General features: G+C 48.0%; 3 protein-coding genes across 3 annotated transcripts; 1 reads left to right on the top strand and 2 right to left on the bottom strand.

Annotated features, from left to right (window-relative positions):
• Positions 1-7,146: 7,146 nt before the first annotated feature.
• On the bottom strand, positions 7,147-22,668 carry LOC130480798 (beta-galactoside alpha-2,6-sialyltransferase 1-like). Its single transcript, XM_056853421.1, has 6 exons — positions 22,652-22,668; positions 17,604-18,337; positions 12,998-13,095; positions 10,455-10,556; positions 9,607-9,781; positions 7,147-7,439 (listed from the first exon to the last, which is right to left on the bottom strand). Exons 1-6 carry the CDS (start codon positions 22,666-22,668, stop codon positions 7,186-7,188), a joined length of 1,380 nt encoding a protein of 459 aa, XP_056709399.1. The 3' UTR covers positions 7,147-7,185.
• Positions 22,669-40,792: 18,124 nt separating this feature from the next.
• GPN1 (GPN-loop GTPase 1) lies at positions 40,793-56,917 on the bottom strand. The gene is made up of 14 exons (XM_056852300.1): positions 56,824-56,917; positions 55,517-55,610; positions 52,650-52,689; positions 51,482-51,548; positions 51,041-51,078; positions 50,285-50,363; positions 49,945-50,039; positions 48,056-48,101; positions 46,549-46,695; positions 45,926-46,008; positions 44,567-44,606; positions 43,097-43,190; positions 42,015-42,119; positions 40,793-40,928 (listed from the first exon to the last, which is right to left on the bottom strand). The coding sequence occupies exons 1-14, from the start codon at positions 56,908-56,910 to the stop codon at positions 40,843-40,845; spliced, it is 1,101 nt and encodes a 366-aa protein (XP_056708278.1). The 5' UTR covers positions 56,911-56,917; the 3' UTR covers positions 40,793-40,842.
• Positions 56,918-57,084: 167 nt separating this feature from the next.
• Positions 57,085-67,836, top strand: ZNF512 (zinc finger protein 512). The gene is made up of 14 exons (XM_056852293.1): positions 57,085-57,189; positions 57,463-57,524; positions 58,212-58,420; positions 59,453-59,545; positions 60,133-60,216; positions 61,025-61,149; positions 61,889-61,975; positions 62,624-62,722; positions 63,067-63,234; positions 64,236-64,430; positions 65,316-65,417; positions 65,848-65,910; positions 66,435-66,533; positions 67,549-67,836. The coding sequence occupies exons 1-14, from the start codon at positions 57,160-57,162 to the stop codon at positions 67,834-67,836; spliced, it is 1,704 nt and encodes a 567-aa protein (XP_056708271.1). The 5' UTR covers positions 57,085-57,159.
• Positions 67,837-69,855: the final 2,019 nt, after the last annotated feature.

The following is a 69,855-nucleotide window of genomic DNA, read 5'->3' as shown; positions in this document are numbered from 1 at the left end:
AAGAAGGCAGATCAGCAAGGGACTCAAAAACCACAAACGGAAGCCTTTCTGCAGCACCTTCAAGACAGCTCGGCCTGCTGCATCCTAAACTGAATCCCCGCTGGCTCTTTTGGACCTTGCCCAGAATAATCGGGGAGGGGGAGCTGAGGCAAGGCTGGCAGGAGGGAGACTGGGGTTAGCACCAGAGGGGGCAAGACAGCTTCAAGGCAGTCTCATGCCTGTTCTCCAAGCCTGCATCTGCACATCGCGGAAGATGGTGTTAGCGTTGCACTATAGCAGTTGGACAAGAGAATCCCAGAGGCAAATGATGTCGAGAAATAGCCAATGATGTGCAGACGCCATCCAGCGTTGCCCCTTTGGTCAGACTCAGGAAGACGGTCAGCCATGACTGGGGTCACACTCATGCCCCTTTTCAAACTCCTGACCCCTATCAACAGCCTCTGAGGCCCTCACAACCATCTGCTGGGCTTCTTGCTCTGCCTGAAATAGTCCCCTGAGATAGAGGTGGGTTCCCCCAAGGGGCCCAATAGCACCCACCCCCTTGGGACTGTTTCAGGCTGAGAAAATGGAGTAAGGATGAAGCCCCTGCTCCATGTGTTTCATGGTCCTAATCCTACTCAGGCACTGCACACGGTGCACATCAAGAACTCATAACTCTTGTATGATTGTGTTGCGCTTGACAGGGTGGGACCCAGATCTAACCTGTGTACTCTGTAATGTGCGATGTTAAACATGATGCACGGCAAATAAGAACTTACCTGTGGCACATGGCCCAATGTTATGTTGAAACTGTGCAGCGATGAAGGAGAAGAGTTGGTTTTTATACCCTGCTTTTCTCTACCTTAAGGAGTCTCAAAGCAGCTTACAATCACCTTCCCTTCCTCTCCCCACAACAGGCACCTTGTGAGGTTGGTGGGGCTAAGAGGGAACTGTGACTGGCCCAAGACCAACCAGCCGGCTTCATGGGGAGGAGTGGGGAAACAAACCCAGTTCACAAGATTAGAGTCCGCTTCTCTTAACTACTACACCACAGTTGCAGGACTATGTTGATGCATGTATGATATTGGCATGCCAGCTCATCACCCAGCCATGCTCTGCTATGCATGGCAGCAGAAAGTCCAGTTTAAATGAGTCACTGGGCATCTGAAAGATTGTACGGATTGCACGAATAAGATCTTGTCTGCCTACATTAAATTTAAATCAGGCTTGAGTCAAAGGTTAGGAAGCAAACGAGTCCAGAAAGAGGATGAATTATCTGCCCCACTCCACAGGGGCTACTTGGCTCAATTTGCTCTTGGCTGCCTGTGGAACGGACCTCTAGGGCAGCAGCCATCCTAGAAAGCTAAACAGGCAGTCTTTACCAAAGCATGGGTATTCTGTGTGGCTGACACCGGAAAACAACTTGGCAACCACAGTCTGGACCAGTTGAAGTTTCCAAATAATCTTCAAGAGCAGCCCCACACGGAGACACTACGGTAGTCCATAGCATGTCTGACTTTTGCCATTGTATATAGAAGGGCACCAAGGATGGCTACTCTACAATCCAGGATACACACACAAACCTCCTCTGATCCTCGGCTAGTAGCCCAGAGAGAACCATATTTTGCAATCATGAAACATGCCAGAAGCTGAGACTGGGGCAAAGACTTTGCAAATGTCCATCAGTTAAGGGGGGACCTGAGTTCAATCCCGACGGAAGTCGGTTTCAGGCAACCAGCTCAAGGTTGACTCAGCCGTCCATCCTTCCGAGGTCAGTAAAATGAGTACCCAGCTTGATGGGGGTAAAGTGTAGACGACTGGGGAAGGCAATGGCAAACCACCCCATCTGCCTAGGAAATGTCAGGATGTGACCTCACCCAATGGGTCAGTAATGACTTGGTGCTTGCACAGGAGACTACCTTTACCTTTAAGGGGGGGAGAGAAGGGGCATTTACACCAACTGCTGTGGCCAGTCCTCTTCAGGACAAGCGGTGTCCAGGGCAACCTGCAGCTTTCCATCTTATCCTCTCACGCAAATGGCTCAAGACCTCTCCTTTTGGCTCAAACGCAATGTGAGGTTTTGCGCTAGTTTGCCATGGGAACAGGCACCATACTGCAGCTTGGACTTCCTGGTGGCACTCCAGGGGCCTGATTCGGATCGGGAATGTGGCACAGATGTAGGAGGGGCTCCTTGCCTCCACCCACTGTGCGGTTTTCCCAACCAGAAATGGCACTGGGGGGGCATCATTTGCCCCGTCAGCGAGGTCTGTGCACGCAAGCATTCTGACTGCAATTTCTGCCGCCCCTTCCCCTCGTCCTTGCTAAGTTTGTGATCTGCCTTGTGTCTCAGTGAGCAAGGTGCACTATAAGGAAAGCGACTAAATAAGTAAACATACACAACTTACTTCACAGAAGGAGAGCTTTGTGTTCTAAGAGTCCAGTAGAAACCAGAGCGTTGCCGACTCACAAAGGGCGAAGGAAGCAGCATCTGCCAGCTCGACTTCAGCCGGTGAAGTCTTGCTTCCTGCCATGCAAGATCTCAGTTTGAGAGAGCTCAGCCGTCAGTAAAAACCACATGCACAGAAACCAATTTCTGTAGCTACTGGGATGAGGAAGGAAACCAGTTGTGTGATCGGAACATTTTCAACGAAGTGCGTGCATCAGAGGTAGGACAAGACTCCGTGGCAGATAGCACAACTCCATGACATGATTAGCTATTATAACTGATCTCCAGGCGACAGAGATCAGATTACCTGGAGAAAATGGGCGCTTTGGAAGGTGGACTCTATGGCATTATACCCAGTTGAAGTCCCTCCCCACTCCAAACCCTGTCCTCCTCCGGCTCCACCCCCAAAATCTCCAGGTATTTCTCAACCTGCTCCATGACATGCAAGCAAAGTGCGGGATGGCTTTAGGGTGGCCAGCTCCGGGTTGGGAAAAATCTGTAGATGTTGGGGGTGAAGCCTGAGGAGGGCAAGGTTTGGGGAGAGGAGGGACTTCAATGGGGCATAATCTCATAGAGTCCGCCTTCCAAAGCAGCCATTTTTTTCCAGGTGAACTGATCTCCATCGGCTGGGGATCAGTTGTAATCATGGGAGATCACCAGCCATCACCTGGAGGTTGGCAACCCTAGATGGCTTGCAAGGCCTTCATGAGAGTTGTGAAGCCTCCTCATTGTAAGTACAAGCTCTAGGGTTGCCAGTTCTTGGCTGGGAAATTTTTTTTATGCCCTAGTCAGCAGGAGACTTTCAAAAAGCAAAGTTGTTTAATGAAGAACGGGCTTCACTCTAGCTTTAGAACTTTCTGTCCCTAGTACACCATATAGAACTCACAATAATAATAATCACAATAATAATCATTATCAGTTTTACTGGGAAGCTCTGTCCTCAACAATCATTTATGTAATAAAGATATTCATTCTGTTTCTCCTCTTTTTTTCTCCCTGTCCTCCTTCCCATCAGTCTCTTCAATTTCTCTGATCATTCTCATTTCCCCTTCCCTCTTTCACTTTATTCTTTTTTTTAATTAGAAGAAATTTAGGAAATGCTCACAGGATTGCGGATTTTGTGGTACCACTGGCGTCTTGTGCAATGGGGGGGGGAAGCTGAGAATAAACCCCGCTCCAGGGCAACTGGTTGGCTGCTTTTTGAAACAGGATGCTGGACTAGATGGACCACTGGCCTGATCCAGGAGGGCTCTTCATACGTTCTCACTGCAACCCGCTCACTTCAAATGCTGTGATGTTCCTGGAGGTCCATTGATCCGTGGAGCACAATGCCTGAAGAGGAGAAGACTGAGAGGGGATATGATAACCATCTTCAAGTACTGGAAGGGCTGTCATATAGAGGAGGGGTGCCGAGTTGTTTTCTGTTGCTCCAGAAGGTCGGACCAGAAACAACGGGTTGAAATTAAATCAAAAGAGTTTCCGTCTAAACATTAGGAAGAATTTTCTAACAGAGTGGTTCCTCAGTGGAACAGGCTTCCTCGGGAGGTGGTAAGCTCTCCTTCCCTGGAGGTTTTTAAGAAGAGGTTAGATGGCCATCTGTCAGCAATGCTGATTCTAAAACGTTAAGCAGATGATGAGAGGGAGGGCATCTTGGTCATCTTCTGGGCATGTAGTGGGGGTCACTGGGGATGTGGGGGGGAGGTAGTTGTAAATTTCCTGCATTGTGCAGGGGGTTGGACTAGATGACCCTGGTGGTCCCTTCCAACTCTATGATTCTAATGTCAAGGAGGCATAGGAAGGGTGAGGGAGGAAATTCAGCACAGCTCGGTTGGTGGGGAGTAGGATCCAAGCCATACAGTGCCATCTCTATGTGTACATGACACTTTTATAAACTTTCGCAAACCCCCAAATTCCTCAGTCCTTCAGAGATTACAATCTGTATTCAACTGTGGGGAAGGCTGCAGAAGGAGAAAGAGACAATGTCACTGTGAGCCTCCTGGCTGTGATTCATCACACCTCCTAGAGCTAACCCAAACGTCCTACAAAAACAATTCCAGAAGGGCCACTCATATCAACCTGTCACAGCAAAAATTAGCAGGTGCCTTGTGGCATCTTAAAAGCTAACAAGATTTGATTCCAGCTAGGTCCCTCAGTTTGCAAGACCTGAGCAAGGCTGTTAAGGATAGGACGTTTTAGAGGACGTTGATTCATAGGGTCACCATGAGTCGGAAGCGACTTGACAGCACATTAACACACAGACACACAAGTGTTGTGGGGGAGGGAAGTGGTATCATATAGCCCAGTCTCATCAGATCTCAGAAGCTAAGCAGTTTCAGTACTTGGGTAGGAGACCACCACAGTACTTAGAGCTGTTTAGCTTGGAAAAGAAGGCAGTTGACATGATAAAGGTCTATAAAATTATGCATGGTATGGAGAGAGTGGACAGGGAGAAGCTTTTTTCCCCTCTCATAATACTAGAATGGGGGGACATCTGCTGAAGCTGGAGAGTGAGAGATTCAAAACAGATAAAAAGGAAGTATTTCTTCACACAACGCATAGTTAAATGGTGGAACTCCCTGCCCCAGGATGTGGTGAGGGCTGCCAACTTGGAAGGCTTTAAGAGGGGAGTGGACATGTCCATGGAGGAGAGGGCTATTCATGGCTACTAGTAAAAATGAATACTAGTCATGATGCATACCTATTCTCTCCAGGATCAGAGGAGTGTGCCTATTATATTAGGTGCTTTGAGACACAGGCTGGATGGTGCTGCCGCAGTCGTCTTATTTGTGGGCTTCCTAGAGGCACCTGGTTGGCCACTGTGTGAACAGACTGCTGGACTTGATGGGCCTTGGTCTGATCCAGCAGGGCTTCTCTTGTGTTCTTATTCGCCACCTCTGCTTAATCACTTGTCTTGAAAGCCCCTTGCTGGGGTCGCCATAAGCCCCTCACAACTTGACAACACTTACCTACGTACCTAAGAGTTGCGGACTAGAGCCCACTTCTCCAGATACAGTGCGTGTTGTGGCGAGAATTCATCCATCATTCCTGTGCAAGCAAGCTCCAGTCCATGAACGCTTCTACTGGAATAAAATGTTGTTAGTCTTTGAGGTGTCACGACGCTCCTGCTTATCATGTGGACATGAATCACATGATTTGCGGTCAACGCGAGTAAGTTAATAATGGATTACAATTTTTCTCCATTTTGTTCCTCATGTATATATTCTACCTTTCCTCCAAGAAGCTTAATTCAGGGCATGTGGTCCCCTCATTTCATCCTTACAGATCTCCTGTGCCTGTCTATATCGTTGTGTTTGTGTGAAGGTGGGAGAGGGGCCACACTGAAAGTCACTAGCATCAAGCCTGGAATTGGTCCTATGTTGCCTTGTGGATGAATATGAAGGAATTCATGTTCTTCTACCGCTGTGATCAAAGCTTTTAAAACAAACCTCTGCTTAATGGTGCCAAGTTGTTTTCTGTTGCTCCAGAAGGTCGGACTAGAACCAACGGGTTGAAATTAAACCAAAAGAGTTTCCATCTAGACATTAGGAAGAATTTTCTAACAGGGCAGTTCCTCAGTGGAACAGGCTTCCTCAGGAGGTGGTAAGCTCTCCTTCCCTGGAGGTTTTTAAGCAGAGGCTAGATGGCCATCTGTCAGCAATGCTGTTTCTATGACCTTAAGTAGATCATGAGAGGGAGGGCACCTTGGCCATCTTCTGGGCATGGAGTAGGGGGTCACTGGGGGTGTGGGGGGGAGGTAGTTGTGAATTTCCTGCATTGTGCAGGGGGTTGGACTAGATGACCCTGGTGGTCCCTTCCAACTATGATTCTATGATCCTGTAAACACAAACAAACCCAATACAGTTCAGAAATGAGTGAGTAATGATGTTTAGGAAAAGAGGTTTTAATCTGTGATCCTATTCTATTTGATTTTCCTATTTTAGGGAAAGCAGGCATGAGGGGAGACAAGGCTGATTCCTGTACTTTTAGTAGATGAACAGAAGAGATGAGTTTGGCCAATGAAACTTTTCCGGCTTGAAAAACTGCATGTGTCAAAAGTTGCTCTTTTTCTATTTTAAAGGCACATCAGCTCCAACCCTCAGGTCTTCTGGCAACTGTGCACTTCATTAAACAGATCTAAGAAACCAGCCAATCGATCCTGTTGACAGAACGTTTTTCGCTGTCATATGCTATGGTGACTGGCATTTGTTGCGGGCTCTCCTCTGGCTGCCGTTCCATTTGCTTGCAAAGTTGAACTGTAGCTTTTGGGTGATGACAGGTACAGATCTTATCCCTTTGACAATGGGAGAGGGGCTGGCGTGTGCTTCAGCACCTTGATGCTCCACATAGCAGGGAAAAAGAAATTCACAGCTTACAATTGTGGCTGATTTTTGTATCCAATTTATTTATTTAAAAAAAAAGTTTAATTGAGTCCTCCTCTAGCTGTGAGGATGGAAAGCTGCATCCTAATGCTGGTAGAGGGAAGCTGGATTTGGTAGAAGTGGAGAGAGCACCAGAAGCAGATCCGGTGGTGGGTCGACGCCATAGTCTCACCCAAGCTCTCTTCCTTCTAGTGCCCCTTGACTCCTGGGTCATGTGAGGGAGGGGCTGCATCGTTCCAGGCCTGCATCTCTCATCTGTGCCCACACCCCTGAGTCCATCCATGCCATGACTTCCTTCCCCCAGTGAAGGGTGTTTGTGGCCCACCTGCTCCTACACACCACCAGGATATTCCCATGCCTGTAGCTGTCCCATTCCCTGCCTTACTCGTCCTCCGTACAGTTGAGGGCCCGGAACCCCGGCAGAGTCACACGGCCACGTTGCGCTAGGTCTTCCTGAGAGCCCTGGTTCATGCGCCGCACCAATTCCTTCTCAAAGAGCAGTGGGTGATAGGCACCGAGCGTGCAGGCATCATCCGAGAAGGTCTGGTAATAGTGGCACTGGTGAGTCTGGCGTCGTGATGGCAGGAACTCGTAGACGTGGACTATGTCACAAAGGGACATCATCAGCACTGTCCCTAGTAGAAGGTAGGGGGAGGAAATTAATTAAGGATTAATATAATGGCCGGCTTGTAATTCGCATGCAAAGTTGGGAAACACGATTCGGAAGTTAGAGGGTTCATTTCTGTCAGGGTTTTCTTCCTTAAACCGTCGGTTTTCGGATTTAGTCCTAGAATATTTGAAACCATAAGAACACAGGAGCTCCCCCAATCATGTGTGGAGTGCTTCACTTCCCACTACCTAAAATCTGCAATGAGGATCAGGGTGGAAATCTACCTCAAGAAGAAGGTAGCCACTCCACACACATTCTTGTGCCTGCTATGGTCTGTTTTAAAGACCATGTATACATAAATAATGCCCTGACCTGGATGGCCCAGGCTAGCCTGATCTTATCAGATCTCAGAAGCTAAGCAGGGTCAGCCCTGGTTAGTATTTGGATGGGAGACCACCAAGGAATACCAGGGTTGCTATACAGAGGAAGGCACTGGCAAACCACCTCTGTATAGTCTCTTGCCATGAAAACCCCAAAAAGGGATTGCCATAAGTCGGCTGCGACTTGACTGCACTTCACACATACATAAATAATATTTTGATTAAAATGTTTTTTTTTAACCCTGAAAATTTCCTCAATATTTCTATTGTGTTGTGTTTTTTTTTAGCTAATACAAAAGGTCAAATGAGATCCTACGATAACAATAACTGGGCCCATTCTTTAAAATAACTACTGTGGTTGCCAACCTTCAGGTGGGGTCTGAAGATCTGGAAGGATAACTGATCTCCAGACCATAGAGATCAGTTCTCCTTAGGGATGCCGGCCTCCAGGTGGGACCTGGGGATCCCCCGGAATTACAGCTCATCTCCAGACTTCAGAGATCAGTTCCTTTGGCAAAAATGGATGCTTTGGAGGGTGGATTCCATGGCATTGCAACTAGGGTTGCCAGGTCCCTCTTCACTGCTGGTGGGAGGTTTTTGGGGGCGGAGCCTGAGGAGGGTGGGGTTTTGAGAGGGGAGGGACTTCAATGCCATAGAGTCCAATTGCCAAAGCGGCCATTTTCTCCAGATGAACTGATCTCTATCGGCTGGAAATCAGTTGTAATAGCGGGAGATCTCCAGCTAGTACCTGGAGGTTGGCAACCCTAACTGTAACCCACTGAGGTCCCTGTCTTACTCATGCTCCATCTCCAAATCTCCAAGAGTTCCCAACCTGGATCTGACAACCCTAGTTCTCCTGGAGTAAATGGCTGCTTTGGAGGATGGACTCTGGCATTATTCCCCACTGAGGTCTCTCCCCTTCCCAAGCTCTGCCCTCCCCAGGCTCCATCCCCAAATCTCAAGGAATTTCCCAACACAAAGTTGGCAGCCCTCATAACTACATGGGGCCGGGACTGCCGGGGCCTTCCTTGAATTCTACCCCAGATGAGGGGGGAAAGTTTCCAGGCAGAGTCTATGGTTTTCAAGCAGCTTTTAGCCACTCCATCTCCCTTTCAAAAGGAAGGGTGAGGCGCTTTAACAGTTTGGGGCCTGCAAAAGCCAACACTGATGTGTCCCCCCCATTTACATAGAGTCCAATGGAGTCAATGAGGACAAGGAGGCTGGTGTGAGCTGTCATGGCTTACTTTATTGGCCAAGGAAGTCATAACCCGGGTGATCTAAGACGCAGACTGATGAGCTCTGCTGTCTTGTCACACGGGGAGGGACAATGCAAGAGGTTTTATAGGCATTTGACATTCCAACAACATTCGATGCAGCTTGTCACTGCAACGTCACTAGTCCCCACAGAGCGGGTGGGCATTGCTACATTACTGAACAGAACTCTATTCCTTTGCACGGAGAAAGGAAACTTAAAGGAGTAGGGGGGAGTCAGCCTTTGGAATGTTTGTGTGCATGCCTGCTTGCTTGATGCTAAAGAGCCACTGACAAGCGGCTTCTGTGGGTATGCGTGTAGCTTGCGTGTCTGAATGAGGTTACTCAATCACAACAACACAAACAATTTCTGCTGCCACGGAGCACTGCAGAGCCTTGAATCTGGACGCGGCTGCAAAATCCCCATGCAGGTGAAAGCGCGGGTATTGCCCTTGTTGGCGTTTGGATGGGCGAGATTCTTCAGAATGCAGGCAGGCTGACCTTGGGGTCGGCTACACGAGGACGCACATGCAGGGGTGAGGTTGGGAACGTCTTTCTTACCAAGCAGCCCCGAGGATGGAGGATTCCTCTGCACCTGTTCGCTCGCGCCTTCCTGCACCAATTCCCAGAGCTGCCACTGCAGTCGTGGATGCAAAAGGTGAAAGAGCTGCCATGGTCTGCGGGAGCGCACAGTGCGGAATGGGCCGAAGAGGGGGTAATCGGGGGCCTCGTACCACTGGGGTGGGAGGGAAAAAACAACAGAAGGGTGGAGAGCAGGACACTTTGGCAGCCGAAGCCACTCCAAGCACTCTCCTCGCCCCGGGGTTGTTGCTAACCTTTGCTCTTTCTATATTATCTCAGAGCTCCCCTCACAGACCCAAGACTCAGATTACGCCCACAGTACCCCAAAACAGGAACAAAATCTTTGGCATCCCATTCCTGCTGAGCTCCACCCCCCTTCCCAAGCTCTGCCCTCCCCACCCCCCCACCCCAAATCTCCAGGAATTTCCCAAGTTGGAGTTGGCAACCTTACCTCAGTGAGACTGCTGATATTGTATTGGGCCTGTGTCTTTTGAAATGCTATTGTTAGGTTTTTAACATTTATGGATTTTCAATGGCTTGTAAACTGCCTCCCCTCTCAGTGATATAATTGTCTAATTAAATTAATCAAATAACTGAAGAGCTCGCAAGGGAAAGTTCATCCATAGCGAATGGGAATTTGAACCGAATCAAGGTAGGTATTTCCCTTCTGTCAGTGTAGGGTTGGGAAATACCTGGAGATTTTGGGGGCGGAGCCTGAAAAGGGCAGGGTTTGGAGAGGGGAGGGACTTCAATGCCATAGAGTCCAATTGCCAGGTGAATGGATCTCTATCGGCTGGAGATCAAACAGCACAGACACCAAAGCTCACCTCCTGTAATTCTCCGGGGTAAGGGGCTGGATCCCAGGCAACCAAGACTCCCTGGGTATAGAGGAAACCATCCAGAAAATGCTGCTCAGGGGAGGCCATCAGCTGTGGGGGAAAGTGTGAGTCAGAAAATGCCTGATCCCAAGTCAAAAGCAAACCATTTAGATGCAAGTGCTTTCAGGTGGGCAGCCGTGTTAGTCTGTAGTAGCAGAACAAAATGCGAGTCCAGCAGCACCTTAAAGACCATATTTTCCAGGGCGTAGTGAGTCAAAACTAACTTTGTCAGCCAACGACGGAATATCTGACAAAGGGAGCTTGGATTCACAAAAGCTTAGACCCAGGAAAAATCTTGCTGGTTTTTAAGCTGCTACTGGACGGGCATTTAGATGCAAAAGGAAGAAGTTTGAGTTAGAGCTGGCTCAATCCTATAGGCAAATGAAGTAGTGTCCTGGCAAAACCCCAGATCTTGGAGAAAGAGCCACCACCTCTGCTTTGTGAAGAGGCAGTCAATACACTGTATTGTATATGCAAAAGAAAAGTGCGAAGCTGTTCGACGCATATAATAGGAACATGGAATGTGAAAAGCATGAATCAGGGTAAGCTTGAAATTGTTAATAGATCAAATTAAGCCTGAACTGACCTTAGAAGCTAAAATGACTAAACTGAGGCTATCGTATTTTGGTCATGTCATGAGACGACAAGAGTCACTGGAAAAGACAGTCATGCTAGGAAAAGTTGAGGGCAGCAGGAAAAGAGGAAGACCCAACAAGAGATGGATTGACTCAATCAAGGAAGCCACAGCCTTCAGTTTGAAAGATCTGAGCAAGGCTGTCAAAGATAGGACATTTTGGAGGACTTTCATTCATAGGGTCGCCATGAGTCGGAAGCGACGGAATTTAACACACACATTGTATATGGAGGGGGGGTGAGGAAGAGCCTGTGGGGGGATCTTGCCTTAGGCATCCAGTACTCAGGAACTACTGAATCCTGGTTCAAAGTAACCCTACAAAACTGATGACCCAACTGTTGGGTTGCCAACCTCCAGGTGGTGGCTGGAGATCTCCCACTATCACAACTGATCTCCAGATGACAGAGATCAGTTCCCTTGGAGAAAACGGCCACTTTGGCAATTTATGGTATTGAAGACTCTCCCCCCTCCGAACCCTGCCCTCCTCAGGCTCCACCCCCAAAATCTCCAGGTATTTCCCAACCCTATTTCAGTGCTAATCGAACCTGGAGCTGGCAACCCTACCCAACAAGCTGATTGCAGTCCCATCAGAGGCTCAGTAAGCTCCCTGCCTGGATCGGATTGCAAAAACTGGTTTGTGAACACTTTGCAAACCACAATGTGTATTTGGAGGGCTGCATTATGTTTGAGGGGTTCTAAGTGCTGCAGGCTCCACTGAAACTCACAGGAGTTCAGCTTCTCTGCCGGATTGAAAGAACAGTTCAGATGGTCCGTCCCCAGAGGCTGACTGATCCCAAAGGGTGCCTGATGGCTCTCAGGAAGAAGGTTCTTAAATATATAGTTTGAGCTTTTGCTTACTTGGTTTTAGCAGCGTTTGATTCTTTGTACTATTTTTTTCATTTCCTGCCCTTCTTCTAAGGAGCTCAGAGCAGTGTACACTGCTCTCGCCTACATTACATCATCACAACAATCCTGTGAGGTAGAATAGGCTGAGAGAGAGAGAGTGACTGGCCCAAGATCACCTAGTAAACTCATAGCTGAGTGAAGATTTCTACCCAGGTCTCCCCACTGGTGGTCCTACATTGCCATTATGTAAATATATTTCTATTCCAAACTTGGCATTATTTTATTTGTTGTCCTCTGGTTATTTTATTGAAATTATGTCAATTGGTTCAATATGTTGTAAACAACAGTGAGCTCGTCTGTAATTCAAATTGGCCAAAATGTGGAACAGGGGTCTATTTAAGCAAATAAATAAAAATGTCTTTGAAATCCTTACACCATCCCTGCAAGCCAGGCCATTATCATCTCTACCATACCGGTCTGGGCTGGAGACAAACTGAACTTTCCTAAGCAAATTCAAACCTGAGATTCAAAACATGGTCGTTCATAATTCAGCCATGTAATAACTGTGACTTCAATGTAAATTCAATTGTTTCTACAAAAAGGGGGGGGGCTTTTCCGTTGGCTTGGAGATTTGAAAATCTCCAACCCATAGTCCTGCACAGAGATAGATCTACATTCTGAAAGTAATGAGCCAAAGCAACTCCAGTTGGGACGCCGGAATACGGGCACTTTCAGACAGCCCAAATAATGCACTTTCAATGCACTTTGAAGGTGAATTTTACTGTGTGAACTGGCAAAATCCACTTGCAAACTATCGTTAAGGTGCACTGAAAGTGGATTGAAAGTGCATTATTTGGGCTGTCTGAAAGTGCCCTATTTCAGAGCTAATCGAAGCCCCTTCCACTCCAGCTCCCTGTCTCTCCTCCCTCTACTCAGCAGGCTTTTCTTCTTATGTCCACCCCCGCCCCCCGTAAACCCTTCTGCCCCAGTGCCCCCACTCTTCATGGTACACCTGGGAGTTCACAAGGCGGAGGGTGGTTTTGGTGCCCACGTCACGCTCGTAGCCCATGGTTGGAGCTCCATTGAAGCGAAGAACGGCATCATGGGAGTCTGGCAGGAGGAGAAAAATCAGGGTGTGAGGGAGAGAGACCAGGCAGACCCCCAACTCAGCCATCTCCTCAGTCCCAACACATTAAGGTTACGTACCTCAATATGCACCTCAAAATTCCCTTTCCTGGTGGGAGGTGAAGGAAGGCAAAGTAACTGAGAGACTGACACCCTGCACTCACACACTTTGCTAGCAGAGCTCAGCTACACAGAACTGATCCACACACAAACACCCCCCACACATAGACTTGTAGAGTTGGAAGGGGCCATACAGGCCATCGAGTCCAACCCCCTGCTCAATGCAGGATCAGCCTACAGCATCCCTGACAAGTGCTTGTCCAGCCTCTGCTTAAAGGCTGCCAGTGAGGGGGAGCTCACCACCTCTCACCTCTCATATATCCATCAAGCTAGGCAGGACTTAATATGCACCTTAGCTAAGCCCCATTACCTGTTCTTCATGCAGGGCTGCCAGCTTCCATGTGGGTAAACAAAAGGCAGCACATGGGCTCAATACGAATAAAATATCCACAATATAGTTTGAATTTTGTCTTTGTCTTATTCTTATCACTATAGTGCTTATAATATTTACAGTGTGAACAACATAGAAAATTTACATTCATAAATGTTTAAGCCAAATACATATATTTGGCTTAAATATGTATTTGGCTTAAACATTTATGAATGTAAATTTTCTATGTTGGTTACACTGTAAATATTATAAGCACTATAGTGATAAGAATAAGCCAAAGACTTGAAATTCAAACTATACTGTGGATATTTTATTCGTATTGAGCCCATGTGCTGCCTTTTGTTTACATATTACTGATACAGCACTAGTGTATATTTTTTGGTTAGCTTCCATGTGGGGCCTGGAGACCTGGAATTCCAACTAGTTTCCAGATGACAGGGTTCAGTTCCCCTGGGGGAAATTACTGAGTTGGAGGGTGGACTCTATGGCATTATACCCCACTGACCTCCCTCTCCAGGCTCCACCCCCAAAATCTCCAGGAATTTCTCAACTTGGAGCTGGCAACCCTGTCTCCATGCCAAGGATCAGTGCAATAACAGTGACTCAGATCATTTAAAAAAGAGTGGCTCAGAGCATATGCAGATTGCCTTACCCCTCTATACTTTCACACCTCAGGCAATAAAGGTTCGGGCAAACAGCCATCATTTCATGCGGGGTTGGACCAGGGCCCCCATTTGAGAACGGCGAATGAGCAAAGAGCGGGATGCCTAGCTACAGCGTCAGGCCTGTCTTGAGAACTCTGAGCTGATCTTGGGGGATGTTCTTTCTTCTCCCTACACACCCAGGCTTCACATGTGCTGGAACTAGTAAACAGAAATTTTGCTTCTGTAGATGCACCACCAGCTTCCTATTAAAATCTGAGCGCAATCACAGTAATTACTAGACTCGACTATTGTTAATGCCCTCGACGTGGGGCTGCCTTTGAAAAGTTATTGGGAACTTCAGTTATTCTAAAATGCAGCTGCTCAGTTGCGGAGTCAGGCTCCCTGCCGGAATTACATTACACCTGTTTTGGTCCATTGACGCTGGCTGCCTGCCAGCTTGTTCCCAAACTCAACCCACAATCCTGTTTTTTTTTCAAACATTTAAAGCCCTTTAACATTTTGGGGCCAAGATACCTTTAAATATTATAGGACCACCTCCTCTAATATAAAGCTGCCCAGATGCTGAGACTAGAGTTGCAAGCTCCAGGTTGGGAAATACCTGGAGATTTTAAGAACATAAGAAAGGCCAAGCTGGATCAGACCCAGGCCCATCAAGTCCAGCAGTCTGCTCACACAGTGGCCAACCAGGTGCCTCCAGGAAGCCACAAACAAGACGACTGCAGCAGCACCATCCTGCCTGTGCTCCACCGCACCCACAATAATAGGCATGCTCCTCTGATACTAGAGAGAATAGGTATGCAGCATGACTAGTATTCATTTTTACTAACAGCCATGAACACCCCTCTCCTCCATAAATATGTCCACTCCCCTCTTAAAGCCTTCCAAGCTGGCAGCCATCACCACATCCTGGGGCAGGGAGTTCCACAATTTAACTATGCATTGTGTGAAAAAATACTTCCTTTTATCTGTTTTGAATCTCTCACCCTCCAGCTTTAGCAGATGACCCCGTGTTCTAGTATTATGGGAGAGGGAGAAAAACGTCTCCCTGTCCACTCTCTCCAAACCATGCATAATTTTATAGACCTCTATCATGTCTCCCCTCAGCCGCCTTCTTTCCAAGCTAAACAGCCCTAAGCATTTTTTGGGGGTGGAGTCTGAGGAGGGCGGGGTTTGGAGAGGGGAGGGATTTCAATGCCATAGAGTCTAATTGCCAAAGCAGCCATTTTCTTCAGGGGAACTGATTTCTATTGCCTGGAGATGAGTTGTAATACTGGGAGATCTCCAGATACCACCTGGAGGTTGGCAATCCTAGGTGAGACCTTATGATGGGTGGAAGCACATATGACAGGGCTTTTTTTGGTGGGGGCACCAAAACTGTGCATTGCTGTCCCCAGGAAAGTTCCTTTGGCATCCACCTTGGCTTTTAGAAGCTGTTTTACTTCGCTTTCTCACCGCCTTCAAACTGTTTTGTGGCATCCTATACACTTTAATTTTTTACCTTACTGGCTGTTCATATTTTTGACATTTTATTGTACCCGGTTTCTATTCTTCTGGGCTGATAATTCTACTAAAAGAGTGGCCAGAATGCTGTAAAGTAATATCAATAAATAAAAAAACACTCTGGATTGAGATCTAGGTCTGTTCACTGGTATGATACCCCCACCCAACCATCTAGCACCTAACTTACTCCTAAAGCCTAAAAAACAATTGTGTAGTGAGCTTACAAAACACAAGACACAGCTGAGACTCTCAGTGCAAGTGGGCAAACATGCTGTTTGATAAACGGCCTCAGTGAAAACAGAAATGTAAACATGGGATTACAAGCATTTGGAAAGATGAAAAAACAGCACTGGTCAGCTAATCGATATTCACACAAGTGACGCTGGAGCAAGTAGGGCTTGGGTGAGATGAAGCTACATTGGCGTGGCTGCAAAGTGCAAACAGAAAATGTCCCTTCAGTTCTCTCATCCCAGATACACAAGTATAGGCCATGGGGAGAACAAGAGTGAGAAGTGAGTAAGGCGCTTAGGGTTGCTCACCTCCAGGTGCTAGCTGGAGATCTCCTGCTATTACAACTTATCTCCAGCCGATAGAGATCAGTTCACCTGGAGAAAAATGGCCGCTTTGGCAATTGGACTCTATGGCATTGAAGTCCCTCCCCCAGGGGTGGGGAATGTCAGGCCCGGGGGCCGTATAAGGCCCTCGAAATCATTTGGTCTGGCCCTTCATGGGTCCTGGTAGATCTCTAGCTCAGAAGGATGCTGCCCTGCCTGATTCTCTTGGGCCCAGCTGGGGACACCAGAGCTCAAAAGCGAGTCGCTCTATGTGGCAGACACTCGGAGCCGTCTCTGGTCGTGCCTCTTGGCTAAATGTTTGACCAAATATAGCAGGCTAATTTTTAAGTTGATAATTTTGTATGGCCCCCGAATGATATTATAAATATCCAAATGGCCCTTGGCAGAAAAAAGGTTCCCCACCCCTGCCCTCCCCTCTCAAAACCCTGTCCTCCTCAGGTTCCGCCCCAAAAACCTCCCACAGGTGGTGAAGAGGGACCTGGCAACTTCACCTGGAGATCTTCCAGTATTACAGTTGATGTCTAGAGTAGACTACTGAGATCAGCTTCCCTGGAGAAAATGGCTGCTTTGGAGGGTAGACTCTATGCCATTATAATTCACTGAGGTCCCTCCCCTCCCCAAACCCTGGTCTTTCCAGGCTGCACCCCCAAATCTCCAGCCGTTTCTCAACCCATAGTTGGCAACTCTACGTCTCCTTTGACAATATCAATTTCCAGACCTTCATTCACAATTTGCAGAGGTAGGTCTACAATTAAGCAAAATAGGTGGACTGCTACAACCACACATTTGGGGCGCTGTTGAGAGGAAAGTTATGTACTCAACAGTTCAGTCCTAAGCAGAGCTACACCCTTCTGAGTCCATTGACTTCCATGGACAGCATTAGGACAAAGGAAGGCTTGTTGGGTGATATTAGCTATTTAGTTCCTTGGATAGGAGCCCCATGGCGCAGAGTGGTAAGCTGCAGTACTGCAGTCCAAGCTCTGCTCACAACCTGAGTTCTATCCCAACGGAAGTTGGTTTCAGGTAGCCGGCTCAAGGTTGACTCAGCCTCCCATCCGAGGTCGGTAAAATGACTACCCAGCTTGCTGGGGGTAAAGGGAAGATGACTGGGGAAGGCATTGGCAAACCACCCCGTAAACAAAGTCTGCCTAGGAAACGTCGGGATGTGATGTCATCCCATGGGTCAGGAATGACCTGGTGCTTGCACAGGGGACCTTTACCTTTAGTTCCTTGGATATAAATTGTTTATGGCTTAGAGCCATCCACAGGTGCATCACCCTCTATTGCTTCTTGCATACTCACCTATCTCCTTGCCCAGTCCAGATCCCAACATGGAGCCGGCTGAACTCACCACCGCACACCTCTCCAGAGGCCCCAGGTCTTCAGCCAGGCTCCTTTGGGGCAGCACTCCAGTCCACTCAGGGGCTGCAAAGGGGCCCTCATCCCCCACCAGGGTCGTCACATCCACACGGCCCTTGAGGCGGCACAAGAGCTCCATCCCAGTCAAGTGTGGGACCCCTGGGCGTGGCCCGACGTCCGGGGGCACGTGGTACTTGTTCATGGCCTGGTAGTTCCGGAAGACCTGCTGGAGTCGGGGGCCCAGCACCTGAGACGAGAGCTCCTTTTGCCAGACGGGCCAGGGCAGGGGCTGGGCAGGGAGGATGGACTGGGAAGCCCTTCGGTGACGCCGGGACCCAAGGAGCACCTCCACAAGACGTTGCCAGAAGCTCCTACCGCTGGAGAGGAAAGAGCCCAAGGACGGAGGCCGCGGCGCAGAGCCAAAGTTCCGCCTGGCAGGTCCGGCAGGGAGGAGCTCCGGAGTCCTGTTTCCCGCATGGTGGGTTTGGATGCCCCGGAAGACCGTTGCCATGGAGATGGAGGCCCCCCGGCCCCGGCGTGGCCCCAAATGCAGCATGAGCCCGGACTGCAGGCAGATCAAGTAGACCATGGCAAGGCACAGCAAAACGAAGCTCAGCCAGACACACCCCCTTCCCCACCGCCGGGGAAGCCGCAAGCAGTGCCGGGGGTCCATGGACCTGGGGAGAGATGGACAGCGTGAGAGGAGCGGCCCTACAGCACTTGCTAGGCGAAACGACCGCCACTTGTACATCCTGCCATTTCTGTAACATACTTCTTAGGCTGTGAAAGGCTTATGAGAGCCCTGCTGGGTCAGACCAAAGCCCAGATAGGCATCCATCTCTTTCAGTGAGCCTCTGAGAGTTTTGTCTAATTCCTTTTCAAAGCCGTCTAAGCAAGCAGCAGTTAATTGCATACGTTAACGGTGTGCCTGTCTTGAATCTATTGCCCATCAATTCCCTTGGGAGAGACATTTCTCTGTCCATTCTCTTCACACCATTTACACCAACTGCTGTGGCCAGTCCTCTTCAGGACAAGTGGTGTCCAGGGCAGCCTGCAGCTTTCCATCTTATCCCCTCACCGAAATGGCTCGAGACCTCTCCTTTGGGCCCAAACTCAACGTGAGGTTTTGCGCTAGTTTGCCATGGGAACAGGCAGCCATACTGCAGCCGGGACGTCCTGGTGGCACTCCATTTAGAAACACTGCAGGGGCCTGATTCGGATCGGGAATGTGGCAAAGATGTAGGAGGGGCTCCTTGCCTCCACCCACTGTGCGGTTTTCCCAACCAGAAATGGCACTGGGGGGGGGGGCATCATTTGCCCCGTCAGTGAGGTCTGTGCACGCAAGCATTCTGACTGCAATTTCTGCCGCCCTTCCCCTCGTCCTTGCTAAGTTTGTGATCTGCCTTGTGTCTCAGTGAGCAAGGTGCACTATAAGGAAAGCGACTAAATAAGTAAACATACACAACTTACTTCACAGAAGGAGAGCTTTGTGTTCTTAAGAGTCCAGTAGAAACCAGAGCGTTGCCGACTCACAAAGGGCGAAGGAAGCAGCATCTGCCAGCTCGACTTCAGCCGGTGAAGTCTTGCTTCCTGCCATGCAAGATCTCAGTTTGAGAGAGCTCAGCCGTCAGTAAAAACCACATGCACAGAAACCAATTTCTGTAGCTACTGGGATGAGGAAGGAAACCAGTTGTGTGATCGGAACATTTTCAACGAAGTGCGTGCATCAGAGGTAGGACAAGACTCCGTGGCAGATAGCACAACTCCATGACTAGGGTTGCCAACCTCCAGGTGGTGCCTGGAGATCTGCTGCTATCATAACTGATCTCCAGGCGACAGAGATCAGATTAGCTGGAGAAAATGGGCGCTTTGGAAGGTGGACTCTATGGCATTATACCCAGTTGAAGTCCCTCCTCACTCCAAACCCTGCCCTCCTCCGGCTCCACCCCCAAAATCTCCAGGTATTTCTCAACCTGGGGCTGGCAACCCTGTTCCATGACATGCAAGCAAAGTGCGGGATGGCTTTAGGGTGGCCAGCTCCGGATTGGGAAATATCTGTAGATGTTGGGGGTGAAGCCTGAGGAGGGCAGGGTTTGGGGAGGGGAGGGACTTCAATGGGGCATAATCTCATAGAGTCCACCTTCCAAAGCAGCCATTTTTTCCAGGTGAACTGATCTCCATCGGCTGGGAATCAGTTGTAATCATGGGAGATCACCAGCCATCACCTGGAGGTTGGCAACCCTAGATGGCTTGCAAGGCCTTAATGAGAGTTGTGAAGCCTCCTCATTGTAAGTACAAGCTCTAGGGTTGCCAGTTCTTGGCTGGGAAATTCCTGGAGACACACACAAACCTTTTATATGCCCTAGTCAGCAGGAGACTTTCTAAAAGCAAAGTTGTTTAATGAAGAACGGGCTTCACTCTAGCTTTAGAACTTTCTGTCCCTAGTACACCATATAGAACTCACAATAATAATAATCATTCTCAGTTTTACTGAGAACCTCTGTCCTCAACAATCATTTATGTAATAAAGATATTCATTCTGTTTCTCCTCTTTTTTTCTCCCTGTCCTCTCCTCCTTTTCATCAGTCTCTTCCTCTTAATTTCTCTGATCATTCTCATTTCCCCTTCCCTCTTTCACTTTATTCTTTTTTTCAGTTAGAACAAATTTAGGAAATGCTCACAGGATTGTGGATTTTGTGGTACCAATTCCCAACACAGAGAGAGCTAAGAAAGTAAAGGTTTGAGATTCCCAAGCGAGCTATAGTCACCTTCCTGCAGAACGAAGATCCAGAATGGCAGCTGCAAGAGGGGAAAGGGGGAAAAGGACTGAACTCCAGGTGTGGGGCTCACATCTTGTGTAAAACAGCAGCCACCTACTGTGGCAAAAGGAGATATTTTTATACCCAAGGAGGGGAGGAGGAGCAGGTTTGGTCTCCCTGCAGTTGGCAACGCCTGGTGAGGGCTGAGAATGACTGGTCATTCCCACTCAAACAAAAGTCTGATTGCTTCTCAAGTGAGGGAATATTGTTGGGCAAAAGGATGGGTGGCTAGGGTGATAAGAACGTGACAGGATCATTGACAGCTGTCAAGTATCGACTGATTGTGATATTGAACAGCTGGTAGGAAGCGGTGGGTGAGGAGAGGAAGAGGATGAATAGGGAGATGGGATTAGTCTGAGCCCAGATTATCCCAAGGAAAGAATTCAAGGTGTGGAAAGGGGAAAGCCATTGTCCTTGCGCAGAGCAGAGGTTAAGGGGATTTTGATATGTTGGCCACATTCATAGTTATGTAAACGCCCAGGAAGGCAACCTTTCTGGAGATGAATCAAAGGCAGGGATGCAGAGGAGTCAGAAGGTTGTTGCTCTCCTTCTCTGCTGTGCAACCACATCCAAGATGGAGTTCAGGCCACTTCCTTTTCCTGGGTCCAAAGTGCTGCTTGCCATTTGCAGAGTCCTGCTGGAACCTACAGCGAAGCCCAGTGTAGTGTCTGAGTTACTCCTGTACCTTGGAGCAAGGTGTTGTATCTCCCCGCATTCCCCTTAGTCCCATAAGATAGTCCAGAGGTTCCAATAGTTCAGGTATGGAAGTGTATGGTCACACCACGTTCTAGTTTTATGAGAGAGGGAGGAAAACTTCTCCCTGCCCACTCTCTCCACACCATGCGTAATTTTATAGACCTTTATCATGTCTCCCCTCTGCTCATCTCTAGCGTGAAAACCCCATGGTCCTAGGAGTGCAATGAGTCAGTTGTGTTTCCACAGTACACCGTTGTCATTATTCTGACAGCACCCTAACAACCTTCCACACATTTATATTATACTTCCCAATGTATCTGTTCTTTAACCCACTTACACACAATTTGGTTCAGCATAAGACTCTGTTGAATCAGAGCCCATTTCTGCAGATGCATAGACCCATACACCCCTTCGGTTTTGATTAAAGGGGAGGGTTGTTAGAAAGAGAGGTGCATCCGGGGAGAGGCAAATCCAGGGCAAAGCCTCCCATGCATAAATGGCCAGTCTCACTCCCCCCCAGATGTGGTCTTTGAGTGCACCCCATAGAATTGCTCACAGGTGTGATGCCAGATGGGCCAGTGTGAATTTATTCGTTTAAGGTACTTCCCGGCAGGTTTTACAAGCTCTGTTTCGACTGATTGGGGAAGGGCTGGGGCCCTGGTAGAGCATCTGCTTGGCATGCAGAAGGTCCCAGGTCCAGTCCCCGTCCTCTCCGGCTAAAGGGACCAGGCAAGTCGGTGATGCGAAGGACCCCTGCCTGAGACCCTGGAGAGCCGCTGCTGGTCCGGGTAGACAGTGCTGACTTTGATGGTCCGAGGGTCCGATTCAGTAGAAGGCAGCTTCAGGGGTAAAACCAGATCCACCATCCGGAGAGAAACCAGTTCTAGACCGGCAAGAGCATTTGTCTTTCCCGTAGGCTGTTTTGAGGTGGTCCTAGGGACCGAAGGGGAAGGCTGCCCTCCCTGTAAGGGAGACTGGGGCGGCGGTGGGTGTGAATCAGGACTCGGCGGGGGAAGGGAGCCAGGGAAACCCAGGAGTGCGGTCTCTCCCCCCCCCCCCCGCGGATCTGGCTGTCATTAGAGACTTCTCGTTTCTAACTGGGGGAATCCCCAGCTTGGACACGGAACAACAAGAACCGGCGCCGCTGGCGAAGAAAGAAGGGGGCGCGCAGACCCCCCCCCCTTTTGGGGAGGGCACCGCCAGATCTGCCAGATGCTCTATACGGCAGCGGGGAGGGGGAGGCCGAAGAGGGCTTGCAGGCACCCCTCCCCACCCGATGGTCTCCGCCGCTCCGGCCAGACTGGGAGCCCTCCCCATCCCTGCTCCAAACGGGGCCCCCTCCGACCGACCCTCTCCCGGCTCAGGACAGAGCTGCACCCCCCCCTCCCTGGGGAATGGGGCCGTCAGCCGGGAAGGGCAGCGCCCCATTGTCTGCCGGCGTGCCCCCCCATCCCCATCCCCATCCCAGCCCCTCACCTGCTTTGCCACGGCATCGCTTCCCTGGCTGGCTCCGCAATGCAGCCCGGGCGGCGCAGAGGTGGGCCACTGGTGCGCGCCGGCGGGGGGGGGGCGGCCTGGAAACCAGCAGCTGCCCGGCGCTGGAAGTGCCCCCCCCCGGCCACATCTGGATTCCGCGGGGTCTTTGGCGCCCCCCCCTTCCCCAAAGTTGCAATCACGCACGCCCCGCCGACCCCACGCGGCCGCCGGCGACCCGCATCCTCTCGCACGCGGGGCCGACAGGTTGTCCCGGGGGACCAACACGCAAGGCAGGGAGGCCTGCTGCCCTTGGGGCTGCCTCCCTCACCAGCACGGGTATGCCCAGGTTTTCTGCCTCTGCGTGTGCAGGGGAGACAGCAAGGTAGACTTCCCCTGACTATGGAAGATCCACTGATTTCGCAATTTGTCATAACCTCTTTTCCTTTCTGTAAATGTATTAGGGCAGCAAGGGAATAGCTGGTTGCTGGGCAGGGTATCGCTGTGTGTCTGGGTGCTAGTAACTGGGGCAAGAGTCACGGAGGGTTACAGTGAACCATAACAAGAACTGGGTGAAACTGTGACTTTACTGCCGCCTCTATGTCTGTAGTGCGATCAGCTTTACCCTGAATGTTGATGGGTTGTCATATCTTGAATTTGGATAAATATCTCTCCCTCAGTACAATCGGGACTCAGAGATTTCTGCCCATTAGTGCCTCTGGGTCGCAGCTGCTCCAAATAAATAACTGTTTCTTGAAACAGTTTCTTGGGTCTCTCTCCCCCCCCCCCAACCCCCAGTTTTGTCACAACACAGGTTTCACCTGTGCCCCATAGGGAGCTGTAGGGCCAGACAAGGATCTGGGGGGCCCAGGTTCCAAACCCCACTCTGCCACCAGAGCTCTCTGCATGACCTTGTCACACTCTCTCAGCCTAACCTACCTCACAGGGTTGCAGCGAGGATAAAATGGGTGTGTGTGTGCGGAGAATGATGCCTGTCGCTTTGGGGAGAAAGGAGGAGGTATAAACATATTTATTTATTCAAATATTTATACCCTGCCTTTCCGCTTGGCTCCAGGCAGCTTACAGTAACAGTTAAAACATTACAAGTTAAAACCAAAATAAAAGAACCCCAAATACCCTACGATGCCTGTTGTTCACAGCCTGTCAAAAGCCCAGGCAAACAAAGAATCCTTGAGCACTTGGAAACGGAGTAAATAAATTATTTTTATTTGTTGTTTATAATCCGCATTTCTCACGGAGACTCAATGCAATCAGTAATAGGACTAGGATTGCAGAAATCTGAAACAAGGCGTAAGTATTAAACTTGACGTGTTAAACAATGCCAGAAACGATGGATGAGAGTCCAGTAGCACCTTAGAGATCAACAAGATTTTCAGGGGATAAGCTTTTGAGAGTCAAAGCTCCCTTCTTCCGATTCCAGTTGGAATGGAGATCTCTGAGTCACATCCGAGTCAGAAGGTGGGAGGGGTGTTGCAAAGAAGGAATTCAGGATGCAGAGGTGCAATGCACATTGTAATCTGCTTGATCAGAACAGAGTGAAAATGCTCGGGGGCAGAAAATCAGCATCGGTAGTGAGATAGGAATCCTATGTCCCTATTCAGCCCTGGGGACTCCATTGGGGGTTGAGCTGGTTATTTCATAGAATTGGAAGGGACCACCAGGGTCATCTAGTCCAGCCCCCTGCACAATGCAGGAAATTCACAACTACCTCCCCCACACACACACCCAGTGACCCCTACTCCATGCCCAGGAGATGGCCAAGATGCCCTTCCTCTCATGATCTGCCTGAGGTCACAGAATCAGCATCTAGCCTCTGCTTAAAAACCACCAGGGAAGGAGAGCCCACCACCTCCCGAGGAAGGCTGTTCCACTGAAGAACCGCTCTAACGGTTAGAAAATTCTTCCTAATGTCTAGACCAGTGGTTCCCAACCTTTTTTTGACCAGGGACCGCTAGGACTTTTTTGTTCGGTGCAGGGACCCCAAGGTTCAAAATAAAAATTCAGAGAATTTGAAAATAAACTTTAATCATAACTGTTAGTTAAACATTAAACTTAGAATAATATTTGAATATATATTTTTATAATAGATAACTTTTAATTGAAAATATTAATTTATTATGGGTTTATAACTTTGTTTCGCGGACCTTAATTTAGTTCTCGCGGACCCCCGGGGGTCCACGGACCCCTGGTTGGGAACCAGTGGTCTAGACGGAAACTCTTTTGATTTAATTTCAACCCTTTGGTTCTAGTCAGTCAGAGCAACAGAAAACAACTCGGCACCCCTCCTCTATACGACAGCCCTTCAAGTACTTGAAGATGGTTATCATATCCCCGCTCAGTCTTCTCCTCTTCAGTCTAAAGCATTTTTAACATGCTTTTCTGTGTGCTTCTGATTTGCTGCAGCCTGCTGTTAGGAATGTCTGCAGTGCTCCTGAACTTGCCACCTCCCCCCCACCTTTCCCAGTACATTCTATTCTGGTTTTAAAAATCATTATAACTTTTGCAATATATCAATAAACTGATATAGTGATAGCACTGAGATGCTTGCAGGTGCCAATTTTCATAGAAAAAAGCTAACAAGTAGTTGAGTGGGCAGTGGTGCTAGCAAGCACTGATTGGTATTTAGTCGCTAACCAAACTTGTTTGTAGAGACTGATGCTTTGCCATGGATGTAGCCCATGACTTGCAAGCAGTGATTGGCCAGTAAGTAACTCATTGCCACGAGAATCTTTACCTCAGGCATATGTCTCTCTGGCCATTTCTGCATGGGAGGTTTTGCCTTGGATTTGCTGCTCTCTCGATGCACATTTTCCCCATCCTAATTCCCAAAACAATAAGCCCCCATGCAGAGTTTTGAGAATTCAGATGGGAAAAATGTGCATCGAGAGAGCGGCAAATCCAAGGCAAAACCTCCCATGCAGAATGGCCACAGTGTCAAAATATTTATTTGCAAATTGAAGTTAGGCATACTTTACCTGGTGAATTGACAACCTGTATTTTGTTTGTTTAATTTAAAGAGATTGATGTCAGAAATCCACAAATGTATTTAATGGATTTTTTTTATTAGAGGTACTACTGTATCCTTTTGAACCTCCAGGTAATAGCAGAAGATCTCCTGCTATTACAACTGATTTCCAGCCGACAGAGATCAGTTCACCTGGAGAAAATGGCTGCTTGGGCAATTGGACTCTATGGCATTGAAGCCCTTCCCCTCCCCAAACCCTGCTCCCATTAACACATGAAGCTGCCTCAGACACTTGGTCCATCAAAGTCAGTATTGTCTAATCAGAACGGCAACGGCTGTCCAGGGTCTCAGGCAGGGGTCTTTCACATCACCTACTTGCCTCGTCCTTTCAGCTGGAGATGCCGGGGATTGAACCTGGGACCTTCTGCATGCCAAGCAGATGCTCTACCACTGAGTCACAGACCTTCCCCAGGCTCCACCCCAAAAACCTACCGCTGATGGCAAAGAGGAACCTGGCAACCCTACCCTACACCCATCCTTGAACAGCAGGGTAGGCTCCATCATTCACTCTCCTTTTAATTATGCCCCCCTCCCATCCATCCATCCATCCATCCATCCATCCTCCAAGTTGTGTCAAACCATGAAGCCTGTCTGTTTAGGGAAGTATTCAACCTATCTACCCATTCACATACAGTTCAGTAAGATTTATTTTTTTATGAAGGAAATTGTTCACCTCTCTCCTATCCTTCCTTGGGCTAACTTAAGCAGCCCACTCCCACCGCTGACCAGGCAGAACCCAAGGTATGACTGACATTAAAAAAACTTTCCCAAACTGCGATTTTCAGTTTAGCTGGGCAAACACAGGTCTTCCCACATTTACAGTACAATCCCATACAGAGTTACTGCAGCCTAGGCCCATGGATATCAATAGGATTAGACTGGCATAACTCTGCATAAGATTGTGCTGGTAGAATCCAACAGTGCTACAGGTGATTACTGTGATGTTCCATCACCAGTGAGATTTACTTCAGTGAAATAATGAATTGAAAACCAGATTTATGTAATCAAAAATTTATGTGGGCAAATGAAGGCATCCATTAGTGCAATCGGTCTGCATTGTACCAAACTGAGTATTAGGAACACTTTTGGAAAATATAATCTTTAAATTGAAATTTTCACTTAATGCAAACTGTAACTTGAAATAGGGGAGGGGAAAACGGTTCAAAAACTTAAAGTATTTCCCCTACCCTTTTCCTTTATAATAATAATAATAAAAAAAACTTGAAGCCAGGTCAAACAGATTAGGGTGACAGTCTTTTCCTTGAGCAGTCTTTCCCTTGCATTCCTCCTTTTCTGTTTCCCAAGTCTACTGTGACCCTGTGCTGCCAGTGCTGGATTGTTCTCCTGCTGAGTAATGGGAGCATCTTGTGGTTGCACCTTAGGGTGCTGTGGAGGGCTGTGCAGCTCCCTTTCCATGAGTTCAGCAAATGCTGAAAGAGTTTGCACACATGTGCCCAGCATAGGAATGCCAGCCTCCAGGTGGGGCCTGGGGATCCCCTGGAATTACAGCTCATCTCCAGACTATAGAGATCAGTTCTCCTGGAGAAAATGGATGCTTTGGAGGGTGGACTCTGTGGCATAGTACCCCACCGAGGTCCCTGTCCCCCCCAGGGTGCATCCCCAAATCTCCAGGAGTTTCCCAACCTGGATCTGGCAACCCTACCCCCCCTACCCCACAGGTGGCCAGGGAGGGCCTGGTAACCTTAGCTCAGCACTTCATTGTGGCGGCTGAGGGCTTGCTGCAGCAGCTCTCCCATCTTCATGTGCACAGTTTTCTATCATCTCCCGGTGCTTTCTTTTGGCACTCCATATACTGAGCATCATGCCTCTCATGCTGGGCCATCATGCAACAGCATACAGCCAAAACCCCTGAAGTGACCTAGAGTACCTCTAAGAAACACCAGAAAACCATAGAGTTCCTAGCAATTCCCAGAGCTACTCTGGGTCACTTCCATGTTTTTACTGGAACTGATCCAGCACCATATGCGAAGCTGCCTTTAAATAAATTTTTTATCCCACTGCTGTTGGATGTAAATATACACTCTCCTCTGTGACCAGATTTATTATCACAAAGTAGAGACGACGCCAGGTTTAAGAAGCAAAGGGAGAAAAAAGCTTTTTTTATTTTTCCAGGCAAAAGAGGAAGACATTTCAGCCCTTTTCGGGTTCAAAAGTGAAAGTCTCCTAACAGACTCCGCCTAGTCCTCATATTTATACTTTTCCAGAGTTCTTTGTTCTAAGAGGATTTGAATATCTCCTCCTCTCAAATCCACCCTAACTCTGATCTCATCTTTTGGTCACATGTATATGATCTCATCTGTTATTTGGTGATATCCTGTACCAGATACGAAAAATCACCTGCTTTGTTCAGTTTAAGTTAGACAGGACTATTTTCTACTGACTTATATAAATAACCACAGCTTACAAATATAATAGAAAAATAACATTTTTCCAATATGCTAGAATTAAATTAATTAAAATTTTACACATCCCACAGTCCCCCCTCATGATCAAAATCAAAATTATTTTGAATCTTGATCATTCTATTATATTAACTTGCAATTTTAAAACAATAATGTAGACACAATGTTTCCCTAGCCACTTTTTTAACCTAAAGGACCAAATAATACATCAAAATGGCTTTTTAAAAGAGTCTCAAACATCTACTCTTGTTCTTTAGCTAACAATTGTGCTTTGGTTTCCAAGTTTTCAATCATAAGTCTTGTTGATTTTTGAATAAAAATTAAGTTCGCCTGCAGGTTTGACCGACCACTTCGAGCCTCTTGCGCATGGACTCTCTCCAGTTGCTATGGCGTTGGCTGCCACGACGTCATCTACTGCCCTTCTGGTCTTGACCTTACACGGTGGTAGCGCTGCCTTGCATCTGGAATAGTGGACCCAGCCTCCCTTTCCATCTACCTTTACTGCGGCATCTGTGGTGAAAAGAATTTGGAACGGACCCGTCTACCTGAGCTGGAGAGTAGTATGCTTTTAAGATTTTACAAACACCCAGTCTCCTATTAAAAAAAGAATGGACAACAGAGTTTAGGGGGAGAGGTTGTACAACACAAGCCAGTTTTTGGGTTTCCTTCAAAGCTGCACTTAAAGTTTTTATATAGTTTTTTCATATATCTGTTTCCAACCTCTTTATTGGGTGTTCCCTGATTCTAAAAATGCTAAAAGAGACATTCATACAGAGCCTCAAAGGGCAACAACTTGTGTGGCCCCCGGGCTAATATACGGATGCGTGTCAGTGTGATAGGCAATACATCTGACCATTTTAAATTAGTTTTTTTTACACAAATTTTAATTAACATCTCTTTTTTAGGGTCTGATTCATTTTTTTTTTTTACTGTCCCTGATAACTGGGGTCGCCAAGCCATGTAAAAACTATATTTTATTTTTATTTTATTTTTAGAACTGTTTTATAACTTCCCTAACAAATAACCCCCTCTGTCTACATATACCCTTTGATATGCCACATGTTTTTGTTATTTGTTCTGCTGTTTGATAAATGCCCTTTCCATTGTATAATTGCAAGAATATTTCTGTTAACCCTGTTCCCCAGATGACTATTTTAGTGTAATTGTGTGAGGATGTGTGTGATGTGTACCCTTAGGCTTTTTTCAACCACCCCCCTCTTGTTTCTGTAGTCCCTACTTTTGCCATCCAGTTCCTTTTTTTTTTTTTCTTCAGTGCAGGGCCCTGTAGGTGGTAGTGTAAAAACTGGGGTTAAAGTCATTACCATATCACAGGATGTTGATTTTGCTGTAGTCACTTTTGCCATTTCATCAGCTCTGCAATTTCCTTTGGCCTCCTTGGTATGTCCAGTTTGATGTTATTGTCACCTGTAACTAAATATTGTCCAAAACCTGTAAAATTAAATTTCCATGCTTTACAGCTCCCCACTAGCTGTCAGGACTCCTCGTTCTTTTCAGATGTATTTATATGCTTGTACAACTCCAAAAGCATCTTTGCTGTCAGTATAAATGTTCATAGTCTTACCTGCTGCTTTAAGTAAGGCCTGGTTCAATGCATATAATTCGGCTGCTTGTGCTGAAAATGACGCTGGTAATGGCTTTGCTTCAAGCACTTTGCACTCAGTCACCAGGCTGTATCCACTCTGCCTTTTTCCACTCACCACTTGAGAAGATCCATCAATCCAAATCTCGAGATCTGCGTTGTGGATAGGCTCATCTACCCGTGCCATGGTGCACATATCTACAGTCTGTAGACAGTCATGATGTTCCTCCAGGTTAGTTGTTACAGGCAGCAGACTAGCAGGATTTTTGTAAGCCACTTGGCTCCTTTTTGTTGTAACAAAATAGTCACTGCATGAGGGCAAAACACTCTGATTGGATGTTCAATAGTCAATTTCTTTGCTTCCTTCACAGCCAGGGCAGTTGCAGCTACTGCCCTCAAGCATGGAGGCCACTCTTGTGCCACTGGATCCAGCTGTTTTGATAAATAAGCTACAGGTCTTTCAGTTAGCCCACAAGTTTGTGTAAGGACCCCCGCCATGCAACCCTCCTTTTGCAGGTCAGGGATACCCAGAGCTGGTGCTGTCATCAAAGCTTGCTTCAGCTCTTTTTACTTATGTGCATTTTCAGGTTCCCACTACAATACTTCTGGTTCCTCATCATGGCATATTTTTATAAAGTCTCTGGTTAGTTTACTATACTTTTTTTATCCACTCACGACAAAATTTCAATATTCCCAAGAAGGACCTTAGCTGTTTCTTAGTTTGAGGGAGTGGCATGCGATAAATAGTCTTCCCTGTGTTATTTTGTGTCCCAAATAAATTACTTCCCTTTTGGGCTACTTGGAGTTTTTTCTTTTGAGACCCTATATTCTTTCTGTCCTAAGAAATTCAGCAATGAGATCGTTCCCTCTAACACCAGCTTCCCTGTTTTTGCAGAGATTATCTGGATTCTTTTACCCCAGGAGAAACAGGTCCTTAGAGTTGGCATCCAGTGGAATGCTAAAAAGGCATTTTTCAAATTTGTCACACTAAACCATACATGGTGTCCTGATGGGATGTACAGGAAAGTGTGAGGATCTGACACCAATGGATACCCATGTTGAACAATCTCATTAATTTCCTTTAAATCCTCAACTAATCTCCATCCTCTTCTCTTTCCTTTTTTTTTTTTACCTGGCTTTGGCAATGCCAGAATAGGGATGTTGTCTCCCATTTGTCAGCAACTGCTGTACTACTGGTAATTTTAACTGGCATTTACGCTCCCAGTCAAAGGTTACCTGTATGGGTGAAATGTTCAACTGGCCTGCATTGTCATCTTGCACTTACAGCATTCGTTTACAAATAATATATATACTTTTTTTATTAGCGCAAAATAAATAGTACCTAAAGCAGAGGGCTAAAAAAAAGCCTTCCTTTTTACCCTGATTTGAATACATTTTAAACCTTTTTTTTTTAAATGATGCCACCCTTATGTTATAACAACATAAAAACAGAAAAACATAAAATAAAAAGACACTGTCCTTCAGTGTTACTCCTCTGAAGATGCCCGCCACAGCCGCTGGCGAAACGTCAGGAAAGAAAATTCCAAGACCACGGTTACACAGCCCAGATAACCTATGAGAACCAATGAACTTTGACCGTGAAAGCCTTCAATAATACCTTGGCTTTAATTTGACTGTGTTTTAAAACACTTAATATATTAACATGATTTCTCCGTCCCTGGAGAAAACAGGCACCCAGCATCACCAATATCCATTTTATTGAACAACCATAACTATCCTCTTTCTTTATAAACCCTTCTGCTTTCCTCTTTTAAAGTCTTTCCCAACCATACATAACACCTTTCCTCAGCCCTCTTAAGCCAAAACACTTGCCCCTTCACAACACACTCAAAACATGCTCTAACTTTCTCATAACTTACTTATTCCCTCATATTAATACACATTGTCTTTCCACCTTGTAAGCATTTCCAGTCTGTTTTTTTTTTCTTATAAAGTTTGATACAGTTCACAAGACTCTGCTTTCCAAATTCCAAACACTTTGACTTGGTCCCTCCTCCTGCGTTCAGCAAGAGGGCTGGTTCAGTCAGAGTTAACTTAAAATTCCTTTTTTTTTTGTTTCACATTTTAAACTTCAGAGAAAGAAAGGATCTTCTGTTAACAAAACAGTATTGCTGCCTTGATTTACGACCAGTCTGATAGAAAGAAGAACAGAAACACTTTGAAGCGGAGAAAGGAGGGGCATGGGGGATTTTTTCTCTTCCAGTCTCTTCCTCAGAAAGATAAAATTGGAGAAAAATGAAGACAACCAGATTACTTTTCTCCCAGCAAAGAACAGATTTTCAACAGAAAACAACAACACACACAACAAAACCAGACTACTCAAACAATTTGATTTCCTTTCGGCAACACAGTTTCTTTACACTCCAACTCTAAAAAGGAAAAGAAAGAGAATGAAGGGAGGAGGGAAACTCCTTTTTGGCCGACGCTGTCCAGTATCCCAGGCTGGCCCCATAAAAAATAAACACGTTAACATTTGTCAAATAATCACATAACCCTTTATAAAATACTTCACAGAAAGAGAGGACATATAATAAATCACGCTGGACAAAACAAAACACAAAAATACGTTCCCCTTTTCTAGGCATTTACCTCTTCCAGTGCCCTGGAGGCAACTGGAAAAATTCCGGATCAGCACAGGATTTTACAATCCCTGCTCTGGCTACTGCATTTCCCACTGACAATAAAATACCATTGGCTGAACCCTCTGTTACAGCCCCCGTTACCATTCCAACTCAGTGGCGTCCCACTGAGCCCCTTATCCATGGTGGCGTTGCTTCTGCCTTCTCCTCTTAGAAGGGCTTACCTCTAAGAACTGCCCCACCATTTAGGGTCCCGTAATTCCTTTCCGCGGTTCCTTACCTCCAGCCCGTTGCTTCTCCTGGGTCGGTTTAAAAGTGGGACTCTGCAATTGCACTCACCCCCAGATGCTGTGTCTGCCAAGCTTGAGGACCAGCGAAATCGCCGGGTGCACCTGTCCTACAAAACTTCGACACCACTCATCTGTGAGCAGTTGACAACCAGATGTCCCCTGGGGTGCCATAAATCTGTTGGATGTAAATATACACTCTCCTCTGTGACCAGATTTATTATCACAAAGTAGAGACGACGCCAGGTTTAAGAAGCAAAGGGAGAAAAAAGCTTTTTTTATTTTGCCAGGCAAAAGAGGAAGACATTTCAGCCCTTTTCGGGTTCAAAAGTGAAAGTCTCCTAACAGACTCCGCCTAGTCCTCATATTTATACTTTTCCAGAGTTCTTTGTTCTAAGAGGATTTGAATATCTCCTCCTCTCAAATCCACCCTAACTCTGATCTCATCTTTTGGTCACATGTATATGATCTCATCTGTTATTTGGTGATATCCTGTACCAGATACGAAAAATCACCTGCTTTGTTCAGTTTAAGTTAGACAGGACTATTTTCTACTGACTTATATAAATAACCACAGCTTACAAATATAATAGAAAAATAACATTTTTCCAATATGCTAGAATTAAATTAATTAAAATTTTACACATCCCACACTGCCACTCCAAATGGGAGGTGGGAACAGGGAGATCCCCTGCCTTCACTGGGGCTTGGCCACCCTAGCATTTGCCATCATGGTGTATTGGTTAGAGTGCACAATTAGGATCTTGGAGAACCTTTCTTGTTCTTGTGACCCTGCAAAAAAAACGACGGGGAGCCTGCAATGCCACACATGAAGCTTTTGCAGGGCTGGTAGTTGGAAGTCATCCTTGACAGTGTTCGATGGTGGGTAGGGTTGCCACCCTCCAGGTGGTGGCACGAGGGCTCAAATACAAAACCACACTGGGAATTTAACAAAGGTCATATATTATGCTGAACTGCATTACCTCATGCATAAACAGTACAGAACAGAAATGAATATAAACATGCTCAACACAAAAGAGAAACAACAACGAAAATGGGGCAGAATGCTCCCAATGTAGCCAATAACAATCAAAAACGAACGGGGTGTTCCCGTCATCAAGGTCCAAGTCACAAGTTCAAAAGGTCCGTAGTAACTAACTAAAGTCCAAAGAAAGAAACAAAGGAGAACGTGTGGCTAGTCGTTGGTGCACGTTTCAAAGGCTTTCTTCAGCTCCAAAATTATGAGGCAACTAAAGCTTTTAATCCAATTTTGGTAATGAGCAAGTTGTCCCGAAGACCGTCAGCCGAGAATCATCATCTAGCAAGATACTAGATGATGATTCTCGGCTGACGGTCTTCGGGACAACTTGCTCATTACCAAAATTGGATTAAAAGCTTTAGTTGCCTCATAATTTTGGAGCTGAAGAAAGCCTTTGAAACGTGCACCAACGACTAGCCACACGTTCTCCTTTGTTTCTTTCTTTGGACTTTAGTTAGTTACTACGGACCTTTTGAACTTGTGACTTGGACCTTGATGACGGGAACACCCCGTTTGTTTTTGATTGTTATTGGCTACATTGGGAGCATTCTGCCCCATTTTCGTTGTTGTTTCTCTTTTGTGCTGAGCATGTTTATATTCATTTCTGTTCTGTACTGTTTATGCATGAGGTAATGCAGTTCAGCATAATATATGACCTTTGTTAAATTCCCAGTGTAGTTTTGTATTTGAGCCCTCGTGCCGCCATTTTCTTCAACGCAGTTAAATACGGCACAGGTGTGTTTGTTATTGTAGCGTACCCTCCAGGTGGTGGCTAGAGATCTTCTGCTACTACAACTGATCTCCCGCCGATAGAGATCAGTTCACCTGGAGAAAATGGCCACTTTGGTAACTGGACTCTATGGCATTGAAGTCCCTCCGCTCTCCAAACCCCACCCTCCTCAGGCTCCACCCCCAAAATCTCCAGGTATTTCCCAACCCAGAGCTGGCAAACCTAATGGTGAGCATCGTCCCTTGATCAGCGATTCCCTTGGTAGGACAAGCCAAAGTGACCCCTGTAATCTGATCAAAGATCTCCTACTCTTCCCATTTGAGAGTGGATTGGGGAGGGGGCCTCAACACCCTCCGGTGTTCATGAGTCATGATGACCAAATAACCTGCTATTATCTTTGATATCCAAGTAGATGGTTGAACTTTGAAGCATATTGCCGATTTGCATAGCCAGAAGGAAGGATTGTGGTCTAATTACACTGGAGCATGTAAAAGATTAACAACCAACAGTCAAAACCACAGTCTATGTAATACCTGTTATTAGGACCAACCCAATGACACAAAACCATGTGCAAGGTTTCAAGTTTTCCAGAACACTTCATCAGAGCAGATGCTAAAGAATAAAAAAGAAGAAGGAAAGCAGATTGTAAGCATCCTGGTGTAAAGATCCCATCATGCCAGCTGCTACACGAAGGAGCATGTAGCATATAATATATGAAGAAGCACTGTATAAAAGTTATTTTATATTCAGTCTGTATTATAAGGTGTCATTGAATATAAGTTCACACCAATAACTGGGTACTATTTTATATTTTATTGGTCAATGCCTTTCCCAGTCAAAAGAGCAAAGCATCTTTCAATTTCTGGCAAGTTAAACAGATTCGAGTCCAGCAGCACTTTAGAGAGCAACAAAATTTTGGGGGGAAAAGCTTTCTAGGGTCAAAGCTCCCTTCATCAGATGTGAATAGGAATGGGGATCTCTGAGTCAGAAATGGAGATCTCTAATCCCCTCCCAGTCAGAAGTGTTGTAAAGGGGTTGTAAAGAATGCAAAGGTACAATGTATATTGTAATCAGCTTGATTAGAGCAGAAGGAAAATGTTTGAGGCAGGAAATTAGCATCTGTTGTGAGATAAGAATCCTACTTCCCTATTCGACCCTAGGGGGGCCATTGTTCTGAACTTGTGAATTATCTCAAATTCAGCAGTCTCGCATTGTAATTTCCCCTTGAGGTTTCTTTGTCTGAGGACTGCAACTCTTAAGTCAACAATGGAATGACTTGGAAGATTAAAATGTTCCCCGATTGTGGTTTTTAATGTCGGTTTTATGTCATAAGAACATAAGAAAAGCCATGCTGGATCAGACCAAGGCCCATCAAGCCCAGCAGTCTGTTCACACAGTGGCTAACCAGGTGCCTGGAAGCCCATAAACAAGACAACTGCAGCAACATTATCCTGCCTGTGTTCCAAAGCACCTAATAGGCATGTTCCTCTGAACCTGGAGAGAATAGGTATGCATCATGACTAGTAGCCATGAATACCCCTCTCCTCCATGAAAATGTCCACTCCCCTCTTTAAAGCCTTCCAAGCTGGCAGCCATCACCACATCCTGGGGCAATTTAACTATGCGTTGCAGGAAGAAATACTCCCTTTTATCAGTTTTGAATTTCTCACCCTCCAGCTTCAGCAGATGACCCCGCATTCTAGTATTGAGGGAGAAAAGCTTCTCCCTGTCTACTCTCTCCGTACCATGTGTAATTTTATAGAACTCTATCATGTCTCCCCTTAACTGCCTTCTTTCCAAGCTGAACAGTCCTAAGTACTTTAACTGCTCCTCCTAGGGTAATTGCTCTAGCCCCCGATCATTTTGGTTGCTCTTTTCTGCACCTTCCCAAGCTCTGCAATATCTTTTTTTAGGTGTGGTGACCAGAAATGTACACAGTATTCTAAGTGTGGTCTCACCATAGATTAATAATGTCCATTTAGTCTTTTGCACAGGGATTGATCTGTTTGTCCGAAGTAGAGAGTAGAAGGGCATTGCTGATGTTTGATGACACATATAACGTTGGAAGATGAACAAGTGAATGAACTTGAGATGGTGTCAAGTCCAGCTATTGTGTTGTCAGTGCGGATATGGGGACAGAGTTGGCATCTTGGATTGTTGCAGGCCCTGACCCAGAGTCCGTGTCCATGTTAGGAAGGGTATTGCTGTGGGTGAGAAGTTGTTTAAGGTTAGGAGGTTGGGTAACCAACCACCAGGAATTAGCTGAAGATCTCCTGCTATTACAACGGATCTTCAGCCGATAAGAGATCAGTTCACCTGGAGAAAATGGCCACTTTGGCAATTGGACTCCAATGCCGTAGAGGCCTCCCCAAACCCCAGCCTCCTCAGTGTCACCCCCAAAAACATCTTACCGGTGACAAAGAGGGATCTGGCTACCCTATTAGGAAGCTGTTTGTGGGCAAGAAAAGGTTTGCCTCCCAAAGCCTGAAAGAGAAGAATATAATTGTCCAGCACAGATTGTAGGTCATTAAAAGTGCCAGTTAAAAGTGCATTAATAAAAAAAGGGTGAGAGGGACCTGAGGCAGAGTCCCCCTCCCTCCTTTTTGCCCAACCACCACCACCCAGCAGGACCCAGCCAATGCTGGGAGCTGGCTGAAGCTACTTGAGATGCAGACCCTCACTCTCTCGGGGGATCTGCTGCTCTGTGAGAGCGTCTCCTCGCATCCTTTTGCGCTATGCGTGTATCTCAGACTTCTAAGTCTCCAATGCTCTCTTCTCTAAAGGGCACCAACCCCGGTGAGTGTTGCCCCATAAATTTCCACATACACATAAAGCTGCCTTGCACTGAATCAAACCACTGGTCCACCAAGGTCAGTATTGTCTACTCAGACTGGCAGCAGCTCTCCAGGGTCTCGGGTCAAGATCTTTCACATTACCAAGTGCTAGGGTTGCCAACTGCCAAGTAGTAGCAGGAGATCTCCTGCTAATTCAACTGATCTCCAGCTGATAGAGATCAGATCACCTGGAGAAAAATGGCCACTTTGGCAATTAAACTCAATGGCATTGAAGTCCCTCCCCTCCCCAAACCCCACTCTCAGGCGCTGCCCCAAAAATCTCCTGCCGGCAAAGAGGGACCTGGCAACCCTACCGAGTGCCTGGTCCTTTTTTTAACTGGGACTGTCTGCGTACACAACACGACACTCTTCTACTGAGCCGTAGCCCCTCCTCTAATTTGTCAGTGCTCACAGAACACTGCTGTCAAAAGCTGGATGGTTTATCCTTGGAAAGAGGCTGGAGGTTGTCGCATTGGACCAAAGCAAAATGAAAAGGAAAAAAAAGGTATGCAATACTTTTTATTAGAACCAACCACAATGACACAAAACAGTGTGCAAGCGTTTTGAGTTCTCCAGAGCTCATCTCTAGACTGGGTGTTCTTTTGGGAGTGGGGGAGAAAGGCTCAGGCCTCATCTTGTAAGCCTCCTGTGTGAAAAGCTGAGTAGGTGTAAAATTATGCTGGAGTCAGGTTATACTCTTGACCTTCTAGGAGGAAGCAGCAAAAAATAGAAGCATCTCATTGAAAATACAAAAATCAGCAGTTGATCAAATGTCTCCCCTATCCCCAGACAGGACATAAAGATCCCTTAGAAGGCTAAGAGCTGGAGCAAAAAAAAGAAGAAGTGTTAAGTCATTGCATTAGCGATACTAAAGCTTAATTTTAGTTTAACCAAAACCCCAGTAGAGGCCAAATTAAGGAGTATTATCTTTTGTTTGGGGAAGGGGGGTGACACCTACAAGCACAGCTTAACCTTGTGTGCCAAAGTCAGTGGAAGCCAAACTGGGGAGTATTACCCTATGTTGAGGGGGGACCTATAAGCACAGACTCCTCTACACAGACTGTCTGGTACTTATTCCTGAAGCCAAGTCTTCCCAGCAAGTTGTGCCAGGGACCAATGAAACACCTCCAGATGGCAGCAGCTGCATAGAATCACAGAGTTGGAAGGGACCACCAGGGTCATCTAGTCCAACCCCATGTCCCAGCAAGGCCACCAGAAGTACAAAGCAAAAGAGTAGGATAGGAGAGGATTGAGGCAACACCGCAAGTCACGTGCTGAGCCATGAAAGCCGGGTGAACAGAGCCAGCTACCCAAGGCACCACCTCTGTCGGTAAGAAGCAAAACAGATCAAAAGCCCCTGCTGTCACAAGACCTACTGTGGTGAGGGCAGAGGGATGTGGAGGAGGTGTTGAGAGCTCTCGTAGGGTCCCAGCCGCTGTCAAACCATCAGTAAATGTAGTCAGCTTGGGTCACTGAGCCAATGTGGTATAGTGGTTAAGAGCGGTGGATTCTAATCTGGAGACCAGGGTTTGATTCCCCGCTCTTCCACACGAAGCCTGCTGGGTGACTTTGGGGTAGTCACAGTTCTCTCAGAAGTCTCTTGGCCTCACCTACCTCACAAGGTGTCTGTTGTGGGGGAGGGAAAGGGAAGGGGATTGTAAGCCAGTTTGATTCTCCTTAAAAAGGTAGAGAAAGTTGACATGTAAAAACCAACTCTTTTTTTCCCTAAAGGAGTCTTGAAGCACCAAGAGGTCCCTGGTCCAGCTATGGTTGCCAACCTACAGCTGGGGCCTGGAGTCCCCCCAGAATTACAACTGATCTACACACTACAGAGGTCACTTCTCCAGGAGAAAATGGCAGCTTTGGGGGGCAGACTTTTGACACAACATGCCTGCTGAGCTCCCTTCCCAAACTCTCTCTTCCCAGGCACTGCTCCCAAATCTCCAAGAATTTGCCAACCCAGAGTTGGCATTCCTAGGTCCAGCCCACAACAATCAGCAAGCTTCATAGCATAGTGAATAGGAGGTGCTCTCCATCCAAGTGGAGCTGTTAAAACAAGCAGATGAGATTCTCCAAGACCAACCAGGGCAGCTGAAATCTAGACGAGCACCTGGGATCTACTGGAGCTACTACTTTGATCCATACTGTTCACCTCCCAAAAGTCCAGGCTAAGCCCCTTCTTCCCCAGATTTGTCCTGGTTGATCATTCCAAAGGCTCAACCAGGCCTGCATTCTTTGTTGACCTGCTGACCCACTTCGGAAACAAATATACCCATCTGTGCTTAAAATTAACCTTGTCTCAGTAAATAAATTTATTTTGATAACTCTTGCCTTCTGCTTGGAGGTCGAAATTTTGACTTCGTCCTTGAAGTTGCCCTTACCTGCTATTACATCACTATATTTGGGGGGTGCTTTTCACTTGGTCTGTCTGCATACAGATGGCTTTCCTCCCAAAACAGGCTGATGAGTGTTTACCCCAAGTTCCGAGGACCCTGCAAACTCCAGGGCTCCTGGATCTCACTGTTGAATTTATCCCGCTTCAGGTATCAAGACTGAAGTTGGGAGGAAAGAGGTAATGCCTCTTAGATCAGATTCCAAGTCTATACCTACAGGGATTCTTCCTCCACAGCAGCTGCCTCAGAGAGTGGGAACACCTCTGAAGATTCTGTAAAGGTTGCCAATCCTCTTTTCCAAACTTGGTCGGGGAAGGGAGGCCATGAACAGCTGCTGTTTTCCTAAGGCAGTGGAGAGCGCTTCTATGCAGATCTGTAAGCACTAAGGAAAAAAAATCACCCCACAATTGGTACAACAACGCTGAAGTCCAAGTCCTGTATAAACAAGGCATGTTCGTTACGTACTGCTTTTGATGTACACCAGGAGAGGACTTGAGTGACATAGGGCCAGGAAAGCCCCCAGTTGGTTCCCACATACTTTCAGGGCACCCATGAGGGCTAGAAACATGATCTTTTCAAAAAGAAGGATTCTCTGGATGCTGCTTTCTGCTCTCCATACCAAATGGGCCTGGCCAATGCACCCTCCTGACACTACTTTTTTTGTGCCAACCTGTGATTTGGGGCAGATGCTTCAGTTGTGGCAGGAAGCTGCAGGGCTGTTTAATTACCCACCCACCCAGTTCAAAGGAGCAGCCAGCCAACTACCAGTGCTTAATAGGAAAATATACATTTTATAATAACTTACAAAAGACAAACAAAATCACCGTGCAGGAGATTGAAGTCACGTACACCTGGGGAGACGGGCACACTCCGTCCTTCAATCGATGCTGAAAACCTGGTTGGGGGCTCCATCTACAGAACCGCCTGTGAACCTGCTGAACAAGGAGGTTTCTCCAGGCTGTATTGTCCTCCCCCACAAACAAAAATGAAAAACCAGCTGCCCACATCTGTCCAAAAGAAGCCAAGGGCTGGGAAAGGGGAACCATGCTGAATGCCCAAGTCTCCAGCTCAGCTTCATTCTCTAAAAAGAAGCATTTTGAACGCAACCCTGTGCGGCCAGCAGAGAATTTCCCACAAGGCCAACAGTGTCTTTTCTTTGGGGGGAGGGAATCCAACCAATCTTGCTCTGCAGCATCTTCATGTTCTTGAATCCACGCATTCTGGCCTCCTCCTCCTCTTCCCCTAGTGGCTGCTTCTGGCTGGATAGCGCTGTTTGGCCTCCTGCAGGAAGTTTCTGAAGGCTGGTTCTTCGTGGCTTTCCTCTGTCACTGAAACAAAAGGGAACAGAAACCCTGAGCAAGTGGATCCCACTGACAGCTTTAGGGCAAAGAACATCGTTGTTGAGAGCAGCCAGGACCGCAGGAAGAGGTGGAAAGACGCCCTCCCCTTCTGCCCCACTCCCTTGACAGCTAGTGTCAAGCAGGAACAGATCAAGGGAGAAGGTGTGGTACTCAAACCCACAGCAGGCTGCTGGGCTCACCCACCTTCTGGGGAAAGATTTGAAGGTGAAGAGGGCAGCGCCTTTCCCGTCCCAATGAGGAGGAACCCACTTCTGAGTGTGACCCTGTGTAAGAATCACTGGGCAGCCAGCGGCTGTGCTGTCACTGTCCGCAGACAGCAACGCAAGTGTGGCTCATTAAACCGTAGCCCTTAAGTGTCTCCATTTAGCGGAACCAGAAATGGAGCCAGGCACCATCATAGAATCATAGAATTGGAAGGGACCACCGGGGTCATCTTGTCCAACAATGCAGGAAATTCACAACTACCCCCCCACACCCCCAGTGACCCCTACTCCATGCCCAGAAGATGGGGGGTGGACTCTCTGGAACAGGGAAGGGCGTCGTCAGGTGGAAGTCAGATTCTGCTGCTCCAAATGCTATTTGGAACTGGGAAGGGCACAATCTGATTACTGGGGTAGCACAACATGAGATGACTCAGTTGTGCAGGAACTTTGTTATTCAAGAAGCTGCAAATGTTATGGAGCACTCTGCTACAAACAACTGCGAGGCCACTCCACTGAGAGTTATCCAAAATTAAGGCAAAAACAGTACGCTTAGTAGGTTTCAGATACACCAAGATAGTGTTATGATCTATGAACAGTTGTAACTTATTCATAACTGGCTACCGTATAAATATTTGCAGTCAATATATGTACCATCCCGCCCTTCTGTTTCCCCCTCTTCCTCTCTAGTCCAACCGAAAGGAAGAGCACTCTCCTTCACCTTAAGTAGCTTTGGAGACAAATGCAACTGCCCAAAAGCAATGAGGGGAGAGCCACACTGGCTCCTCCCCACACAGCCTTGCCAGGGGCCCGTGGCTGCCGCATTTCCACCATGTAGTGCATCCTTCCTCACCTTGATGGTCAATGTCATCGGTATCGCTCTCCTGGGCCTCATCCTCCAAAGTTCCTCGTGTCAGGATCAGCGCTGAAGGGCCCGACTCAGACTCGGCCGTTGAGCCTGGGAGAAACAAGGAAGCAGTTGCTCACTTTGCCCTGGCCATGTAGGGCTGGGCGTTGCCCCCACCCCCTTCCCCACCTTTCAGCGTGCCTCTGGCTTCTGCTCCCCACAGCCCAAGCAGAGCTGCTGCTGGCCCAGCACAAAAAGGATGGATGGACCACTGGGGAACTCTCAAGAGAGACTGGATAAGAACTGCATGGGGGCTCCCTGAACACATGAAGCTGCCTTATACTAAATCAGACCCTTGATCCATCAAAGTCAGTATTGTCTACTCAGACTGGCAGCGGCTCTCCATGCAGTCAGGCAGGGGTCTTGCATATCACCTACTTGCCTGGTCCCTTTAATTGGAGATGCCAGGGATTGAACCTGGGACCTTCTGCATGCCAAGCAGATGCTCTACAAACTGAGCTACGGCCCTTCCCTGGACACACTGAGGACCCCAACCGAGCCCAGCTGGAAACTCAAGACTGCAACAGTTGCTGCTTTCTCTCGCAGACACAGCACAGACACAGACAGCCTCCCGTAGTGAGAGTAGTTCAGCAGTGGAATCGGCTTCCTAGTGAGCTCCCCCTCTCTGGCAGTCTTCAAGCCGCAGCTGGAAAAACACTTGTCAGAAATGCCTAGCAGGGGGTTGGACTAGATGGCATGTTTGGTCCCTTTCAACTCTATGACTGGATTGACTTAATAAAGGAAGCCACAGCCCTCAATTTGCAAGATCTGAACAAGGCGGTTAAAAATAGGACATTTTGGAGGACTTTGATTCATAGGGTCGCCAAGAGTTGGAAGCGACTTGACGGCACTTAACACACACACACCTCTATGATTCTCACCCACATCCAAACTGCACAGTTGGGCTCAACAGACATGTAGAGAGGAACTAGCATGTCACCTCCTGCCGCCCCCAAACAACTGCTCCAATTGTCAAGGCAAGCCTTGGCAAAGATGCCTTCATGCCCGTGGCCTAAGCTGCTTCATACCTGAGCCAGCTGGGCTGTTCTCCAGAGGGACGGGGTCCATGTCTTGCTGTAAACGTTCTAGCTGCTCATGCTGCCGCTGGCTTTCAGCTCTTTCCTGCAACCCAGACAAGACCGCTCCCATTAACACAACAGCCCAAGTTCACCTATAGGCCAAGCCCAATAATACGTTTTGGTTAAGAGGAAGACAAGCCACTGAGGAGCAAGAGAGGAGTCCTGAAGACAACTCTCAGCCACACTCTTGAGAGGCAGGGAGTAAGATCTGCCAGTGCAGTGCCAGGCCACCGCCTAGCCAAAAATAGAGGTCATGTCAAGAGAGGCAAAACTGGACTACACAACATCCACCGATTTCGGGGAGGCCACTTCAGGGATCTCTGCTTGCTCTCAGTGCCCTGACACATCATTTGCACCCGCATGAAGCCCTAAGCTAAGGCTCTCAGGAAAAGGGAATCCGAGGAAAAGAGTGACCCCACTATGGAGGGGCAGCCCCATTTAAATCCACACAGAAGCTGGCTGGGGGGGTGGGGGAGAGTTGAGGTTTCAGAGGAACAGAAGGCTCTTTTCTCCTGCTACTAGATGGAACAGGTTACTCAGAGGGCCTGCCACTGGTTGAAGTACAGTTAACTTACAGCCGGTGGTGAAAGCAGGGGGGGAAATCTCTTTGAGATGTGCCCAGGATGGACTTCCACAGGGGAAGGCTTTCCAAATAGAGAAAGGGGATGGGGTGCATAATGCATCAGCTTTGCAATTCATTAAATCGGGATGTGTGTGTGTGTGGGGGGGGGGCTTTTGTTCAGCAAGACAACAAATAAGAGTACTGAGCCCAACAGCACCTTGATGGGATTGAAATGATTACAGCTGAATGTCCTTCACTGGCTCATTTCTCTCTGGGCATTTCCTTCGCACCAGGAATTCTTCCTGCAACTGAACTAGCTGCCACTGTACGTCACAGTTAAAACTCAACCACGTGAAGGGCCTGCCCTCCTACCTATTCTCCCGCTTTGCTTGCTTCCTTTGTTCTGAAAATTCTCCTAGGAACAACTCCCAAAGGCTTTCCAGACCCCAACAGAACAGGTGGGCTGATCAGAGACCAAAGGGGTAGAGACTCATGCTGACCCCCCAAAAAAGAAAGAGGATGAATGGTCCTGGGGGGGCAGGTGGAGAGAGTGGCGGTCAGGTCCAACTCAGAATGCACAGGATTGGATCCTATGCAGGATTTCCACTGATAGAGATTTTTTTGCTAATCCCACCCTCTTGCTGCAGACCTGCAAATCCCCTCCCCGATAACTCTGTTCCTGGGGTTTGCCTTCTCCCAAACCCAATATCACCTGATAGCTGAGCTGAGGCATTTCCACCCAGAGACAAATTAAGGAAAGCAAGCACACATCGATGTGCAGCCAGGGAGGGAGAGGCTGGCACTGCCGCAGCCAACAGAGCACAGGCAACATAAGGGGTGTGAAGCCGGGCACCTACCATTTTGTTCCTTAGGCGTTCATATTCCGGGCGGTAGTCCCTGGAGGGAGAGACAGAAACAGGTTCCACATATTAGTTTATGGATTGCACAGACTTGTGACCTGAGCATCTATTATTTATTTAATCGAATTTATAATCCACCCTCCCCAGCCTAGACCGGGTTCAGGGCGACTCACATAAAATAGATTTTAAGGTAAAAACCTGTTAAAACAAAACAATAGTTAAAACCAGCCTGCACAATCAGCCATACACAATAACCTACATCTAAAGGCACCACTGGTGTGAAATAGAGGCCAAAGCACACTGCAGCCTTCCACATCCCCAAGATGGAATAATTCAACAGGTAGGTGTGCATGGTAGGGTAGGGAGGCCAGCATTGATGGAAACCAACCGTAGCTGGCCTCAACCACAGGCCTGGTGGAATAGCTCTGTCTTGCAGGTCCAGTGGAAATCCCTGAGGTCCCTGGTCTCATTTGAGAAACTATTCCACCAGACAGGGGCCAGGGCAGAGAAAGCCCTGGCTGAGGCCAGCTGGACACTCTTTGACAGACACAGAGGTGCAGATGAACAGATGCTCCTATGCCGCCAGAGGCAACATCACCCTGAGCAGTCAGCTGTACAGTGCTTTGTTGACATAACTCAAAGATTTTCTGGAGATTTTCTTTCCTGTATGAACTCAGATCTACCCAGCGAGGCGCACAAAAGTTCATAACCCAGCCTGAGCCTACCAAAGGCCATGTATTCTGGTCACCCTCCCTAGAAGTAGGGCATCAAGAGGTCACAGTTAGGAAACTCAGCCAGGGGACTTGGTTAATGCAACCATTTAGTCATTGACCTATAAGATTTTATTGGCAGTTTATTAGAAGCAGGAATTAGCAATGTTCAATTTGATTAATTCTATATGTATGGTAAACAGCTATAAAATAATTAAATAAATAAGCAGTCACATAAATATTTGGTTAAGAATGATAGCCTTTGATTTAAAGTAAATGCATTTTTATAACGCAGGTTTTTTTTAAGATTACATGTTATTGTTCAGTGTTTTTAGGCTGTTAATATATGGTTCCCTTTGGAAAGCTTGACACACTGTATGTATGGGTTTGTAAATATGTTATGTTTTGAATCTTTTCCCTTCAATTAAAATTTATGGGGGGAAAAGATTCAGCAATCTCCTATTGTATTGCTGAGTTGGAAACAGGGACTGGAAGGGTGGGTCACCACCCATTAAGACAGTCTGGGCAGCCTTATGCTCAGTGCGGCCTATCTTGAAACGCAAGTACACCCATGGGTACCAGGGCTGCCACCCTGCGTAGCGTTCTGCCTCAGACTATCCTTGTTTTCTGAAGAAGTCCCGCTCACCTTTCATATTCATCAACTGCACTGGATACTTGTTCAAAAAATTCTTCCATCCCAGTTCCCTGGACGGCAGAAACACCAACCACCTAGAAAAGGAAAAATATTTATTTCTATGAGGGTTGAGGGAGCAGATTCCCTAAGGTCACTCTTGGAACTAAAGAGCTGCTTGGGAGTCCCACATTCTGTTGTGTTGCTAATGTGCTTGTTGCAACATCACCCCACAGCAATCCTCCCTCCACTCCCTGGAAGATCACAACAATTTCATTTTATGGATGGGGACACGCAGCTGAAGGAGAGATGCCCCAGGTCACCCAATATGGGTGGATTTGAACCAAGGCTGCCCGCTTTGAAGGCCAAGAGTCCTCCTGCCAGATGACACAAGCTTTCACATCAGCTAGTCCAAAGTAATTCCAAAGAACCACTGTGATACAGTAAAGCAATGGTGGAAATTGGGGGAGGGATTTCCTTGAGAAGGCTGACAGTATTGTTTGTTATAAATTTCATGTACCTCTTTTAGCATTTGTGTGTCAAATTCATGTACATGCGTTCTACCTTCAGTTTCGAGGTTTTCATTCAAAAAGCAAGCAAGCAAAATGCCAGGAGGGAAAGGGCTACGCAGCACACACCTTGAGCGAGCTATAGAACTCGTCCAACACCAGGCTCATGGAGCGGGTCAAATTACTGGCGTAGCTTGCTTCCTGGTTGAGAGCATCTTGGAAGACTTCAAAGTCCTGCATCCATTCCACTGCAAAGCTATGGTCGATGATGTCCGTCTGAGTAAAGAAAACAAGAATGCCTGGCGGCTAAATGCTTGCCCTTGCTTAGAAATCTGCTCCTGCCCTACTAGTTTTGCTACAGCATTATCCTGAACTGGCCCGACCTCAGCTACCAGAAGCTCAGCTGGGATTGGTGGAACCCCCATGACTGTTGCTTCTTTTCAGGTCTGGCAGGGGCAAGTTGATGGGTTACCCCTCTCAGGTGTGCAGCAGGGAAGATAAATAACTGAAAACTGTTAATTTCACCCTGCCTTGGGACATAACCATTGTATAAGGAAGCCTCAAAATGTTAAATCCCCCCTTCCCTGCTGAAAGCATGTAAGTGAACAAAGTCAACTGAAGGAAAGGGGAAAACCCAGAGCAGGCACAGAATGTTTGGTAAACATATCTTCCAGCAGATCCCAGGGAGACTGTGGAAACGATCATCAAGGGCCTAGAGGTAGTTTTGGAATGGATGAGAGCTAACAAGCTGCATCCATCTACCCAGTTGGGACACAACACTCCCTTAACCTGAGAACATTGACCCAATGGAATCAAAGAGTTCACACTCCCTGGCAACTTGATAGACAGAGACCTTTTATACACGGCTGTTTCACTTGCTGGCACCCCTCCGACTGCTTCGGATCTTTGTGTTGATTATGCATGCCGTTTTCAACCGTCAGAGGTTGCCTCGCTCGCCCCCTGCATTTCCCCGTGTTTTGCCCGCATTTTCAGGGATTTGTTGTAACTCGAATTTGAAAGTGCGGGCAAAACGTGGGGAAATGCAAGGGGGGAGCGAGGCGACTTCTGACGGTTGGAAACGGCATGCATAATCAGCACAAAGACCCGAAGCCGTTGGAGGGGTGATGGCAAGAGAAACAGCCATGCATTAAATACCTGAGTTAGGCATTACCACTCTTGATTTTTGGCATGACAAGGAAAATTCCTGGAACCTGAGACTTAACAGAAGTTGCATTGATCTGAGGCACAAACAGTGAACCTGTTGACACCTTGTGGAACACATGCAGTCCCTTCTGCATCCAGTCTGGCTAAGTCACAGGGAGCTGCCTGCATGACCTGTACTTCTGGAAACTGACCTTGATCTTCCCCACCTAGCAATAAGACAAGCCAACTGGGTCCAGAACTGGTGGGCCAGGGCTCACAAGCAGATCATGTCCTAGTCTAAGGTGGATCATACAAATGATACCAGCACCAGTTTCCTGTTGTTGCATCGAATACATGAGAAAGAGGGAGTGAATACATGAGAGAGGGGGATTGGGGGAGGACAGAGAGAGAAAGGAGACAGATGAGAAGCAGGATTGGGGATAAACATTGTGGATCTGGAAAGATCAAAGACTACGAAGACCATTTCACTCACCTTGTTCATGGCAACAATAAATGGGAGCTTGGTTTTATACAGGATGCTGAAAAGAACAGACATTGGTCAGGTAATTGGAGAAAGCCTTAGGCAAACTCAGTCTCTCCTTCCAGGTAAGGATTTCCATCACAAACGAGCAAGAAAGGTGTTTTAAGACACACAATCATGGCCCAGCAGGCAGAAGGAGCTGAGTAAGCAGAGCTTGTTTCACTGAAAGGCCCTGCAAGGGATCCTGCCAGAACTGGCCCTGCTATGACCATCCCCAGGGGTGCTGGGCAGCTCCTGAGAGTACAACAACACATCCTGGACAACCAAGAGAATCAGACCGGAGAGTCCAAGATTAGGATAGACCAGGAGCCAATCATCAACCACTGACATCTGAACAACAAATAAGAGGCCCTGCTAGATCAGACAAGTTGTCCATCTAGTCCAGCATCTGGTTTCACACAGTGCAACAGAGGCCAACTCCTTCCCCTTAATGTTGCCTCCCAGCACTGGTATTCAGAAGGTTCATGGCTATTAACCAGTGATGGATCTCTCCCTCCATGAACTGATGCTAGTGGCCATCACTCCACCTGCTGGCAATGAATTCCATAATTTAATATGGTTAGCCTTGTCTGCCCTGAGCAACCCACAGCAGGAGGAGTACTGCTCTGCAGCTCGCTGCAATCATTCCGTTCAGCACGCTGCAGATCAGATCTCTTGCATCCATTCTGACTGGGACTCCATATTAGCAGCAACAGGATCAGATGGTCCCAGTTATGCGGGACATCTTTCAGCTTCTTCATTCGGAGGATGTGGACAGGATTCTTGGCAGCTTGAGACCCACGACCTGCTGGTACAACCTTTAGTTGCCCTGGTAGATGACCAGCATCTGGAGACGGATGAGGGAGCGCAATCCTGTTAATTCTACTGGGCCTCTTGGTGGCTTTTGATACCATCAATCAAGGTATCTTTCTGGACCACTTCTGGGGATTGGGCCTGGGAGTCACCATTTTGCAGTGGTTCCATCCCTAACCCAAAGTTAGGTTTCAGAATGTGGTGCTGAGCGACTGCTGCTCAGACCCTTGGCCTCTGCAAGGTTCCAATTTTTTTAACATCAATGTGAAGCTGCTGGGGGACGTCATCTGGAGATCTGGGCTGAGCTGCAACCAATACATGGATGACACTCAGCTCTATCTTGCTCTTCCAGTAGATCCCAGCGAGGCTGTGGAAGCTGAACAAGTGCCCGGAGGCAGTTTTGGAATGGATGAGAGCTAACAAGCTGAAGCTTAATCCTAACAAACCAGAGTTGCTGGTGGTGGTGGGGAAGGCTTGACCCAGGAATTGGGACATCTGTTCTGGATGGGGTTGATAACATCTAGATTAGATGACTGCAATAAGCTCTATGTAGGGCTGCCCTCAAAGACTATCCAGAAGCTACAATTGGAACAGAATGCTGTAACCAGAATGTTGAGAGGAGTGGGTCATAGAGACCATATCACTTAAGAACATAAGAAAAGCCAAGCTGGATCAGACCAAGGCTCACCAAGGCCAACAGTCTGTTCACACAGTGGCCAACCATGACTGAAATCAGGGGTAAAAACGCAGCTGACACCATAGGCAATTTCTGCATCATTCCACCTTTCTCAGGAAGTCCTAGAGAGGAGAGGATCATGGAGGCTAAACTCCACTGAACTGGCCTTAAGTTTTTGGCATGCTGGTCACAACTACTGGTTAAGAACAGGCAGGCTAAAAGGAACAAGAGTAGACCCCAAAGGGTGGGGAGGTAGTTGTGAGTTTTCTGCATTGTGCAGGGGGTTGGACTAGATGACCCTGGTGGTCCCTTCCAACTCTATGATTTTACGAACAAGCAACTTTTAGCACTCTAACCCAGACAGGTCTCTTACCTGCAAGCATATAGCATGTTGGACATGAAAGTAACAGGATTGGTGCTGCGAGAGGTATCCATCACATAAACCACCAAGGATGGGAAAGACGATGCCTAGATGGGGCATTCATGCAGTAAGTGAGGCAGATCTACACATTTCCCCCACAACCCCTCCCTCCTAATTCAAACTGAATATCATATGAGAGGGAGGGCATCTTGGCCATCTTCTGGGCATGGAGTAGGGGTCACTGGGGGTGTGGGGGGTAGGTAATTGTGAATTTCCTGCATTGTGAGGGGTTGGACCAGATGACCCTGGTGGTCCCTTCCAACTCTATGATTCTGTGATTCTATATACTAACCAGGGCTTCGGTGATGATGGTTCCCGACGCTGACCAGGTGAATACCTCAATCTGCCCAGGTGTATCAATCAGGACATACCTGCAAGAAAAACAATTGGTTCTCCCTCCAAATTAAAATAATAAACCAAAAACACCAGGTGTGGGACAATGAACCAACACAGCCACTACCTGTAGAAGAGGGGTCACCTACCTACCTTTTATTTATTGAAAGCTACTTCTGAGTAATGGAAAATATCTTGAGCTACTTCCCCCCTCAGCATGTTACCTACTTTTATTCGGTCCCAGAAACAGAACATAGACTGGAAATGAAGCTATCAGCTAAGCAACACACAGAAAAACCTTATGAAATGAAAGCTTTAAAAAAAACTTAAAGCAAGCCTAGAGCAGACCTTTTTGTGATCTCTTCCTGGATCTTCTAGGGGATGTAAAAATACTTGACAAGCAGTCAACAAACTACCTGGTGGAGACCCTGCTGTAGAGAATCGAGAGGACCAATAATTTCCCTGTCTATTCCAGTCCAAAACTGACCCAAGAAAGAGAATGAGGAAGAATTGGAGGTTCCTTGGGAATCTGCTCCAGCCAGAATATTTGTTATCCCAACCTATGCCCCATCAGTAGGGTAAAGACATCAGGTGAGAAATGGACACAAGTTCAGCCATTTTAGGTAGCTCTGCTCAAGACAAGGCTGCCCCCCCCCTCCCGCTGATCTGGTGTTCCCACCCACCAACTCTATGCTGGAGTCTCTTGTTTACTCACTTAGATGCGCTCTGCCGCTTTTCAATAAATTTCATCACCTGGTGAGAAAGAGAAGAATCATCCAAAAGAGGCCTTGCCTTTATGCAGAATCTTGTTACTTAATTTATTTCTTAACTGTTTCTCCACAAATTGTGATAAAAGTGACTTAACACACAAACGCATAATGAAACAAAAAACCCCCAATAATAGCGAGAAAAAAAGAATACAGTGGGAGTTGTGGAGAGCGGTTATTTTCACAATGTTAGTGATATGCAGCACCATACATTTATATCAGCCTACTTTGTATGTTTATCTACTTAAAATTTAACCTGCCCTGAACCTTAGCAAATAACTGGCCTAGAATGTTATTTTTATTAATCAGGCTGGATTATCGAGCAACTACCAATCATAGTTTCGCTACATAGTGAAATCAGCATCCAAATTTTAAAAAATCCTGCATACCTGATCGAATCGTGTAGCAAAAAGATTGAGGGATGTCATGATGCCACCGTTTGGGCCCAATCCATATCTGTACCTTGTTCAGAAAAACTCACTTCAAACATTTTGGGCCCAGAGAGAGTCTCAAAAGAATCACCAGTCTTGGTTCAGCCAAATTTCTCCTGAGGGACAGGAAGTTAGAGGCTGGCAAAATCTAGCTGCTGTCTCTCTAAAGCTAGACTTCCTCACCAAAAATATCCAGGCGCCTACGACTTGGAGCTCCACACATCCATTTAGAAACCTCACTTCTCAGCCCCACCAGCCTGTTTGTGGAAGAACTCTGAGGCTTTTAATGAACTGCCACACGCTATTAAGTTGTAGGCATTGCCGATGAATCAAACCTCTCAGTTTAAAAGGGACTTTGGGCAACCTGACAAACCACAGAGTCGTCACACACACAGCCTTACCACATTTTTTTAATGCTGGGATGGGTTTTTAATCACTATCTTTAATCCCCCCCTTTTTAATTTTGTAAGCTTCCTTCGGCAGGTTCCCTGGAGAGATGGCATACACTTTTTAAAAAAATAAATAAGCAAACAAACCCTCTCAATCCACCGTGGTGTACAAAGATTGGCAACCCACCCAGCTCTCCTTCTCCAGCCAGGGCTGAGAATGGGCTGGAAGGCCAGAAACCTGCGTGTTCAGAGACACTCTGGGCTAGGGAATAGGCACCAGAAGAATTCTGGCAATTAAGAAACTTGCGGGGGGGGAGAGACCCATAATCTGCCCCCAGCGCTGCTCTGGCACCCTTTCTTCAGCACAGCTGGCAAAGGTTACCAGGCACTGGACTAAACAGCTTGTCTGCAAGGCTCCATTTTGGATGGTATCCTGAGAACGGCCATCACTCTGCCTTTTATTATCTAGGTACCAGCAGGGCCAAGTTTACGATCAGAAACTGCCAGGCAGAGAAGCAGCCTCTTTTCTGCTCCCCCCACCCCCCACAAATACTGAAAGTGATGGGGTAACCAGCAAAATCCTGAGCCAAATTAATTTAGCCCACTGTAACCCGAAGCTCCTTCCATCATGCCTAGTTGGATCTATTCACAACATTCATTCCCTCCCTCCCCCTCCCCCCAGGTGACCACTGATGGTTCCTCCAGTCTCACAAACTAGCCTGTTAAGGCAAGGATACTGTTTCATGACTTCTTTGTACTTCACAGTGTCTCGAATATCTAAAAAAACAGAAGGACAAGTTACTGCGATCCTCGTCAATTCAGGTAGCTTTGGAAGCTAATGCAACCCTCATCAAAAACACCACACAAAAGCCTTGCTCGGGGGCCCCAAAGAGATGCTCGCTTCTCTCATCACAAAAGAACCTACCTTCAGGGGCAGCATTTCACTCCTTGGCTCCCTCTGCGCTCCTCAACGACAAAAGCCACTCCCTTATCCCCTGCTCACCTCTTTCCCCGTTCCTCCCCCACTGCTTCTCTTTCCATCTGGGAGCTGCACCTCCGCCCTCACTCCCAAATACTGCCCGGCAGGCTTCATGCCAGCTAAACTTACAAAGAAATAGCTATTTAGTAAAGCTACTGATAGCTATTTAGTAAAGCTACTGAGCATGCTTTGGTCACATTATGAGAAGACAACAGTCACTGGAAAAGACGTTTCCCAACCACACTGACTGTAAAACTGGGCAAATACCCTAGCATCCCCAGTTAAAGGATCTGGGAGATGGTGATGTGACAGACCTCAGCCTAAGACCTCGGAAAACTGCTGCCAGTCGGAGTAGATCAGTGATGGCGAACCTTTCAGAGACTGAGTGCCCAAACTGCAACCCAAAACCCACTTATTTATCACCGAGTGCCAGTGTGGCAATTTAACCTGAATACCACCCCCAGAGGGGGCCCAGAGGGAGAGGCTAGGGTTGCCAAGTTCCTCTTTGTCATGAGTGGGAGGTTTTTGGGGTAGTACCTGAGAAGGGCAGGGTTTGGGGAAGGACTTCAGTGCCATAGAGTCCAATTGCCAAAGTGGCATTTTTTTCCAGGGGAACTGATCTCTATTGGTTGGAGATCACTTGTAATAGCAGGAGATCTCCAGCTAGTACCTGGAGATTGGCAACTAGTTGCTTAGTGTTTTCTCTCTACATATCAAGACAAATGGAAAGGTGTTTGGAGGATGGCTTGTGGGCATTTCAAAGGTGGAAAAGGACTGCACGCCCCTCCGCCCGCACTGACCCAGAGGGTGCCGAAGAAGCCGCTGGAGGGAAAGAAGGAAGGAAGGAAAGAAGGAAAGGGAGGGGGAAAGGGAAGGGAGGGAGGGAGAGAAAGAAAGAAAAAGAGAGAGAAAGGGAGAAAGAAATGGAGCGAGGGAGAGAAAGAAAAGTAGGGAAAGAAAAGGACGGAGAAAGAAAGAGGCCACTCAAGCATGGGAGGTTTTGCCTTGGATTTGCCACTCTCCAGATGCACATTTTCCCCCTCCGGGGCAGGACAGAGCCGGAAAGGCCAGCGGCTTGGAGGAACCGCACGTGCTGGCAGAGAGGGCTACGCGTGCCGGAAGTGGCACCCGTGCCATAGGTTCGCCAACACGGGAGTAGATGATACTGACTTTGATGGACCAAGGATTTGAGTCAGCACAAGGCAGCTTCATGTGTGTTTATGTGTCCCAGCCCCTTCTGCTTTAGCCAGAGGTCAAATCTGGAATCTCCTGCATCATGTTCCTGCGCTACGTGTCTTTTTAGTTCTGAACTACACAGTAGGGATTGCCAGTATTTTTGTGAACAAGATTGGGGGAGGGTCATGTCATGGGCCTGGCTCCAGAAGACTACGAAGGCCCATGTGCAGGAAGGTTACCAGGTTCTCACTTCTAGCAGTAGGGCTCCTGCTGATGAGCCGGCCATCCTGCTCCCACTCTCAAGACTAGCTGGAGAAAGGTCCAGAGGAGGAAATTATTTTGCAAAACATCATGGTAAAGTACCATGGACTTTCCAGGGACGGCCAGAGCATTGTCCAATGTTCTTAGGTGACATCTGAGTCTTCAGCCAGACATGACATCACACTACATCACCTCCACACCCATCCCTAATGCTCCCAGGGATGCTGGTCAGCAGCCTGGCACACCTACTGTACAGTGTGATTAGGGCAGTGCTCTGGGGAGTGGGAGACTTGTTGGTCTAGTCCTGGTGCCTGGCCCTTTCTGATAAAGGACACAAGGCAGATACTTTTTTTTTACTGTTTATATAACCAGTCTAGTAACCAAGCACAAATCCATTCTGAATAAGCCTATGGCTTTAAACTCTCAAACAGCAATCTCTGTGTCATTCATGTTCTTCATAAATTACCTGATGTGGACATACCAGCCTCTTTATGCTGTCTCACACAGACCATCTCAAAGGTCTTTTTCACTTGGGGGGGGGGGTTCACTTGCATTTCAGGTGACTAGATTCAAGAACAAGGTGCGTCACGTATCTGCTGCTATCAGTTAAAAAGAAAAGCGGCTCTCAATTCACTAAGAGGGTGGCAGTGGCCACTCAGATTGATTCCCAGCCGGGTTTTAAAGCCCCCCTTTGCAAACTAGCAACCCACATCCCTCAAAAAGAACGTCAACAATAGAATTGTTGTAACCTTTCAATTACTTCTAATTTTGTAACCCAGCAAAGTGGGGATTAGAGCCTGTGTCTCCCAGATCCTAGTTTGACCCTCTAACCACTGTACCACACTGGCTCAGAATTCAGAAACACTTCATAACTCTCATCTCTCTGATGTCAATTGTATCTTGTATTGCCTTGGTGAGGTCCCATTCATATACTGCACCAGGTCACCAATCCCAATCAGAATAGATATTAGTAACAGCTGTGGTGTTCCCTGTTTGATCCCATTACAGTTGACTCCGATATTCTTTTCAATAATCTGTACCAAACAGGAGCAACAACATGCTTCCAGCACACCCTCAACATTTGAGTAAAACACCATGAACCTTGACAGTCGCACAATCCTGGCAAGCTAACATCTGTAGCAGCAACACGCCCATTTTCAACAGCATTTTCTGGAAAATGAAACTCACCAATATTTGCTGGGAAAGGGAGCTCATGGACTGCAGGGTCCAAATTGATGACGTACGGAGGGGAATTCTTGCTGTGCAGGTAGGCAGTGAGCCTCTGTGGGAAAGCAAGCACATATCAGCTGGAAGGGAGGGAACGTCTCACAAACAAAGCCCCATAACCCCAACCAAGAGCCATCACAGAGGGATCCTCACAGGATAGGGGCTTGGGCTCGTCACTTGTATATTGCCTTCCCTCAAATATTCCCTGACAGGTGGGAAAGCAACAGCAAATGCATGAAAAAGCAAAGTGAGGGCAAAAGAACATAAAATGATTTCAATGCACTCAGACATATAGTGGAATAGCAGAAGTCTTTTTATGGGACTACCTCCCTTTATAAGCAGTGTCTTCTGAAATGTTAAGGTTCTGCCTCTGCCCAGTAATGTTGGCTAAACTGTGCTTGTTTTATCTACTAAGAAGCTGTTAGTGAACATTTGAGCAGCAGGCTGTCACTCTAGGAGCTGAGCTTTGCCTGTTGCCCAAACTTCAGTAACATTTGCCTGTTGCCAGAGGCTCTTCCATTTTTCCTGCCCACCGTGCCGATGCTTGTGTGTGTGTGTGTGTAAAGTGCTGCCAAGTTGCAGTTGACATATGGTGACCCCTTTTGGGGGGGGTTTCATGGCAAGAGACCAACAGAGGTGGTTTGCCAGTGCCTTCCTCTACACAGCAACCCTGGTCTTCCTTGGAGGTCTCCCATCCAAATACTAACCAGGGCTGACCCTGCTTAGCTTCTGAGATCTGTCGAGATCAGGCTAGCCTGGGCCATCCAGGTCAGGGCGCCTTGATGCTTAGCAGGCTTGTTTAAGCATCACTGTTTGAGATGGGAAACCGCAGACACGGTGGATGTGGAAACTAAATTCCCCAGCAGCCACAAGAGAGTCGGAGCTACCTGCAGTGCGAAGAAGGACTGCTAAAGCTAACCGGGCAGGGCGGGTTTGACATAAAGCTGATGAGCCATAAAAAGGTAGAGCAGGAGAGGGCTTGAAAAAGTCCCCATCAACAGTTAACGCAGGTAATTCCCAGTGGGTAGCCGTGTTAGTCTGTCTGCAGGAGTAGAAAAGGGCAAGAGTCCAGTAGCACCTTAAAGACTAACAAGAATATTTTCTGGCAGGGTATGAGCTTTCGTGAGCCACAGCTCACTTCTTCAGTTAACGCAGGGACAGCCTGCTACACCGGCCCCCTCATCCACCCTGCCCAAAGCCAGAGAAAAGAGGCGAACGCAGCACCGGCTCCCCACTCCTCCTGGGGACACGAAGGTCCGGCTTATCACCTGCACCAGCGCCGTCTTGCCGGAACCAGCCATGCCCAACACTAGGACGCACACCGGCGAACTAACAGCGGCTGCCGCCGCGGCCATTTTACCCCCGTTCCTCGGCTCTCTTCCGGGAACGGAGACGCTCCGTCCGTCCCAGGAGCATAGAGAGGAAGCGCCTTCGCGGCTGTTTTTGTCAACTCTTACGGGCACTTCCGGTTTTCGCCATAGAGACGCTGAGAGAGATCGACGTCAGAGGGAACGAAGCGGCCAATAGGCGCGTCGGCTTCGGCCGGAAGTCTAGGTGTTGGGTCACTCTGGTCGTGATGACGTCTTCGGAGGGCGCTGTCAAGCATGCGTGGCCAGGGGGGCGGCAGTGCCTTGGTGAGAGGGGCAGCCTAGATATCGGGGGGGGGAGGGGGGGAGAGGGAGGGGGGGAGAGGGAGGGGGGACTCTCACCCAAGCAGCGGGAGAGGCTCGGGCTCGACGTCCTGGTGTGGGAACTCCCCAGGCGGGCCGGGGTCTCCCTCTCCTGGGGCAGGCGAGCGGCGCGGCCTCTAGGCCAGCAAAGCGAGGGGGCCGCAGGAGGTTGGCTGAGTAGCTGTCCCCCCCCCCCGGGCACATCTTATTCCGCCTTCTGTTTGCCCCCGCCGCTAGGGTCCCGGACCAGAGTCCCGCTGCAGACCACATAGAGGCAAGCGAGCGCCAGTCACCAGACGGTAAGTTTGGTCTAGAGCAGTGGTTCCCAAAGTGGGCAGTACCACCCCTTGGGGGGGGCGGTGGGATTACCTAGGGGGGCGCTAGAGGTGGGCCCCTTCAGCTGTGTTGTTGGATAGAGTAGGGGGTGCTGGGGTCGAGTTTGCCGAACCAAGGGGGCGGTGGCCCGAAAAGTTTGGGAACCACTGGTCTACAGCCTCTTCCCCGCTGGTTCCAGTTGCTTGCCCTGCTTGGACACTGTGGGAAGGGGGCGGGGGAACTGGACTATGAGGGGCCTGAGCCCTGCTAGCATCCTGTTTGACTCAGAGGCTCACAAACAGAGGACAGAGCTGAAGCCCCCCCCCCCCATGTTGCCTCCCAGCACTGGTATACTGAGGTTGCATTCAGTCACCATGGGTAGTAGCGACTGATGGATCTTTTCTCCATTAATTTGTCTAATCCCCTTTTAAAGCCATCTGTGTTTGTGGCCATCACTATTAACTACTTGTCAAGTAAAGAAGAGTTTCCATTTGTCTGCACTGCCCATCGTCTTCATCATGCCCCCAAGTTCTAACATTATGGAAGAAAAAAATTCTCCCTGTCCATTTGTCAGGAAGTAGCCCCTGCCATTCTGGCTGTCAGGAGCCCTAGGGTGCACAGTAGCCCTGCTTGGACAGGGACAACCTTCTGTAAATACCTTCTCTTCTCAGGGCCAAGGAGTCAGAGGAGTTCAGCACGGGTTTGCGGAGTTCGGAAAACAAATATGAGGAATCTTCAAATGATTCTTCTTCAACCTCCTCCAAAGGGCTGGGCAGTGAGAACCCAGAATCTGGGAGCAATGGAGCCATCCGCAGGCCAAACTACTGGCTGGAGATGAGGGGACTAAAGCCCGCCCTGAACAAGGCTGTGGAGAAGAAAGGTACCCTGGGGCAGGCTTCTTGGTATCAGAATACCCTGCACTCCTAAGGTTGGAAAGATGCTCCATGTATTTCAGTGATGGGACTTGGATGCATCTAATTAGAATTAGAGTGTGACTTGGACTCTCTTGTTTAAAATGTCAGACAGTTTTCAGTTCTTGGGGCCTTTATTAAGTGTACAAGAACTTGCAAGCATTCATCGAGATGGAGTGCATTAAAGTAAATTTTCTTTTACAATCTTAGGTTGAAAATACTCTAACTCTCTCTAGACCTGTAACTTTAATTCCCAAGACAGTTTCAGAGGTTTGGAAGACAACTAGGCCAAATATGAGATAATGTGCTCGGATAATAAAATTTTCAAAATAGGTTTACGATTGGTCCTTTTTCTATCAAGTCTTCAGGAGTCAGTCTGTTCTGAGGTCTAAGCTATTTTCCTCTCTTTTTAAGTATCAGACCAGGACAGCAGAGTCTGAAGTTCAAGTGCTTGCTTGGTCATGAAGAACACTTAGATAATTTTGGGCCAGGTACTTTACCTTGTAGGATTGTTGTATGGATATAATGCAGAAGAGGTAAACCACACATGCTGCTCTGAGCGACTTTGAGGAAGCGTGGGATTTAAAAAAATAGCTCTTGCAAAGGAAGCAAATGTTGAATGTTTTTCCTTTGGGCTGGGTCACTGTTCTTAAAACACACGTGCTGCCTAAAGAAACACATTTGTCCTGAGGCCTTCCATTCGTCAACTATTCCTACTATTCTACACATTCACTATACATCTGTAGGTGTGGGGGAGAACTTGCTGCTTGCTTGTATGTGCTGTGTTCTGTGTGTGGATGAGCAGGTATCTATTAGTAGTATTGGCAGTATGTAGAAGGCCCATTGCCAACTGAGCCCTAGGCTGGCTTTGGATGTTTACCTGCTTCCCATGAAGAAAGAGTCCAGTAGTCTTGCCATTGGGTAAGGATGCTGCTGGTCTCGGCGCATGCGTTTTCTTCTCCACTCTTGATCTCCTTGGCCTCTTTCTATTCTGTCTTCAGCTGGAGAGCCTGTGTCCAAGGGAAAGCGCAGACTGGAACAAGATGGCGATGAAGAATATGAGGAGCTTGCTGGGAAGAAGCAGAAAGGGTCTGGTGAGTACAGTTCTTCTGGATTCCCTTCCCTGATTTGCCATATATCCCTTGTTTCCTTTCTGTGGGGACAGAAGATCCTGTTCTGGCATGTGCTGTTCTTTTGGCAATCTTATGCCTGCACTTATCTATTTGTGTCCGGTGAGCTTCCTGGTTGGGAAGGGATCATGGCTCAATGTGGGAGCATCTGCTTGGCATGCAAAAGGTCCCAGGTTCAATCCCCGGCATCTCCAGTTAAGGACCAGGTCATAGGTGATATGAAAGACCCTGGAGAACTGCTGCCAGTCTGAGTAGACAATACTGACCTTCATAGACCAATGGCTTATTTTTATTTGATTGTTTATTAAAACACATATAGCCCGCATTTCCTCATGGTTCAGTATAAGGCAACTTCATTTACTTTCGTATATTTGTGCATGTTCACAGTGGGCAAACTATATTTCTTTGGTGGGGGGTGGATCCTTTTGCATTTCTCTGGGCTTAGGTCTCTCCCTGTGGTTGGTAGCAGAATGGGAGGGGGCTTTGGCCTCCACACAGAGAGGGTCCTGGCAGCCATGCCAAGTTCTCACATCTGCTTCTGTCTGTGCCAGGAAAACAGGAGCAAGTGGGGAGACGGCCTCATCACAAGCCCAAAAGCCGACGTACCAAAAAAGACCCACCAACATATGCAGCAGGTAAAGCACAGGGAACTGGTTGCTGTACAGGGTCCTTGGTGTTGGACGCAAGCTTCAGCTCTGGTCCTTGGTGGTGCTCTCCGGTCTTCACTGACACTGAAGAAACAGCCATGCATCTGGCCTCCTATGTGTGCCCAGACCCAGAAGGTGCATAGGTGGTTGCAGAGGGACTTGCTGGAGTGTGCAACTAGGGGAGCTAGCATAGCGTAGCGGCTGTGAGAATGTGTTGTGATCTAGGAGGTTGCTGGTCTAAACTGCACCTCTGCCATGAACTCAGGAAGTGGCCTTAAGCAAGCTACTCTCTTGGCCTCAACCATCTTTCCATCATATTGGTATAGTAATACTGACCTGTTCTAAGTAACTATTTTAACTATTTAACCATTTTAATAGCAAATCTATTTTGTATTTGTTTTTATCCTGTACTATTTAACTATGCAAATTTGCTTTATTTGATGGTCTATGACTGCAAATAAATTGTTGTTGTTGTTCACCTGTTCTAAGGATAGCATGTAAAGTACTTGGATCCCTGAACACACTATAGAATGAGAATTAGTATTGTTGTTATTAGTACATGAAGGTAGCTGGAAACCTCAGCTGCACCTGGAGTCCACCTTCTTTTATAGTCTCTCACAAGGAGAACCCTGTAGTTAGAGCATGTATACACGACTAAAGCTCCTTGTTAGAACACCCATTACCCCTCCCCATGCCTGTGATGTAAAGCGTCCTATGTTCCTCTCTTAAAGAGGAGGGTATGTATGGATAATCTTCAGGCTACACTGAAAAACTGGATCCTCCCATTCTCTGGCAGGCAGTCAAGAGGAGCGGTGGCATTTGGCGATTCTGGATAAGGGTCGTGTCACTTGCCCAACCTGCAGAGCTGTCGTGAGGAAGACAGTCGAAGGACTGAAAAAGCACATGGCCAACTGCCAGCGGGTGAGTCAACGGGAGGCCAGCTTCCCCCAGGCCATTTTCTCCTAACCCAAGGCAGGAGCTTCTGCAGCTAGGGCAGGCTTCCTTTGCAGTTGAGTTTTTACAGCCCCAGGATATTGTTTCCTTATCTCATCCTATAGGAGAGGGAAATAGTTCATGCCAGGCTGTTTATATGGCATGTACAGAAAAACAGAGGCTTTCTCCTTCAAATTTTGGCATAGTTTGGACACAGTGCTTTCTAAACAGTACTTCCAGCTCTCTCTGTTCCTTATCTGTTGGACTGAGGAATAAACAAGGCAGCTCCTAAAATGTTCCTTCTGTGTGTGTATGTTTGTGTGTGAGAGACAGACAGAAAAAGGAACGGCCCAGTTTCTTAGGGGTTTCAGGACCTGTAGTCAGAGAAAAATCTAGTAGTAAGGACTGATTAGGAGCCCCGTGGCACAGAGTGGTAAGCTGCAGTACTGCACTCAAAAGCTCTGCTCACAACCTGAGTTCGATCCCGGCGGGAGTCAGTTTCAGGTAGCTGGCTCATGGTTGACTCAGCCTTCCGTCCTTCCGAGGTCAGTGAAATGAGCTCCCAGCTTGCTGGGGGTAAAGTGTAGACGACTGGGGAAGGCACTGGCAAACCACCCCGTAAACAGTCTGCCTAGTAAACATCGGGATGTGACGTCACCCCATGGGTCAGGAATGACCCAGTGCTTGCACAGGGGACTACCTTGCTAATGTGTTTTGTTAATCCCAGGAGGTCTTCACATGTCAACACTGTGGGAAGCAGCTGCGGTCTCTGGCAGGAATGAAGTACCACGTCATGGCAGACCATAATAGCCTGGTAAGGTGGATGTTGTACATCAACAAACAGCCTTGGTCTTCAAGGCTGGAAAAGCTGCTGACCCTGTATCTCTTATAAACTTGCTTTGTTGTCACAGCAAATGATGGGACAGGCCTCCCCGCTCTGCTAGGGACCTTTGACTAACCTGTTTTTTTTATGTTAGCTGAGTTGGCTCCTAATACCCTACACTGGAATGCAGAAGGTTGTTGATTACTGCTGTGCCCTCCATCCCCCAGATTCTTCACTGCAGGACCTGAAACAATTAGCACTGTAAACCAAATACATTCGCAGCCGCTTTTAGAAGAAGAAGAAGAGTTGGTTTTTATATGCCGACTTTCTCTGCCACTTAAGGGAGAATCAGACCGACTTACAATCACCTTCCCTTCCCCTCCCCACAAGAAGTGGGGAATCAAACCTGATTCTCCAGATTTGAGTCCGCTGCTCCAAACCACCACTCTTAACCACTACACCACTCTGGCTCTAGTCTGTCATAACGAGGATCCCAAGTTTCTGCTTTAGGAGTTAGTTCCTAAAGTACATCCTCAGCTCCTGAGTACGTCCTCCTTCAGGTGTGGCATTGTAATCCAGAGCCGTTCCCTGGAGGCGATGGCCCAGGGTCACCCTTTTCCTTTCCTGCTTTGCACACAGCCCGTGGCGAAGGTGGGGGGCCAGCTGGACGAGCAGAGCGAGAGAGACCGCCTGCGGACAGTGCTGAAACGGATGGGGAAGCTCAAGTGCATGAGAGAGGTGAGTGGCAGGAGCTGCCTGGGCCTTCATTTGCATCCTGTTGCTGGCTCAGGGTTACCTGGGTGGAGGTGTGCGTTAGCGATGAGGAACGGACTCTCTTGGGATCACTCTGGCTGGTGGTATTCTTTTCCTATTTGATGGGGAGAGGGAAGAGGGTCTGGCTCCCACCATTGAGGTCCCCTCCCACACTTGTGCTTTGTGTGCCACCATGGTGCAGAGCAGCCCCCTCATTTTCCCAGACTTGACAAGTTTCAGAGGGTCAAGAATTGCAAGGACTCTTTCTGTCGTCAGGATCAAGTAGGTTTCTGAATGTTCGTTCTGTGTGCTTTTGCCTTCCTTCCCAGGGCTGCACAGGCAGCTTCACCACCGTCATGGGCTACCTCTACCATGCCCAGAAGTGTGGGAAGGCAGCTGCCGAGCTGGAGAAGCTGGCTCTCAAGTGCCACCATTGCAGCAAGTGTTACAAATCTAAGGCTGGCCTCGTTTACCACATGAAGTCTGAACATGGACCGGTGAGTCACTGTGGTGATGGGGGGGATTGACTAGGAAACATGCATGCATATGAGCATTCTTCCCTTTGTCTCCTCTTCCCTGTTTCAAAAAGCAAGTCTTCTGTGGGGAGCAGGCTTTTGCCACTGGCAGGGTTGCAGAGCAGGTAGACTTAGGAAAGAGGGAAGATGCAAAGCTCAGCTGTGCCCTCAGAGTAGAATGCTCCTGGCGGGCACATGACAACCTGCAACATGTCCAGAGGAGGGCAAGAAAGATGGTGAGGGGTCTGGAGACCAAGTCCTATGAGGAAAGGTTGAAGGAGCTGGGTATGTTTAGCCTGAAGAGGAGAAGACTGAGAGGGGATATGATAACCATCTTCAAGTACCTGAAGGGCTGTCATATAGAGGAGGTGTGCTGAGTTGTTTTCTGTTGCCCCAGAAGGTTGGACCAGAACCAATGGGTTGAAATTCAATCAAAAGAGTTTCCAACAGTTAGAGCAGCTCCTCAGTGGAACAGGCTTCCTCGGGAGGTGGTCAGCTCTTCTTCCCTGGAGGTTTTTAAGCAGAGGCTAGATGGCCATCTGTCAGCAATGCTGATTCTATGACCTTAAGTAGATGATGAGAGGGAAGGCACCTTGACCATCTTCTGGGCATGGAGTAGGGGTCACTGGGAGTGTGGGGTGGGGGGAGGTAGTTTGGAATTTCTTGCATTGTGCAGAGGGTTGGACTAGATGAACGTGTGGTGGTCCTTTCCAACTCTTATGATTCTATGACTGCTCAAGATATTTGATCAAAAGAGCTTTAATCAGAGGGAAGGAAATGATGCTTCTGCCCCTTGCTTCCTTGGTGAGGTAGGCCTGAGAGAGCTGCTGCAAATGAGAGGGCTGCCCTGGCTAAGTGCCCGTTCAAGGGGTTGTTTCCTTCCTGACTCCAGTGGCTTCTCGTGCTAGGCTGGTGGGGAGAATTAGCGTGGCGCAGGCAGGCAGAACGGTGACCATGGAGTCTTTCTTGGTTCTTCTTGCCAGGTTACTTTTCTCCATGAAGAAGTCCGGCCTGCTTGCCAGAAGGAGGCTGACACCGAGCCCAGCGGTGGAGGCCGGGTTCAAAGGAAATCTGCCAAGGTGGCTGCCTACTACTTGCATGAGCTGGCCAATGAGGAGTTGGCCAAGGAGTGGCCAAAGAGGAAAGTCCTGCAGGATCTTGTTCCTGATGACCGGAAGGTGTGAGAAGGGACCGCGTGGCATTTCCTGGCCTTTTGACTTCCATGTTACTGTGCCTGGGTAGTTTTGTCTGGAATATAGATTTGGTGTTCTTACCTAGTGTCAGAAGTCAGTTGGGCTAATCTTAACGAGCTCCCACAAGCAGCGTGCAAGCAAAGATGCAGTTGGCATCTACCTAGCACCAATCCCAGTTTCCCAACAAAGATTTAACTTCCCTTGCAGTGCCATCCTAAGCAAGCCTTCTCAGAATCCTGTTCAGGTCTGTTCAATAGGGATTACTCCCAGGAGAGTGTTACAGAATTGTAGGGAATGGGATCCTCTAGAAAAACAAGAAGTTTGTGTGCAGACTCTTGTGCTCCTGTTGGAAAGTCATATCCAGGCTACAGGTTGACTTTTAGGACCATTCGCAAGCTTGGGTATGTTCATTTCCCCCCCCCCCCCCTGTGAAGCCTTAATGGTCTTCATCACTGAAATTAGAGATTCTTGGCACTCTGAGAGGGTTGCTGGTTTCCCGGCTTGCTGGGGGTTAAGGGTAAACGATTGGGGAAGGCAATGGCAAATCACCCCGTAAACATAGTTTGCATAGTTATTGTCGTGATATGACGTCACCCCATGGGTCAGTAATGACCTGGTGCTTGCACAGGGGATTACATTTACCTGTTGGGTTCTGCTGTATCTCTATGACCGCTGCTCCCCTAACTTGGCATGGAACTTCTCTGGCAGCAACAGATCATTATGACCATGGGAGGGGAGGCTCTCTACAGAGACAGTTGTAACCATGTTAGATGGTGGCTGTCTGCGTAGAATGGTATTTGCAGGTGTCTCCAGGACTTTCCAGGGGCTGCTATTCACTCTGCCTTCTGGATTTACTCTCTCCGGTTTCAGCTGAAGTACACTCGGCCAGGGCTGCCCGCTGTTAGCCAGGAGGTTCTGTGCAAGTGGAAATCGGAGATAAAGATGTACCGACGGATCCACTGCCCCAACCAGGTAATGGTGGAAGGCCATGCTTGGCTTAGGGGAGCACACAACAGAACTGTCCGCTTTCTGTGGTCAGCTGGCTTGCGGGGATGTGTAATCTCCGGCCGGGGCCACCTCTTCCCTTTCCGGTGACACCATAGCTGTCATTCTCCTGCTGCCATGTTGTAAGGGGAGGAGGGGGTCAGGACTGAAGCCCCTAAAAAGTGCCGAGCAGAGGCTGCTGAGCGATCCTCCAAGTTTCCAGCTCAAATCTTCTGAAATAATAACTCTGTAGCCTCCAGCTTCAATTATTGTGGCCGCTGGCCAAGGTCTTCAGCCTTCCTTATAGCTTCTAGCAATTTGCCAACTCTCTTCGCTTGCAGCCAACGGCCTAACATCGGTTGGCCTTGAGCCATGCTGGGGTGGTAACTGGTTTCCCCTTTTTCTTGTTCTGCTCCAGGGTTGCGAGTGTGTCTACAGCAGCATCTCAGGACTCAAAGCCCACCTGGGGAGCTGCACCCTGGTACGTGTACCAGTTCTTCCTTTACGGTTGGGTGCAGTTCAGCAAGCTGTGTGTTGGGGAGGGGGGGGGGCTTCTGCCTCAGCATCCAGCTGGAGTCCACCAGCTCTGAGGAGACACGCCCCCCAGACAGAGCCAATGACCTAACCTGAGAAGCAATCTGGAAAGAACCCAGAGCTGGTTGTCGCCTTCTGTCTTAGTTTAGGGTCACCGCTGGGAATGTTATGAAAATCAGTTTGCATCAGTGTTTGGCTCTCGTGGACCTTTCTTGCACACCCAGGGTAGTGCCGATCACCACTTTAGGGTCAGGAAGCAATTTTCCTCCAGACCAAATTAGCCAGAGATCCTGGAGGGTGGTTTTTTTTTTTGGAGGGGGGGCTCTTCTGGGCATGGAGTAGAGGTCACCGGGGGTGTGGAGGGGGGAGGCAGTTGTGAATTTCCTGCATTGGGCAGGGGGTTGGACTAGACGACCCTGGTGGTTCCCTTCCAACTCTGTGCTTCTATTATTTCTTTCCCTCCAACTGTAGGGTGAATTTGAGGCTGGAAAATACAAGTGTCTGCTGTGTGAGAAGGAGTTTGTGTCTGAGAGCGGAGTCAAATACCACATTAACACGGTGCATGCTGAGGTAAGAAATGTGGGGTGCTGGGGGGGGCAGGCCTCTCCCCCTAGCCCTTGGTCACACAACCTTCCCGCTTTGGGATGAGCATGTGAGGCCGCTGTGTACCAAGTCTGGCCCTACGTCTCTTAGGTTATCAGTTCTGACTGCCGGGAGCCCTGCAGGGCCTCAGCAGACAAGCTTTCTCCATCACTTGCTGTATGAGATTCTTTAGTTGGAGCTGCCAAGGATGACCTAGGCCAGTGGTTCCCACACTTATTGAGCCATGAAGTACTTTATACTAAAGCAGCGGTTCCCAAACTGTGCTCCACGAAGCACTTGGTGCTTCGCAAAACGTCTCCTAGTTGGTGACGAGATTGGAAAGAAGAAGAGTTGGTTTTTATATGCCAGCTTTCTCTACCACTTAAGGGAGACTCAAACCGGCGTACAATCACCTTCCCTTCCCCTCTCCACAACAGACACCCTGTGTGGGGCTGAGAGAGCTCTAAGAGAGCTGCGACTTGCCCAAGATCACCCAGCTGGCTTCGTGTGTAGGAGTGGGGAAACAAATCCAGTTCACCAAATTAGCCTCCACTGCTCATGTAGAGGAGTGGGAAATCGAACCCGGTTCTCCGGATCAGACTCCACCGCTCCTATCCACCACTCTTAACCACTACTCTCATTTGGTTTAGTATATAGGTGCTATGTGAAAATTAGTGTTGACTAATTTCTCTCCTGAAAAGTACTCCATGACTCAGAATGTTTGGGAACCGCTGAACTAAACCGAACGACAGTAGTATTTTTCTTTCCAATCTCTTCACGGAGCACTAGGAGATGTTTCGTGGAGCACAGTTTGGGAACCGCTGACCTAGGCATTTCTGTTTGCAAAGAACGTCCTGTGATGCCCAGGGGAGGTCTTCCCTCTAGCTGTGTAGGTAACGGCAGCTGATTAAGGACAGCAGCGACTCAGACGTGCTCGCTCTGCTTGCCCCCTTCCACACCTACTCACAAAACACCGCCTTGTTTTGTGTTGTCTTCTTCTCAGGACTGGTTCGACGTTAACACCAACACCACCAAGAGTTTCGAGAAGCTGATGAAGCTGCGGCAGAAAGGAGCGGAGCAGAAGCGGCAGCGCAAGAAGCATCTGGGGAGCCGCAGCCGCAAGAGGCGCCCTAGGACCGTGTCTCCGAAGAAGTCCCCCCGGGCGGGCGCACAGCAGAGCCAGCAGAGAGGGAAGGCAGGCCTCTCTCACCCCGCAGACAGCGAAAGCAGGAGCAGCGAGGAAGACGACGCTCACCCTCCGAAACATGGACACAAAAAGGGGAGGAAATAAGCCCCAGCAGCAGCCCTCGAGAGGAAGGGGCAGAGCAGGCCGCCTCCTGGAAGCCTGGCACGTAGGCCCAGTGGAGAAGGCCAGGGCTTCAGAAAGGGGAGCCAGCGAGGGACTCTGAGTTGCCTGCCCGCCCCCCTGATCATGTTTGGCTTCATTCGTTGTCTAAGAGACTCACTCTGCAGTTCTCCGGACAGTTAGATGGGTACAAGCCCCATCGAGCTGTGTGGGGTTGGCTTCTAAGTCAACATGCACAGCGTCAATCTTTTTTTCTCTGGCTGCTGGTTCACTTTACTGGCTCCTCGAATGACAAGTGCAGTCATAAGGGGTGGGGTGGGGATTTCCTTCCGTGGCTTCTTTGCCAGCTGCAAAGCTCTGCAGCGGTTGACTTGTTAATTGTATAAAACAGCTCTTTTTCTGGTACTGGATCACAGGGATGGGGGTGGGCGGGGGAAGACGAGGGTGAATGCCTGGGCTTCAAGTACTTGAAGGCCTGTTATGTAGAGGAGGGTGCCGAGTTGTTTTCTGTTGCCCCAGAAGGTCGGACCAGAACCAGTGGGTTGAAATTAAAAGAGTTTCCGTGTAGACATTAGGAAGAATTTTCTAACAGAGCGGTTCCTCAGTGGAACAGGCTTCCTCAGGAGGTGGTGAGCTCTCCTTCCCTGGAGGTTTTTAAGCAGAGGCTAGATGGCCCTCTTTCAGCAAGGCTGATTCTATGACTTTAGGCAGATGATGAGAGGGAGGGCACCGTGGCCATCTTTTGGGCATGGAGTAGGGGTCACTGGGGGTGTGGGGGGGAAGGTAGTTGTGAATTTCCTGCATTGTGCAGGGGGTTGGACTAGATGACCCTGGTGGTCCCTTCCAACTCTATGATTCAGTTTGGATTCGGTGCTCGTGGAATAGGGAAGGGGAGGGCAAGAGGATGCAAAGAAGAGATACAGGGTCAGGTGAGCTGTGTTCCTCCACTCAGATCGCAAGGTCCTTCAGTAGCTACCGGCCATGTGGTTTAAAGGGAATCTTCATATTCAGAGGCAGCAAACCTCTGAAATACAGCGCCGAGAGGCAATGTCAGAGAAGGCCTCGGCCTCTGTGCACTCTTCATTGGCCTTCCAGGGGAACTGGTTGGCTGCTGTGTGAAACAAGATGCTGGTCTAGATGGACCGCTGGTCTGATCCTCTTCTTATGTTCTTATGCCAACAGTTCCTCGAACCCAAGCTGCACAAACAGTAGAGGGGATAAGCAGCTGCCTTGCATGCTGGGACATGTTGCAGAGGACTGAAGGGCAATTCCACCTTTGCAGGCAACAAATGGCTGCCCATCTGTTGTTTCTTGTTGGTCCTGGGGGTGGGAGGGTAAAGCTCCCCCTTTATCTTCACCATATAAATCAAGTTACCAGTGAAGCTGCTCTACTGAAACTACAACGTAAGTCATATCAGGACAGCTCAGCATGCCTTTGGTCACGCAGTGGAGAATTTGTGGTATCCATCGCCACAGACTTGGTGCACAGGCAGGAGAGAAGTGGCACAGAAATGTGCAAAAGCCAATCTACTAGTGGCTGTAATTAGCTGATGGCTGAAGGTAACTTCCTTGTTCAGAGGCAGAGGATGGGACTCCCCTATCCTAATTAATTTATCAGCTTTCCCAGGGGCATCTGGGTACCTGTTTTGCCCTGTAGCTTTTTGTTTGTTAAAGTCATAGCACTCACAGTCATAAACATACGGAATGCATTCTAAGTATACGAATCTAGATTGTACCTTTTTGACAAACCAATAAAAGATTTCCAGAACAGTTTTTTAAAAAAGTATCCTATTCCTTTTCCCTGCCTGTATATTCTGTCAACTTTGCCGTTTCTGCCACCTCTCAGTTCTTAATAATCCATCCTTTAAGTGATGGTATCTTTGATTAAGTGCCATTAAGAATTTTGGCTGCAGTAAGCGTTTTCTGTACAAGCCCATAATGGCTGTTGTTAACATGTTCTTTAAGATATCTAAGCATCCCTTCCAGTGGGCCAAAAGGTACTGA

This window comes from Euleptes europaea, chromosome 7 (assembly GCF_029931775.1).
Source record: "Euleptes europaea isolate rEulEur1 chromosome 7, rEulEur1.hap1, whole genome shotgun sequence".
Lineage (NCBI taxonomy): Eukaryota > Metazoa > Chordata > Lepidosauria > Squamata > Sphaerodactylidae > Euleptes > Euleptes europaea.
Note: the sequence above shows the minus strand (reverse complement) of the source record. Positions and strands in the feature narration are given on the sequence as shown.

Bases quoted from the DNA above. Each gene is read 5' to 3' on its own strand.
- LOC130480798 (XM_056853421.1), bottom strand. The intron at 9,782-10,454 runs GTGAGCTTTGGT...CTCCCACCCCAG, and splicing joins ACCCCGGAGAATTACAGGAG to TGGTACGAGGCCCCCGATTA. The intron at 7,440-9,606 runs GTAAGAAAGACG...ACCTTCTACTAG, and splicing joins TCCATCCTCGGGGCTGCTTG to GGACAGTGCTGATGATGTCC.
- ZNF512 (XM_056852293.1), top strand. From the start codon at position 57,160: ATGCGTGGCCAGGGGGGCGGCAGTGCCTTG. The intron at 61,150-61,888 runs GTGAGTCAACGG...TGTTAATCCCAG, and splicing joins ACATGGCCAACTGCCAGCGG to GAGGTCTTCACATGTCAACA. The intron at 61,976-62,623 runs GTAAGGTGGATG...CTTTGCACACAG, and splicing joins TGGCAGACCATAATAGCCTG to CCCGTGGCGAAGGTGGGGGG.
- GPN1 (XM_056852300.1), bottom strand. From the start codon at position 56,910: ATGGCCGCGGCGGCAGCCGCTGTTAGTTCGCCGGTGTGCGTCCTAGTG. The intron at 46,696-48,055 runs GTGAGTGAAATG...TTCTTTACTCAG, and splicing joins TTATTGTTGCCATGAACAAG to ACGGACATCATCGACCATAG. The intron at 43,191-44,566 runs GTAGGTGCCCGG...TCTGGGTTGCAG, and splicing joins AACGCCTAAGGAACAAAATG to GAAAGAGCTGAAAGCCAGCG.